Genomic DNA, 61,347 nt, shown 5'->3' with positions numbered 1-61,347 from the left:
TATGTGAGCATCCTGATTACCAGTGGTTTGAACTCTGCATCTGATAAGTTGGCTATCTCTTCATTGCTTTGTTGTGTTTTTCCTGGATCTTTGATTTGTTCTTTCATTGGACCATTTTTTTTTTTTTTTTTGTCTAGGCATACCTGTCATGTAGTAAGGGATGGAACCTTAGGTGTTCACCAGGATGGGGCAACCTAGGTCACTGTGTTGTGACACTGTATGTGGGGGAGGTTTTCAGGAGGAAACAATGCCACTTGCTCTGCTCTCTGCTGGTTTTTAGTCACTGTCCCCACTTCCCCCAAGCAAACTGGATCCTTTTTGTGCTAGGAGCCTGTGGGTCTCTCCAACGAACTCTCCTGTGAGGCTGAGAGTTTCTTTCACCACCTCACAGGTGTTTTCAGTCAGAGGCTTTGAAGCTTTATTACCCCACACTGGGACCCTGGGTTGTTCCTCTTCTCCACCAGCTGCCACCTTACCTGGCCTGGTCCACCAGCTGCTGCCTTGCTGTGAGTTCTCTCTGCCCGGCTACCTGACTCTACCCCTCCTACCAGTCTGGATGAATGTCTCTTCTTTAACTTTTTGGTTGTTGCACTTGCATACAGTTCGGTTTTCTTTCAGTTCAGGTTGTTTTTTGTTTTTAAATTTGTTGTTCACTTTCTTTTGGTTGTGCGAGGAGGCACAGTGTGTCTATCTATGCTTCTATCTTGGCTGCCCCCATCTATGTTTTTTAAACATCAACTTTCTTCTAATCTGTAGCTTTTCTCTTGCTAGTATCTTATTTTTATCTTTCCACTTCCTGCCAAATTTCTATATTTTAGTCTTTCTTTCATCCTCCCAACTGGTTCTTAATCTCTTTTTTTTTTCAGTAAACATCTTAAATTTATTATTCCTTTTGTTTAATGTTATGTATTATTTTAAAAAATCTTTTATTCTTTGGGGGGCTGGTGACCTTCTGCAGTAATGGATTAACTCCTTTTAAACTGTTAGCATGCTTCAAATGTGCAGTGGATGCCAGGCCTCTTCCCTGGGACAGAATCCTATGCTGTTTTCTTATCTGGAAAACTCTTTATCTATCCTCCTATTCTAAATAATAGCTTTGCTGAGTAGAGTATTCTTGATCATACGTCTTTGCTTTTCACTGCTTTGGATATTTCTTTCCAGTCCTTTATGGCCTGCAAAATTTCTGTTGAGAAATCAACTGACAGTCTTATGTGAACTCTTTTGTATGTAACTAACTGCTCTTCTCTTGATTCTTTTAATATTCTCTCTTTGCTCTAACCTTTGTATTTTCATTATGTTGTGTCTCAATGTGGGCCTCTGGGTTCATCTTGTTTGGGGCTTTCTATGCTTCCTAGACTTCTATGCCTATTTTCTTCACCAGGTTAAGGAAGTTTTCGATCATTGCATTTTCAAGCAGGTTTTCAATTCCTTGCTCTCTTTTCTTGGCATTGGTCCCTATGGTGCAAATGTTAATACATTTGACATTGTCACAGAGGCTCCATATACTATCCTCATTTTTGGATTCTTTTTCTTTTGCTGTTATGATTGGGTGTTTTATGTTTCCTTATATTCCAAAGTGTTGATTTGATTCTCTGCTTCACCTATTCTACTGTTTATTACTGATAATTTATTCTTCAGTTAGTGTATCCTTAATTTCTGGCTGCTTTTTTTATGGTTTCACGTCATTATGTTGTTGAAGTTCTCACTAAATTCCTTGAGTATCCTTATGACCATTGTTTTGAATTCTGTATCTGGTAGTTTGCTTGCCTCCATTTCATTTAGTTCTTTTTATGGAGACTTCTCATTTAGGGCCTGTTTCTTTGTGTCCTCATTTTGACTGCCGCCCTATACTTTTTCTATGTATTAGGGAGAGCTGCTACATCTCCTAGATATGGTAGAGTGGCCTTATGTAGTCTATGTTTTGTAGGGCACAGTCACTGGGTACTCTAAGTGCATCCCCCATCATGTGGCTGTGTACATTCTTTTCTTGTAGTTGAGCCTTGATTGTTCATGGGGGTAGGGGACTAAACCTAATGCTGATCAGTTGTGAGGACCAACTGCAACTACAGCAAAAGAGCTGCTGTGCAGGGGTCAACCCCATGGAATAGGACTTACTTCTGCAATACTTCAGTGCTCTCTGAAACTACCCCTTTTGTGTATCCTTTGTAGAGGTGGTTAAATTGTAATACTGTGTGGTCTGAAGCTGCCCACTGGGTTTCCTGGCTCTGGAGATGCAATATCAGGCGTGACTTGTGCCCTGCCCAGGGACATGAGGAATGAGCTAGAGAGAGATCTACAGATGACCACTACTTGTGTTGGGTTTGGAGGGACCCAGGAAAGGCCAAGCTGCCAACTAAGTGTGGCTGTTATTTGTGCCAGTCCTGGGACCACTTAGCAAGAGTAAAGGGTACACAGAGGCCAGATGCTGCTTGTTTGAGAGATTTTTAGGAAAGTCTGAAGCATGAGCTAATGGAGACACGTGGGTGGGCCAAAAGGTTGGGTGGGGTGGAGTTTACAGAATCACCAGGAAGGGGCAGACTATGGGGCAGGTTGATGGAGACTCAGATACGGCACCCACCTACCAGCTCTGTGTTGGGATGGTTCAGCAAAGGAATAATAAGCTCTTCCCACACTTCTGTCTTGGAGAAAGCTGCCCCTTCTGTTCTCACCCTGATGTCAAACAATACAGTTCTTCCCCATGTTGCTGGTCCTTTTCAAGCTTCTTCTTCTGTGCTGGAGCTCAGAGTGACTGAGTAGAGTAAGTTGGTGCTTGGGCCTGTTCAGAGGAATGCCTGGGTCCCTGAAAGACTTCATCTCATGGGCCACAATCTCTGCTGGTTTTTACAGCCATAACTCATGGGGAAGCCTCTACCCAGTACTGGAATGCTGGGCTGGGATGTCTGGTCTGGGACTTGGTCCCCTTATTCCTCGGCAGCTTTTATGTGCCACACATGGTTGTGAGACCAACCTGTTCTGCATCTCCAACCCTCCTACCAGTTTCCATGTAGTTTCCCTTTTATATTCTTAGTTATAGGACTTCTGTTTAGCTAGATTTTCTGAATGGTGTTTGTTCTATAATTTAGCTGTGATTGTGACTTCTTAAATACCCACTTAGTCACAATTTAAAAAAAATTAACATTAAAGTGTATAAAAATAGTTTTAAATTTGTAATTTGTAATACTCATAGTTGGTGTTCTCTATATGTACCCAAACAAAAGAAACCCATGAATATTTCTGACTTTAGTTCTTAGTAAATCAACATATTTCAAATTGGCCTGATTGAAATTTGGACCAAACACATTTCCCCACAGATCATGAGATATTTCTGTAACTTAATAGGAGAAGAAAGAAGATTGAGATTTAATAGAAACTCTGGCCTCCCTGAGATTGTTGGACACTTTTCCTGAGCTGGCCTTAAAGTGAGCATGGGCTGGAGACAATGAAGAACATGGAGAGTACCATGTGGTGAGGTCCACAGGGATAGTGACTATTCCATGCTCCCAAGAAAGCTAGAGATTTCTGGTTACCTAATATTGAAGGTTTTCTAATAATTAGATCTCCTGAATAATGCTTTCAGGCTAAGTGTTCGATACTTAGAAGCACTTAATAAATTTTTGTTGACTAACTGATTAATTGATACAAGGTTAGAACCAGGAAATGCTCACTAAGCATTTCTTTATGAGGGTTGTAATTACACATGATTTGAATCATGCAATAGAGTTCCTTTATATGAAGAAAATACCTGAGAATTCAAATTGGGCAACAAAATAAATAAAGTAGTACTGAATTATAACCCATAGTATAAAATTAATGCCCATATCCATGCTGTAAATAAATCATTAAATAAATAATTAAATTCAGGAGAATTAGATAAATATCTTATACAGAAAAATCCACCTAATTATGTGTAACTCCCATCCCATCCTTTCAATGTGGGATTCAGAGAGTGACTTTATTCTGAAGAGTGTGAAAGGATTTAGGGTAGGATGGGGAGGGAAGAGGAACTTTGCAGTAGAGTAACCTGGCAAACATTACTTTATCTAGTTAACATCATCAGTGTTATGACATGTTTATAGTACAGATAGTTGATATGTGATGAAAATGGCTTTTTACCTCTGTGGACTTTCTCCCAAAACCCTATAACCATTGTAAAACCATGGAGAAAACATCAGATAAACCAAAACTGAAGAAATAAATATGCAAAATATCTGTCCAGTATGCATGTTTTCTCAAGATCATTAAAAACAGGTTCCAAGATGACTGAAGAGTAGCTGGAAACTCTATTCACTTGCTTCCAGCCATGGGCCAGTCTTGCAGCTAAACAATAGATCAATCAGTTTGAAAAACTAGTTGAGCGTGCATGAGAGCATGTGTGAGTGAGTGTGTGCATGGGCAAGTGCACATGCATGTATGTGTATGTCAATCTCATGAGTGCTCAAGGGCAGGCAGTCTGGGTACTCCTGCAAGAGCCCACACAAAGGATATTTGTAGAGCAACCATATCAAGAGATCCAGGAGTCTGTACAACTGGATCACACAGGACTCTATACACATAAACCCATTCCACAAGACAGAGATCAAAGCAGACCAATCTAACACATACAAACAAATACAAAGAGACAACTAAAATGGAGAGACACAGAAACAAGTCCCAAATTAAAGAAAAGGAGGAATCTCTAGAAAAAGAGCTAAAGAAAATCAAGACATGCAGTTTATCAGATGTAGAGGTCAAAGTAATGGTTATAAGAATGCTCAAAAAACAGTGAGAACTACAAGAAACTTAGTGAGAACTATGTCAGCATGGAAAAGGACATATAGGACATGGAAAAGGGCTGGTGTAGCTCAGTGGATTGAGCACGGGCTGGGAACCAAAGTGTCCCAGGTTCGATTCCCAGCCAGGGTACATTCCTGGGTTGCAGGCCATAACCCCCAGCAACCCCACATTGATGTTTCTCTCCCTCTCTCTCTCTCTCTCTCTCTCTCTCTCTCTCCCTCCCTCCCTTCCCTCCCTCTCTAAAAATAAATAAATACAATCTTTTTTAAAAAAGGACATAGAAAACTTGAATAATAAACAGTTGAAAATGAAGGATTTAATATCAGAAATGAATACACTAGAAGGAAATAAAAGTAGGGTAGATGATACAGAGGATCAAATCAGTGAGTTGGAAGACAAGGTAGGAAACAAAACACCCAATCAAAGCAACAAAATGAAAAAGATTTTAAAAGAATGAGGGTGTTTAATAGAGTTTTAGGACAACATGAAATGTAACAATATCAGCACCATAGAGATACCAGAAAGAGAAGAAAGGGAGTAAGGGATAGAAAACCTATTTGAAGAAATAATGACATAAAACTTCCCTAATTTGGTTAGGGAGAGAGTCATTGCAAATTCAGGAAGCACAAAAAGTCCCAGTCAAGGTGAAACCAAAGAGATCCACAGCAGTATGCATCACAATTAAAGTGGCAAAGTTTAAAGACAAAGAGAGAATCTTAAAGTTAGCAAGAGAGAAACTTTTAATTTTTTACAAAAGAACTCTCATAAGACTATCAGCTGATTTCTGAACAGAAACATTACAGGACAGTAGAGATTGGCATGAAATATTCGAAGTAATGAAAAACAAAGACCTGAAACCAAGACTACTCTATCTGCAAGGTTCTGATTTAAAATGGAGGACAAAATGAAGAGTTTCTCAAATTAAAAAAAAAAAAGGTCTAATGGAGTACAGTTCCACAAACCCAGCATAGCGAGAGATGCTAAAGGGACTGAGTTAAGAAGAATAAGAAGTAACCCTGGCTGGTGTAGCTCAGTGGGTTGAGTATGGGCCTGTGAACCAAAGGGTCACTAGTTTGATTCTCAGTCTAGGGCATATGCCTGAGGTGCAGGCCAGGTCTCCACTAGGGGATCATGTGAGAGGCAACCACACATTGGTGTTTCTCTCACTCTCTCTCTCCTTCCCTTCCTCTGTCTATAAAAATAAATAAATAAATAAAATCTTTTAAAAAAAGGAGAAGTAGAAAGAAGAAGTATACAGTGAGGAACACACGTACAAAGGGGAAAAATGAAAATGAATAAATATCTATAAATAATAACCTTAAATATTAACAAATTAAGTGATCTAATCAGAGATATAGAGTGGCTGAATGGATAAAAAACACACCTGGTATATATGCTGTCTACAAGAGACCTACCTCAGAACAAAATGTTTACACAGGCCAAAAGTGAGAGGATGGATAAAAATTCCATCTCTTCATTTCCTGCAAATGGACATGAAAAAAATTGGGGTAGCAATACTTATATCAGACAAAATATATTTCAAAACAAGGTCCACAGCACAGATAAAGAAAACCACCACATAATACTTGAGGGAGTTGTCCAACAAAAGGATATAAGTTTTATGAACATATATGCACCTAATATAGGAGCACCTATATATGATTATATGAAGAAATTTTTGGAGGATGTAAGAAAGAGATCGGCAGCAATACAGTCATTGTAGGGAATTTTAACACCCACTGTCAACAATAGACAGATCTTCCAGACAAAAATTCAACAAGAATATAGCAGCATTAAATGACACACTAGATCAAATGGACTTAATTGATATTTCCAGAATATTTTATCCCAAAGAAGCAAAATATACATTCTTCTCAAATGCACATGGCTCCTGTTCAAAGATAGGCCACATGGTAGAAAACAAAATAAGCCTTAACAAATTCAAGAAAATTAAATTCATGTCAAGCATCTTTTGGGATTACAATGGCTTGAAATTAAACTCAACAATGAAAAAAAGCATTCAAATATGGAGGCTAAATAACATGTTATTAACTAATGAATGGGTTAACAATGAGAGCAAGGAAGAAATCAAAAAGTACCTGGAAGCAAATGAAAATGAACATACAACATCCCAAAACTATGGGACACGGCAAAAACAGTCCTGAGAAGAAAGTTCATTGCATAATAGGTCTACCTAAAGAAGGTAGAAGAATCTCCAATAAACAATCTCACAGTATACCTAAAAAACACTAGAAAAAAAACAACAAACAAAGCCCAGAGGGAATAGAAAGAAGGAAATAATCAAGATGATAGCAGAATTAAATGACCCAGAGACAGAAAAAAAAATTTGAAGGATCAATGAATCCAGGAGTTAATTCTTTGAAAAGATAAACAAAATTGACAAAACCTTAACCAGACCCATCAAAAAATAAAAATATAAGAGAGGGCCCAAATAAATAATACTAAAGATGAAAGAGGAGAAGTGATACAAGTGATAACAACAGAAACACAAAAGATTGTAAGAAATTACTATGAACAACTGTATGCCAAGAAATTGGAAAACCTAGGTGAAATGGATACATTTCTAGCAACATATGAGCTTTCAAAGATGAATAGAAGAAGCAGAAAATCTGAATAGACTGAATACAACTAGTGAAATTGAAGCAATAATCAAAAAACTCGTGGCACAAGAAAACCCTGGACCAAATGTCTTCACAAGCAAATGTTACCATCTGTTCAAAAAAGAACTAACACCTATCCCTCTCAAACCATTCCCAAAAATTCTAAGAAGAGGGAAGACTCTCAAACTCTTTTTAGGAGACCATTATTAACCTAATCCTAAAACCAGGCATACACAACAAAGAAAGAAAACTACAGGCCAATCTCTGATGAATATAGATGCTAAAATCCTCAACAAAATACCAGCAAACCAAATCCAGCAATACATTAAAAAGATCATACACCATGATCAAGTGAGATTTATTCCAGGGGTACAAGGATGGTACAATGTTCACAAATCAAGTATGACATACCACATAAACAAAATGAAGGACAAAAATCACATGATCATATCAATGGATGCAGAAAAAGCATTTGATAAGGTACATCATCCATTTATGATGAAATCACTCAGCAAACTGGGAAGACAGACAGCATACCTCAACATAATAAAGATATATAGAGAAAACCTAATGCCAACATCATACTCAAGCAAAAACTAAAAGCACATCCCTTAAGATCAAGAAATAGACACAGGTGTTTGCCTTTACTGCTCTTAATTTAGTATAGTTCTGGAATCCTTAACAATAGCAATTACACAAGAAGAAGAAATAAAAATCATCGAAATTGAAAAGGGGCAAGTAAAATATCATTATTTGCAGATGATATGATAATGTCCATAGAAAACCCTATACATTCTACCAAAAAGACTACTCAACCTAATAACTGAATTTGGCAGAGTAATGGGATACAAAGTCAATATTTGCAAATTGATGGCATCTTGTATACTGACAATGAACTACCAAAATGAGAAACTAAGAATAGAAACCTCATTTACTATAGTAACAACAACAACAAAATACCTAGGAATGAATTTAACCAAAGAAGTAAAAGACCTGTACTTGGAAAACTATATAGCACTAAGGAAAGAAATTAAGGAAGATAGAAATAAATGGAAGCACATATTGTATTCATAGATTGGAAGTATTAACAGCATTAAAATGTCCACATTACCTAAAGCAAGCTATAGATTTAATGCAATTCCTACTAAAATACCAATGGCATATTTCACAAATCTAGGACAAATATTCCAAAACTTCATGTTGAACCATAAATGACCCCGAATAGCTTCAACAATCTTGAGAAAGAACAACAAAGTTGGAGGGATCACAATACCTGGTATCCAAATATACTATAAGGCCACTGTGATCAGAACAGCCTGATACTGACATAAAAACAGAAACACAGATCAATGCAACAGAATAGACAACCCAGGAAGGAACCCTGGGTCTCTGTCCTCTACCATCCTGACCAGGGTGATTTAAGATATTTATTCTCTGGTCCAGGAGGAGAAGTATAAACCATTTATTCTCAACTGCCCTTTGTTAGGGAAGATAAGGCTTTTAGATTCACAAGCTGGCCATAAATTGTTCAAGTTGTTTGGCCTTGTCTAAGTATATTGTCTCTATTTCCCCATTTCACTTGCCCAGGAATTTTTCTAGCTTCTTATTATCCAACTCAGGGTGTGCTCCAACTTTCTGGCTGCATTTCTGTCCTTTGCTCCTATACAGGGTGCATACTCTTGCCTGTCTAAATTGCCTATAAAGTTTTGGAGATACAGAAAAGCCACCTTACGTGAGGATTTCTAATAAGATCACTAGGTGGAACTGGAGAGCATTATGCTAAGTGAAATAAGCCAGGTGGTAAGGGACAATTATCATATGATCTCACCTTTAACTGGAACATAATCAACAAAAGAAAAAAGCAAACAAAATATAACCAAAGATATTAAAATGAAGAACAATCTAACAACAGCCAAAGGGGAGTGGGGAGGGCACAGTAGGGGGAAGGATTTTCGGAAACTACTATAAAGGACACAGGGACAAAACCATGGGGGAGGGTGGAAGCAAGGGAAGGAGGTGGGATTGGCTGGGGTTGGTGGCGGGGAGTGGTGGGGGATAATGCACAGCTGTAAGTGAACAACAATAAAGTAATTTTGAAAAAGATCACTGGAATCAAGAAACGACCATCTGTGTTTTGCTTGGCTTTTATAATTGAAATCAGAAGCAAAAGGAAAAGTCAGTGTAAAAAGCCTTCATTTACTTTACATAATTACTTGCCGTTAGTTAATTCTAGCTGCTTTTCATGGACTTTTGTTTCATTCTATTTCCTCCCGTAAGCTACAGCAAAAAGCCTTTCCTTACACCTTTAGTGTTCAAAACAACAACAGACTTTGTACAGCTTAATCATTAATTTGATACTGCTGTGTGAACTTCACCTTTCATTTTCTTAATGCGTATAACCAGTTATCCTGGTTGACTGAAACAACATACAGGGTGAAACTTCCACTAACCAATTACTTAGAAACGAAATCTGGACCTCCAGCTCCTCAAGACAATTACCTAGTAAGTCATTTATCAGCTGTCTTTAAAGTGCTGACATTTTGTATAAAACTAAATTTAACAGTCAAAAATTAAAGAATGAGAGCTGGAAAATTCTACTATGGATATTTTGCCTTAAAAAGGGAATTATTTGGGTATTATTGGGTCTTGATTTCCTGTCATAAATGGACAGGATATATTTCATATGTAAAATTGTGCTGAGGTAGTCTGCTCTATTAATTCTAAGTTTATAAAACTAAATATACTTTTAAAAGTTTTTAGCCATTTATCTTCTCAGCATTTCTATTTAGTTTAAAAGAATATTCTTGTAAAAACCACTGCTAGAATGAGTTCTTAAAAATTCTACTTGTGGAAACATAAAAATCAGATCTTGCCCAAAATGATTTTCGCAAGCTTGCTTTTGAGTATGTCTCAAGAATGTCAAAAAAAAATGTATTGTACTGATGCTAGAAAATACATTCATTATTAATCAGTGCTTTATCTCCTATTTCAAAAATATTTTAACTGTATGGAATATTTTTCACTTCAATATGTATTCAATCTTTTTAATCATTAAATCAGAGAACCACTACAGTGATATATTCTTCAAATTTCTAAAAATTAATTACTGTCACAGGGTTCTAAAACAAGATTTGAGTTATTTTTTTATATGCATTCTCCTATTGTCACTTTAATGAATAACCATTTTTGTATGGGCTTGTTTATATCCCTTTATCTTCTCCCTTGGGTTCATTGTCAAAGCTATATTCTAAGAACAACAAATCAGTACAGAAAGTCCTGATAAATGAAGAATCATGTAATGTAATTAATTATGTTACTGTAGTATTGAAAACACTTAATATTTTAACAAATGAAAAAGACAATCTGTTTTAATTCAAATACTTATTTTCAAATGTATTTTATTGACTATGCTATTACAGTTGTCCTATTTATTTTCTCCCCTTTATCCTTCTCCACCCTTCTCCTCCTTCTCCACCAGCATTTCCCCCCTTAGTTCATGTCCATGGGTTGTACATGTCAATTCTTTCTTTCTCAATATATATTATTTTGTTTTATTTATCTTTTAATGATGCCACAATGTCACAGAAATGTTGTATTTAAGGGTTAGTCATATTGTATGAAATAACATTTTGGCATGTGAAATTGATATTAAATATTATCAATATAACACGTATACTTTGATCATTAACAGATAATAAATTTTGGAGAAAATGTCACATAGAAAAGTTGTGTGTGTGTGTATGTCCCATACCATGTATTTGTCTTTTTTTAATTATGTTAAGTATATTTTATTTCTATTACATGTTCTTCATGCTACTGCAGCTGTCCCATTCTTCTTTCTCCCTGTAATCCTCCTCTACCCAGTACCCCCATTTCCCTCTAACATTCCCCCACTTAGTTCATGTCCATAGGTTGTACATGTAAGTTCTTTGGCTTCTCCATTTTCTATACTGCTCTTAACCTCCCCCTGCCTATTTTGTAAATACCAATTATGCTTTTTATTTCCTGTACCATTCCCCCATTCTCTCCCTTCCCCATCCATGCTGAGGTCCCTCCATGTGATCTCCATTTCTATAATTCTGTTCCTGTTCTAGTGGTTTCCTCACTTTGTTTCTGGTTTTGATTTTTAGGTTCAGTCATTGAGTTGTGAGTTTGTTGTCATTTTACTGTTCATAGTTTTGATTATCTTCTTTTTCTTCAATAAATCCCTTCAACATTTCATATAATAAGGGCTTGGTGATGATGAACCCCTTTAACTTGACCTTATTTGGGAAGCATTTTATCTGTCCTCCCATTCTAAATGATAGCTTTGCTGGAGAGAGTAATCTTGGATGTAGGTCCTTGCCTTTCATGACTTTGAAAACTTCATTCCAACCCTTTCTTGCCTGCAAGGTTTCTTTTGAGAAATCAGCTGACTGTCTTCTGGGAACTCCTTTGTAGGTAACTGCCTCCTTATCTCTTGCTGCTTTTAAGATTTTCTCCTTATCTTTCATTTTGTGTAGTGGAATTATGATGTGTCTTGGTGTGTTCCTCCTTGGGTCCAACTTCTTTGAGACTCTTTGAGTGTCCTGGACTTGTATGTCTAGTTCCTTCACCAGATTGGGGAGGTTTTCCTTCATCAATTTTTCAAATAAGTTTTCAATTTCCTGGTCTTTGTCTTCTCCTTCTCGCAACCCTATAATTTGGATGTTAGAACATTTAAATTTGTCCCAGAGGTTCCTAAGCCTTCCCCCATCTTTTTGAATTCTTGTTTCTGCATACTGTTCTGGTCTAATGTTCATTTCTTCTTTTGTTCCAAATCATTGATTTGAGTCCTGGCTTCCTTCCCTTCACTGTTGGTTGCCTGCATATTTTTCTTTATTTCACTTTTCATAGCCTTCACTTATCCCTCCTATTTGTGACTATACTCAACCAAATCAGTGAGCATCCTGATTACAGTGTTTTGAACTCTGCATCTATTAAGTTGACTATATCACTATTGCTTAGTTCTTTTTATAGAGTTTCAATCTGTCCTTTCATTGGTCCATATTTTTTTTTATCTGAGTGTACCTGTTATGTTGTAACAGGCAAAGACTTAGGCATTTGTCAGGATTGTGCCACCCATTTTGCTGCATTGTGGCCCAGTCTGGATGAATTTTTCTTCTTTAACACCTTGGTTGCCAGACTTCCATGCAGTTTTATTTTCTGGTAGTTCTGATTGGTTTTTTTGTTTTAAAATTTGTCATTGTCCTTCTATTGGTTGTGTAAGGAAGCAAAGCATGTCAACCTATGCCTCCATCTTGGCCAGATGTCTTTAAATTCAAGTATTTTGTAAGTGAATATTCCCAATTAAGTGATTTGTTCATATCCGTGATTGCAGACATTTCTAAAACATAACATCTAAGTTTACCTTAAAAAGTAACATATAAAGCAGTGACATACACAGCACAAAATATTTGAAGGGGATGGTGGAAACTTTTAATAATTAAAATGTGCACATGAAAAAAAGGATGGAATAAAAGTCCTTACTTATTTCTACTTAAGATGTCATGTGATAATATTTTACAATGTCCTGTGGGTCAATGTATGCATGTTATATGTCCATATAACATACACATATACAATGCATGCTCTTTCCCACACATGTATATACACAGATGATATTTGCAATTCATTTTAGGATAATTCTAATATGCCACTCTATATGGTTTTTTCAATTGTGTTTGAATCTTCTTTCTTCACAAAATAAGACAGAATGAAACCTGTATTTTATAGGTAATAATAATAATATTAATAGTGGCTGCCCTTTACCAAATATACACTATGTTTTATCAATATACACATTATATTTATCATATTATTTCTCTACCACAATTGCTGCATAAAGTTAGTAAATCTTCACTTCCATTTTTAAGATTAGAAAATTGAATTCAGAATTTTGATTTGCCAGGAGTCACATTGGTGATGAGTAACAGATGTAGCATATCAGTTATAAATCTGGAAACCTTACAGTCTTAACTGCTAAGCTAGTTCATGAAAAGAAGCTGCTTTTCACAGGGATACGTGAAAGAAAAGAACAATCAGATTTGTGAGCCAATTGGATCTGGAAAAGTCAAGGGGAAGAAAGAATCTAAGATGACTTCCAGATTTCAGACTTGAGTGGTGAGGTGAATGTGGTATCACTAAGTTATAAGGTGCATAGTGACTCGAGGACAAGAACCGGTCACTGAAGAGCAAGGTTCATGAGTTAAATTTGTAATTATTAAATTTGAGATGTGTAAGGCACATCAGGGAAAAATGCACAACAGTATTTGAATATGTAGGTCCCAGAATAAACAAATGATAAATCTACCTTCTGGAGCATCAGCTCTCAGGTGGTGGTTAAAATCATGGAAATGTGTATACAATGAGAGAGCCAACTAGGAACTATGGGACTCCAAGGAAAACAACAATTCTATCCTAAATATTCCTTTGAAAAGTTGAGAATTAAAGAGATAAAAGACCAACCAGGATGTAGTAACATAAAAATCAAGAAAGTGTCAGAAACATATATGGTCAAAAACATCAGATACTATACTTAACTATAGTTGAAATCATGGAGCAACATGCCTGTCTGGCTTTGTTCTTCTTTCTTGAGACTGCTTTGGTTTACTTGGGTATTTTTTGTTTCCATAAAAAGTTTAGGATTGTTCTATTTCTGTAAAAGATGTAACTGGAATTTTGATAAGGACTGCATTGAATCTGTAGATTACCTTGGGTGGTACAGGCATTTTAACAGTGTTCATTCTTACAATCTATGAGCACAGAATATCTTTCCAGGTATTTGTGGGTTTTCTTTTTCAGTTTCTTTCCTCTAGTTTCTTATAGTTCTCACTATACAGGTCTTTTACTTGTATGATTAAATTTACTCCTAGGTATTTTATTTTTTGATGCAATTTCAGGTGGGGCTATTTTATTAATTTCCCTTTGTGATAGTTTTTTATTAGGATATAGATATAGAACAGATTTTTATGTAAAATTTTGTATCCTGCAGCTTCAAAACCTTTAAAATCAAAAGGGACTTGGATGAGGTAGAAAAACGGTGGAATATAAAGAAAGAAAAAAAGAAGATAAAATATTGGCACTTTGCAAAAAGGTGCAAGCTAAGTTATGTCCATTGACTTCAGACACTTCTGATTTTAATTACTGCAGAAAGATTCAGCAGCTGCTAAAGGGCCTCAGGAAGGCTTTTAAATCATTTTCCTAGAACTTTAGAGAAAGAAAAATAACCATTCAGCTCATGCTAAATTGGGAAACAACATGTTTTAGAGTAAGATTTAAGTTATATTTCAGTTTTTTCCACTTTTTTACACATGACATCAGAAAAATATAAAATGACATATGATATCACTAATGCTGTAAAGTTCATCACAGCAATGTACTTCCAGTGCTACACTTACCTCGGGTTCTTTTCTTCTTGACCCCCTTTTATTCTTATAGTCTCTTAGAGATAATTTAGATTAATTTGCTTTTACCAGCCTACGGAGTGACTTAAGAGAAAGAAGTACCAGGTTAGGCTACTGCTGGTTTTATAGTTAACAGTGCTCAATGCAATTAGGGGGCTATTTCAGATTCCCACTGCAATGAATTATAGCGTGGTGGTGAAGAAAGACACTTCAAGGTCCTATAACTTTAACACATGTACCAGAAATCTTTGCCTGAGGAAAAGCTGTACACAATTAAGTACACCTAAAAAGTACTGATGATATTACTATATAAGCAGTGCATATAAAATAAATGGCACAAGCCCTCACTGGTTTTTAAAAGACAATTTTTTCCTCCTGCTGATTCATAATTCGAAGTAGTACTGTGATCTGATGCTGCTGGATCTAGAGGAATGTAATATTATTTCATTGAATAAAACTCATTTTTTATTTGATCAATGCTATTAAAACAAAGACTTTTGAACTCGTGCCTTTTTATATAAAATCTAGTCTCAAAAATGGACAATAAGCCAAGTATCTACAGAAGGGAGTTAGTGGAAGTTCAGGGTGTCCCTCTCTTCTGGAGCATTGCTGAGGAGTGGTCCCAGGTGGAGTCATTTGAATCCCGACCAGATGACCTTTTGATCTCCACCTACCCCAAATCCGGTAAGAGCTTTTTTTATTTATTTGTATAGTTGACCTTTGAACAACATGGCTTTGCACTGCAAGGTCCACTTATATATAAATTTTCTTAAAAAAATATACAATTGGTCAGCCATAGCCTTGGGTTGTGCATCAGCTGATTCAACCAACCACAGGTGGAAACCCATATTTGTTATCCTCAGATGGGAATCCGTGGGTGTGGAGAGCTGACTGCATGCATTGTCCTACATCATTTTACATGAGAGACCTCGGCATCTGGGGATTTTGGTATCTGCAGCAGTCACGAAACAAACTTCCTGTGAATACTGGGGAGGGATGTCTGTAGTTAAGTTTTGGAGGAGTCCAAAGTTAGGATCGGCACCCCTAATCCCCTCACCATTCAAAGGTCGTCTGTACTTGTTGATCAGTTATTGATCCATATGTGTAAGCCCGCTGCTCTGCAGATTGCTTGTCAAGCAAACACTGTAGCTGTTGCTGGGATAATTTTGTCCCAAATTAGACAAACTCACTTCTTATTCTGAAAGGCCCACAATTTAACGCAGGCTCTATATGAAGGAAAATTAATGCTGTTGTTTTGTGTTCCTTCTCAAATTCAAATAAAAATTATTAAAATTGAATATAAAATGATAGTGGTATATTGGAATAGGAATATATGGATATGTATATACTCCTATACATTTTAATGTTTAAATACATTCATTGAAAAATATTTTATAAAATATTTAGAGTTTTTTCTATTTGTTTTTCAGGCACAACCTGGATCAGTGAAATACTGGATTTGATCTATAACAACGGGGATGCAGAGAAATGTAAACGGGGTGCAATATACAACTGAGTGACATTCATGGAACTTATAATACCTGGAGTAGAAAGTGGTATTTTCTCTTAATGTTCCTTTTCACCACAGAAGTAAATTCCCCTGTTGTTTTTGTTGTTGTTATTGTTGTTGTTGTTGGGTTATTTGGTGTCTAGGGGAGTACTGATAGAAAATAGTACAGACAGGGTTTGAACCATTGAATCATAAGTTTCTATAACAGAGGAATGAGAATTTGGTTATTCTAACAACCATACTCTACTCCTCTTTCACCCAAAGATAATATCTATATAAGAGATTTTGATGGGTATGTTTTTTTTTATTAACAGGTCAGGAGAAAATCTTTAACATTTGAATATTAGGTGATCATTATACAGTAAAAATTCTGTGTTCTATCTATCATATCTGCTGCTAGTTAGCTGATGTTCACAGACTCAAGAAAAAGAATTGTGTGCATATAAGGTCCTACATTATCAACAATTTTAAAATTAGCCATGAACCTCACAACTTTCAGAAATTTAATATAAGAAAGTTGGAAAGAGATTAAGAAGTACAAATTGCCAGTTATAAAAATAGTCATGGGGCTACAAATGGTACTAGATTTAAATTGGGGTGATTATTTCATAAGATATTATAATGTATAATCACCGTTATATACATGAAACTAATATATAACATTGCATGTCAACTGAAATTTTAAAAAGATATTTTAAAATTTCAAAAAAGAAAGCCAGAAAGGGATTTCCTGAAGTGTAAATGAGACAAAAAGGAAAATAAATGGAAGAAAATTTGGACGTTTTTATACTTGACCTACTGTTGTTTCTGCCCCATCAAGATATTTCTGGTGATTTTATAGACACTTATAAAGATAATAAACTCTGCTATTCACAGGCAATAAAACAGCCTAATTAACCAGGATCTATCATTAAAAAAATGTCATTGCGGATTTTAGAATTATATGTGGCCATTTAGCCATATAGCCATTTCAAGCCATGTAGTGGGGTTAAAGTTTACAAAGTATTACATTATATTGTAATTGATCTTTATGATTCCACATTTATAATGTAATTTAACTTTTATGCTTGTAGGCATCGAGTCTTTGAAAAACATGCAGTCTCCTCGATTAATGAAAACACACTTGCCTGCTCAACTTCTTCCTTCTTCATTTTGGAAGAATAACTGCAAGGTAGCATATTTTAAGAAAAAATCCTTACTTGTGTTTTAATTTCTTTTTACTAATTATGTAGACATTAAGATGGGGGATTTCAACCTCTGGGTAAATCATTGGAAACATAATAATGTGGTCCCTGTAGCTGAAAGATCAAAATACCAATGGATTTCAGTGCTGTTGGTAAGGGATTACTCAATGCTCAAGCTCTGAGGGTCTCTCAGGTTTTTAGTTCTCTAAAATGCCTGTCTTTCTTTCTAAATCTCTTCATCACTTATGAACAATAGATATTTAAATAACCCCAGACCTGCTTATTTATGAATTCAGTGTAGTAGCAATTTATAAATATATAATTATATGTCATATTTATAAAAATGTACATTTATATTTAATTATATATACAATATATGATATGTAATATAAATGATATGAATTATTTATGTTATATTTCTATTTATACATTTATTTATAGAAGTAAATATATATATGCGTATATATATTTTATATATAAAATATTTAATTTATGGGTCACATTTAGGCTTCTTTTTAAATAATCATCTTAATTCAAAAGTCATATTAGGGAGAAAGTTTATATCTTATCATCTATACTTTGATGAATTTTTACAAGGTGAGTATGCCCATGAAACCAGCACCCAGATCAAGGAACTGGGCACTACACCCTTGTGGTGTGGCTCAGTAGATTGAGCTCTGGCCTATGGACCTAAAAGTCTCCAGTTAGATTCTTGACTGGCAGGGCACATGCCTGTGTTATGGGCCAGGTTCTGGGTGGGGTGTATGCAAGAGATGACCAATCTATGTTTCTCACACACATCATTGTTTCTGTCTCTCACTTTCTTCCTCCTTTCTCCTCTCTCTAAAAAGAAATAAAATACTTAACAAAAAGAAACTGAACATTACCAACACCCTGAAAGCTCTATTCCAGTACATTTCTAGGTAAGAATCCCTGTCTCCAAAGATAATCCTATACAGAAGTTTTCACCATGAATTCATTTGCCTGTTTTGTTTGTAATCATCAAACATATAGGCTTGAATATTTAGCTAACTTCATTTAATATGTTTATAAGATCAATTCTTATCATTCTTGTTATTTTGTTTCTGTTTTGTTTAATGTAGCCTTCTAGATCAAAAGATATGGCACCCTGAGCAAAAATAGCTCATTAGAGGTACAAAGCCTCAGATCTACTGAATCAGAGATCTGATGAGCAAAAATAGCTCATTAGATGTACAAAGCCTTCAGATCTACTGAATCAGAAGCAGTGGGGGTGGGGCTCAGCCATCTGGGTTTTATTAAGACCTGGTGAATTTGATTCAGGCTAAAATTTGAGAACCACTGATGTAAGGCATGTCATTATGTGTATCTGACCATTTCATAGCTTACTTATCCATGGTATTATTGGTGGACAGTTGGGTTGTTGCTAGTTGTGAGAAATTAAAATAGTGCATCAATGCACATTGTTATATGAGACTTTCATTGCATATATATGTCCGCATTTTTCTTAGTTAGATATCTTGGGATGGAATTGCTGGGTCTTAAGGTATGCATTTGTCACCTTTAGTAGATATTTTCAAACATCTTTTCAAATAATTTACACCAATTTAACCTCTGAACAACATTGTGTAAAAGTTGGTTACTCTACATTCTCATCATCACAAGATATTGCTAAAAATATTTAACTTTAGCTATACTAGTAAATGTCAGGTGGCATCTCATTGTGATTTTACTTTGTATTTTTCTAATGACTAATTAGGTAAAGAACATTTACATTGCTTAGATATTTTTTTCTGAGGTATCTATTCAAATTTTTTGCCTTTTTTCCTATAGGAGCTCCTTTTATTTTGTTATTAAGGATCAATATTCTATATGCTTTGAATACAAGTCCTTTGATTAAATACATTTCTTATATTTTTTAAATACATTTCTTATATTTAAAAAATATTACTGCATTTATTGGAGTGACACTAGTTAATAAAATTATATAGGTTTCAAGTGTACAACTCTATAATACATCATCTGTGTATTTGTATTGTGTGTTCATCTAAAGCCAAGTCTCCTTCTGTCACCATTTCTCCTCCCTTAACCTTCTACCTCTCCCCAACCCTGTTTTCCTTGGTAATCACTATACTGTTGTCTGTGTCTATGAATTTTTTTCTTAATCTCTCCATCTTTTTCACCTAGCCATCCAACACCTTTCATTTCTGAAAGCTGTCAATCTATTCTCTGAATTGATAAGTCTGTTGTTATTTTGTTTATTTTGCTCATTAAGTTCTACATATAAGTGAAATCACATGGTATTTATCTTTCTCAAATTGGCTCATTTCACATACCATAAAGCTCTCCAGGTCATTTCATGCTGTTGAAAAGAGTAAGATTTCCTTTTTCACAGCCAAGTAGTATTCCATTGTGTAAATTTACTACAGCTTTTTTATTCACTCATCTACCGATGGACATTTGGGTGGCTTCCAAATCTTGGTTATTGTAAATAATGCTGCGGCAAACATAGAAATACACGTGTTCTTTCCATTTAGCTTTTCAGGTTTCTTTAAATATATTCTCAGAAGTGGAATCACTGGGCCTTGAGGCAATTCCATTTTTAATTTTTTTGAGGGAACGCCATATTATTTTTCAAAATGGCTGCACCAACCTACATTCTTGCCAAAAGTGAACGAGGTTTCCTTTCCCCACATCCTTACCAACACTTGTTTGTTGATTTATTAATGATAGCAACTCTGACAAGTGTGAGGTGATATCTCATTGTGGTTTTAGTTTACATTTCTGCTTAGTGATGTTGTGCATTTCTTTATATGTCTATTGGCCATCTGTATGCCTTATTGAGGAAATGGCTATTTAAATCTTTCATGTATTTTTTAACTGGATTGTTTGTATTTTCGATGTTGAGTTGCATAAATACTTCATAAACTTTGGATATTAACCCCTTATCAGATGTATAATTGACAAATATGTGTTCCCTTTCAGTGGGCAATCTTTTCATTTTGTTGATGGCTTCCTTTTCTGTGAAAAAAGCTTTTTTGTTTGATGTAATTCCATTCTATTTTTTCTTTTGTTTACCTTGCCTGAAGACGTATATAAGAAAAAAATACTGCTCCTAGCTGGCGTAGCTCAGTGGATTGAGCACGGGCTGGGAACCAAAGTGTCCCAGGTTCAATTCCCAGCCAGGGTACATTCTTGGGTTGCAGGCCATAACCCCCAGCAACTGCACATTGATGTTTCTCTCTCTCTCTCTCTATCTCTATCTCTCTCTCTATCTCTATCTCTCTCTCTATCTCTATCTCCCTCCCTTCCCTCCCTAAAAATAAATAAATAAAATCTTAAAAAAAAAAGAAAAAAGAAAAAATACTGCTATAAAATATTTGATATTTTACTTCCTATTTGTCTTTTAAGATTTGATGGTTTTGGGTCTTATATTAAAGTATTTATTTTGAGTTTACTTTTGTGTATGGTGTACAAAGGTGGTTTAGTTTCATTTTTTTGCATGTATCTAATTTTTCCAACTTTGTCTTTACCCCATTGTATGTTCTTGCCTTTTTTTGTCAAATATTAATTGGCCATAAAGCCATGGGTTTATTTCTGGGCTCTTTGTTCTTTTCCAATGATTTAAGTGTCTGCTTTTATGCCACACCATGCTTTTTGATAGCTATGGCCTTGTACAATAGTTTGATATCAGGTAGCGTGATTCCTCCATCTCAGTTCTTTCTCAAGGTTGCTTGGCTACTGGGGGTTTTTGTGGTTTTTTACAAATTCCTACAATATTTATTCTTATTCTGTAAAATACTAATACACCATTAGTGTCTTGATAGGGATTGCCTAGAATCTATAGATTGCTTTGGGCAGTCTGGACATTTTAATGATTTCAGTGTTTCCTATCCATGAACACAGTATATGTTTTCATTTATTTGTATCTTTTTCGATTCCTTTTTCTCCTTTGTTTCATAAATTACTTTATTATTGTTCAATTACATTTGTTTGCATTTCCTCCCCACCACTACCTCCTACCCCATCCAAACCTACCTTCCCTCCTTGCTTCTACCCTCCCCCTTGTCTGTGTGTCCTTTATAGTAGTTCCTGAAAACACTTCCCCCCACAGTTTCCTCCCCGCTCCCCTCTGGGTATTGTTAGATTGTTCTCAATTTCAATATCTCTGGTTATATTTTGTTTGATTTTTTCTTTTGTTGATTATATTTCAGTTAAAGGTGAGATCATATGATATTTGTCTCTCACCGCCTGGTTTATTTTGCTTAGCAAAATGCTCTCCAGTTTCATCCATGCTGTCACAAAGGGTATAAGCTCCTGCATAGAATTCCATTGTGTAAATGTACCATAGTTTCTTGATCCACTCATTTTCTGATGGGAACTGAGATTGCTTCCAGCACTTGGCTATTATAAATTGTGCTGCTATGAACATTGGGTGCATAGGTACTTTTGGATTGGTGTTTCAGAGCTCTTAGGGTATAATCCCAGCAGTGAAATTGCTGGGTCAAAAGGCAGTTTCATTTTTAGTTGTCTGAGGAAATTCCATACTGTTTTCCACAGTGGCTGAACTAGTCTGCATTCCTACCAACAGTACGCTAGGGTTCCCTTTTCTCTGCATCCTCTCCAACACTTGTTTGTTGATTTGTTTATGATGGCCATTCTGACTGGTGTGAGGTGGCACCTCATTGTGGTTTTAATTTGCATGACTCTGATGGCTAGTGATGTTAAGCATCTTGTCATATGTCTCTGGGTCCTCTGTATGTCCTTCTTGGAGAAGTGTCTGTTCATGTCCTTTGCCCATATTTTAATTGGGTTGCTTGTCTTTTTAGAGTGGAGTCATGTGAGTTCTTTATATATTTTAGAGATCAAACCCTTGTCCAAGGTATCACTAGAAAATATGTTTTCCCATATTGTTGGTTTTCTTTTCTTTTTAATGCTGTTTTCTTTAGCCATGCAGAAGCTTTTAATTTGATGAGGTCCCATTTGTTTATTCTTTCCTTTATGTCCCTTGCTCTAGGGGACATATCTGTGAAGATGTTGCTCTGTGGAATATCTGTGATTTTCCTACCAATGTTTTCCTCTCAGACTTTTATGGTGTCATGACTTATAGTTAAGTCTTTTATTCACCTTGAATTTATTTTTGTGTATGGTGTAAGCTGGTGATCAAGTTTCATTTTTTTTTTTTTTTTTTTTTGCATGTAGCGCTCTAGATCTCCAAATACCATTTGTTGAAGAGGCTATTTTTACTCCATTTTATGTTGCTGCCCCCTTTGTCAAATATCAATTGACCATAGAGATTTGGGTTTACTTCTGGGCTCTCTGTTCTGTTCCATTGGTCTATGTGCCTGTTTTTATGCCAGTACCAGGCTGTTTTGATTACAGTGGCCTTGTAACACAGTTTGATATCAGGTATTGTGATCCCTCCTACTTTGTTCTTCTTTCTCAAAATTTCTGCAGCTATTTGGGGTTATTTATGGTACCATATAAATTTCTGAAATGTTTGTTCTATATCTGTGAAATATGTCAGTGGTATTTTAATAGGGATTGTGTTGAATCTATAAATTGCTTTGGGTAGTATGGACATTTTGATGATGTTAATTCTTCTAATCCATGAGCATGGTACATGCTTCCATTTGTTTGTGTCTTCCTTAATTTCTTTCTTCAGTGTTATGTAGTTTTCTGCATACAGGTCTTTTACCTCCTTGGTTAGGTTATTCCTAGGTACTTTATTTTTCTTTTTGCTGTATCAAATGGGATTTTTTTCCTGATTTCTATTTCTGATGTTTTGTTGTTGATGTAATAAAATGCTTTTGATTTCTAGGTATTGACTTTGTATCTGGCTATTTTGCCAAATCGTTTATTAGGTCAAGTAGTGTTTTGGTGGAGCCTATAAAATTTTCTGTGTGCATTATCATGTCATCTGCAAACAATGACAGTTTTGCTTCCTCCTTTCCAATTTGGATGCCTTTTATTTATTTTTCTTGTCTGATTGCTATGGCTAGGACTTCTAGGATTATGTTGAATAAGAGTGGTGAAATCAGGCATCCTTGTCTTGTTCCCAATCTTAATGAGAAAGAAACTTTAAGTTTTTGTCCATTGAGTATGATGTTGGCTGTAGGTCTCTCATATATAGCCTTTATTATGTTGAGGAATGCTCCCTCTATTCCCACTTTGCTAAGAATTTTTAACATAAATGGGTGCTGCACCTTATCGAATGCTTTTGCTACATCTATTGATATGATCACGTGATTTTTGTCATTTGTCTTGTTTAGGTGGTGTATTATGTTCATTGATTTGTTAATATTGTACCATCCTTGCATCCCTGGGATGAATCCCACTTGATCATCGTGTATGATCTTTTTAACATATTGCTGGATGCAGTTTGCCAATATTTTGTTGAGGATTTTAGCATCTATGTTTATAAGCAATATTGACCTGAAGTTTTCTTTCTTCATTATGTCTTTATTTGGTTTGGGGATTAGATTGATGCTCGCTACATAAAAAGAGTTTGGGAGTCTTCCATCTTCTCGAATTTTTTGAAATAATCTGTGGAGGATGGGGGTTAGCTCTCCCTTAAATATTTTGTAAAATTCTCCTGTGAAACTATCTGGTTCAGGGCTTTTGTGTGTTGGAAGCTTTTTGATTACTTTTTCAATTTCATCAGCTGTTATTAGTCTGTTCAGGCTTTCTGATTCTTCTTTACTGAGTTTTGGAAGATTATATTTTTCTAAAAATTTGTCCATCTCACCTAGGTTTTCAAATTTCTTAGCATATAGTTCTTTGTAGTAATTTCTTACAATCCTTTTTATTTCTGTGGTATTAGTTGTAATCTCTCCTCTTTCATTTCTGATTGTGTTTATTTGTGCCCTCTCTCTTTTTTTCTTGATAAGCCTGCTTAAAGGTTTGTCAATTTTGTTTATCTTTTCAAAGAACCAGCTCCTGGATTCATTAATCCTTAGAATTGTGCTTTTAGTCTCTATGTCATTTAATTCTGCTCTGATCTTGGTTATTTCCTTCCTTCCACTTGCTCTGGGTTGTCTTTGTTGCTGTTCCTCCAGTTCTTGTAGGGTTGGGTTGTTTATTAGAAATGTTTCTATCTTTTCTAGGCAAGCCTATATTGTTATGAACTTCCCTCTCAAGACTGACAGACTTTGCTGTGTCCCATCAGTTTTGGATTGTTGTGAGTTCATTTTCATCTGTTTTCAGGAACTTTTTGGTTTCTTCTCTAATCTGATTCTTGACCCATTCATTCTTTAATAGCATGCTATTCAATCCCCATGATTTTGAATGTTTTAGGTTTTTTTCCTTGGGGTTGGTTTCTAGTTTCAGTCCCTAGTGGTCAGAGAATATGCTTGATATGATTTCAATTTTCTTGAATTTGTTGAGGCTTTTTCTCTGTCCTATCATGTGGTCTATCTTTGAAAATGTTCCATGTACATTTGAAAAGAATGTGTATTTAGCTTCTTTGGGATGAAGGGCTTTCTATATATCAGTTAAGTCCATTTCATCTAGGGTATTGTTCAATGTAACAATATCTTTGTTGATATTTTGTTTGGAAGATCTGTCAATTTTTGACAGTGGGGTGTTAAAATCTCCTAGTATGATTGTGTTGCTATTAATATCTTTTTGAAGTCTTGCAAGATTTTCTTTATGTATTTGGGTGCTCCTATGTTGGGTGCCTTTATATTTACAATGTTTATGTCTTCTTGGTGGATTCTTCTTTTGATTATTATGAAGTGACCTTCTGGGTCTCTTTTTGTGGCTCTTCTCTTGAAGTCTATTTTATCCAATATGAATACTGCTACCATGGCTTTTTGTTCCTGTCTATTTGCATGAAATATTTGTTTCCAGCCCTTCATTTTCAGTCTGTGCAGGTCTTTTGTTCTGAAGTGTGTCTCCTGTAGGCAGCATATGTGTGGGTCATGTTTCCTTATCCATTCCGCTATTCTGTGTCTTTTGATTGGGGCATTTAATCCATTTATGTTAAAGGTTATTATTGATAGGTACTTATTCATTGCCATTCCATTTTTTCATACCAGTGTTCCTCTCTCTTTCACTGTTTTTCTTCTTGTTCTTAAAGCAAACCCTTTAGCATCTTTAGAGCTGGTTTGGAGGAGGTATATTCTCTGAGGTTTCTTTTGTCCACAAAGCTCCTTATTTGGCCTTCTATTTTAACTAATAGCCTTGCTGGATAAACTAGTCTTGGTTGCAGGCCTCTGATTTTCATTATTTGAATATTTCTTGCCATTCCCTTCTGGTTTGGAGCATTTCCATTGAAAAGCCAGCTGCTAGTCTTATCGGGGCTCTCTTGTATGTTATTTTCTGTTTCTCCCTTGCTGCCTTTAAGATTCTCTCTTTGTCTTGGAATTTTGTCATTTTAATTATGATGTATCTTGCAGTGGGCCTGTTTGTATTCCTCGTGATTGGGACTCTGTGTTTCTTGGATTTGTGTGAGTTTTTCTCTCATCAAATTAGGGAAGTTTTACATCATTACTTTTTCAACAGATTTTCTATACCTTGCTCTTCTTCCCTTTCTGGTATTCCTATTATACAGGTATTATTACATTTCATGTGGTCCTTTATTTCCCTTAACTTCTCTTCATTCTTTCTGAGCATCTTTTCCTTGTCTTACTCATTTTGGGTGTTTTTTTTTTTCTACTTTGTCATCCAGCTTGCTGATCCGATTCTCTGATTCATCAATCCTGCCTTTGATTCCTTGTACTGTGTTCTTCAGTTCAGAAATTGTATTCTTCATTTTCTCTTGTTGGCCCTTGTTGATAGTTTCTATTTCCTTTTTCACTTTGATATAGTTTGCAATTAGTTCATTGTAGTTTCCCTTTACTTTTTGGTAATTCTCTGTGAGCTCATTGAGCTTCCTTATAACCATTTCTTGAACTCAGTATCTGATAGTTGAGTTGCCTCTATTTCATTTAGCATTCTTTCTGAGGCTTCCTCCTTTTCTTTCATTTGGGGATTGTTTATTTGTCTTCCCATATTTTGTGAGACTCTTCTTGTTAACCTCTACTTCTTAAATTGATCTGTTCTGTCTCCCTGGGTTTATGGTATGAACTTATATGGTAGAATACCTGTGAGATTCAGTGATGCAGTCTCCTTGATCTCCTGAGCTAGCTGGTCTTGGGCTGTCATTTATGTTGGCTCTCTGTATGTCTTTAGGTTTTGATTGTCATTGGGTCTTTCTTTGGTGGGTCCTTCTCTCTAGCTGATTAACTAAGTAAGGGTCACTACATCCATCACATCTTGTATTATATTGTGCAGGTGGGGGCAGGTTGTGTTGAAGCTGGTTCTTCCATGTGTACAAGGTTTTGAGGATTCTCTCTTGCTCTTGTTCACTTGTTTGTTCTGAGTAATTTCTTCACTATTCAGTTGTATTTCCAGATAAGTCCTGTATTGAGTTAGTGTGGCTTCCACTCCCTCTTTCACCTTCCTTTGTTATTATCTCTTGGTGGTTCCTTTGTTGGTGGGTTTCTTCATCCAGGAGGTATACTGGTGTTCACAGCTCCCACCTACTCTTTTCTGTAATCACTTTGAGGGAGGAAGCAAAATGGTTTAAGACAGCAGGAGTGTATTTTATGATAGTTAAAGTACCAGCTTGTAGAGAAGAGATAGGAGATTTTTTGGATATGTAGAGTGTTAACTGAGATATTTCACCCAACTAGCCACTTTTAAGAAAGTGTGGAAAGTAGATAAGACTCTTGTTGGAGGCTGATTGTGAGTTGGATCTAGAAATCAGTGAGGTTGTGGGAGGTCAGATTATGAGGTAAAGTGAGAGTAAAGGACAGAAAATAGGTTGTAATGTGTGGGAGAATAGAGTTAACCACAACAGTAATAAAGTTCAGGAAACAGTGAATGGGCTAAGACCTGGGAGGGGTGCTGTGTAGCATTTACAATTGCATGGAACAGCAATTATTTATAATAATACTGTAGCACCAATCATATGACACATGCTATGTGATCTGGATAACCAGAATAGGATGCATAGGGCCTAGAGTATTGTGCTAATGGAACACAAGTGAAAGGCAGTAAATTAAAAATACACTATGAAAGAGAGAACAAGAGAAACCAGTCAAACAATGTTATTTAACCAACCAAGCAAAGAAGATTAAACAGAAAGAAGAGAAATACAAAAATACTAGTAAAATGAAAGATGTAAGAATAATAAAAAAATAATGCAAATATACAATAACTTGCAAGTTCTCTGAAGTAGCAAAGTGAAATTTGTCTCACTGTCTCAGCTGTTGGGGTGACCCCTCTTCAAGTACAACTCTGGTCTTTTCACAGTTCCAGGTTTTATTGTCTCTCTTGTGGTAATTTAAAAAAAAAGTAGGGAGAAAAAGAGATAAAATAGGGGACAAGGAAAGAAGGAGTTAAAAAAAAAAAAAAAACAAGAAGGAAAGAGAAGGAAGAAGAAATTAAAGAAAAAAATACTTAAAAAAAAAAAGCCTCCTCCTGGCTTCATACTGGCCAAGTCAGTTCTGCTGGTCTTCATGGCTGCAGCAGGCTGAGAGGGAATTGGTTTCGCTTTTCTCCCTTCCTGAGTGGCACTCGACCAGCCTCTGGCCCAGTTCCTCATTTTGCTGCCCTTCTGTGCCCAATGTAGGCCTTCAGCCCATTGGTTCTGCTGTCTTTGAGGTGCACCAATTAGGGGCAATTCACACACCCCCTTCTCCCTCTTTGCTGTCCTAGATGCTAGGGACTCTCAGTGCCCCTTCATGCTAGTTCAGCCACCCACCCCCCACAGACTGTGTTAAACCTTTCTGGGGATTGCTGACTCCCTGAGCCCTGCAGCATGTCTCTGCCTTCCTGGCCCTGCAAGGCAGGGCTTCCACCGTGGCTGCCTCTGTAAATGCTGGTGCACACCTCCTCTGCTGTTTCCCTGGAAGTGCAGTAGTCAGGCACACTCCATCCTGGGCCTATGGGTGTGGTGGGATGATCAGCTGCTGGTCCCACCAACCTCAGGACTGCAGGCATGCACACAGGGCTTTCTGCAGTGTGCCCTCTCCCCAGAACTATGAGTGTGAGCTCAGGGCCTTCCATGCCACCAGGGAGTGCTGCATGGCTGGGTGGTGAGAAGGCCTGGTTGGCAGCTGCAGGAGAATTCCCCAAACAGCTGTCAAGTGTTTCTTTTTTCACTTTTTCTTTTTGAGAAGTTCCTCCTGCTGAAGCCTGCCACTCCTTACAAGGGCCTGGCCTCTCACTCAGCCCAGTTCTCCAACCAGACCAGGGACTATCCATATCAGGGCCCATCACTGCCCAACTCTCAACTGTCCCCAGCACACAGTATCCATGGGTGCTCACAGCCCCGGTGTGTTTGTCACTTTGTCCTTATTCCCCTCCCTGCCACTTCAAACAACCAGGTCTCTCCTGGTGCTGCTCCAACCTTGTTTGGCAGGGGAGGGAGCCATTGACCCAGCTCTCTTCCAAGAACCCTATGGCAGACCCAGTGGGTGCTGGGCCTGGGGCTGCTGCTGTCCTGGTCCCCCACTGGATCCAAGGACCTTATTGTCTTGAAGCACTCTCCTTACCATCTGATTTTTCTATATCCTCTACAATTTTTGGTCTACAATCTTCATATGTGCTGGGACAGTATTGGCAGTTCACTCTGGGATGAGGACCCCAGCTCATGGGGTCTGCATCATTATGGATGAAAGTGAGACATTCACATGGATTACTAAATCTGGTGAAGGAAAAGGGACAGCATGGCTTTTCTCTCAAGGGGAGCAAAAGCCTTGGCCTCCCCCATGAAAAGCCTTTATTGGGTTACTCTGCCCATTATAAGATGGTCCTCATTTACTATGCACAGATTTGCTTTAGGTGGTTACTTTTTACAGAAAACAAAGGAGCTAATGCTGCTAATCACATCACAGAAGAGGGATATTTGCAAATGAAAAGGCAAAAGTAGTTGGACGGTTACACTCATCCTTGGAAGGCTTAGCATGGCTTTTAGGAAGATGCTTTGCAGTAAATGTCCTCAATTCAGGGTGAAGGAGTTTTAGTAAAAAACAAGACTCATAGCGGCCTAGGTACCTTGCAGGCCTGATTCCCTATGGGAGAACCTCTCTGTGGGCGTGGGTCCTGTGCATGCATCTCTGAGTGGGAGCTGGGCCCACACCACACAGAGTGGCCTCCCACAGCTCTGTTCCTTAGAAGATCAGCTAGGTGCTTCACCCATGTGCAGAGGGAAGTGGACTCCACTCCCACCTATCTCACCACCATCTTCTCCCCTCAATTTCTTTTTTCATTGTCTTATAATTTTCCAAGCATTAGTCTTTTACATTTTTGGTTAAATTTTTTCCAAAGTATTTTATTTATTTTATTTTGTTTTATTTTAGTGCAATTGTTTCTGGAACTATTTTCTTAATTTTGCTTTCTGATAGTTTTCTATTGGTGTATAAAATGCCACTAATTTCTGGATCTTTATTTTGTATCTGACACTTTATTTAATTAATCAGTTTCAGTAGTTCTTTGGTGGAAACTTTAGGGTTCTCTGTATTCATTATCATGTCATCTGCAAATAGTGACAATTTTACTTCTTTCTTTCCAATTTGAATGCATTTCACTTTTTCTTCTTGTCTGATTGCTGTGGCTAGCATTTCCAGTATCATGTTGAATAAAACTTCTGAAAGCAGATATCCCTGTATTTTTCATGACCTGATGGGAAGCAGTTTTAGTTTTTACCCATTGAATAGGATGTTGGCTGTGGGTTTGTCATATACAGGGTTCATTATGTTGAGGGTCATTCCTGCTATCCCACCTTGCTGAGAGTTTTTATCACAAATGCGTGTTGGGTTTTATCAAATGCTTTTTCTACATCTATTGATATGATCATGAAGTTTTTATCTTTTATTTTGTAAATATTTGTATCACCTTAATGAATTTGCAGATATTATACCAACCTTGTATACCCTTGATCCTTTAAATCCAAACAAACCCTCCCTGATCATGATGTATGATCCTTTATATGTTGCTCGACCTGGCTTACTAATATCTTGTTGAGGGTTTCAGCATCTATTTTCATCAAGGTTATTATCCTATAATTTTTTGTAGTGTCTTTGTCTGGTTTTGGAATTAGGATAATGCTGGTCTCAAAAGAAAAGCTTGGAAGTCTTCCCTCCTCATGGACTTTTTAACAGTTTGAGAAGAATAGGTGTTAGTTCTTTGAATGTTGGGTAAAATTCAACTTTGAAACCATTGGGTCCAGAACACTTGTTTATTGGGAGTTGATTACTGCTTCAATTTCATTGTCATCAATCTATTCATATTCTCTGATTCTTCCTGATTCAGATTCAGAACATTGTATATTTCTAGGAATTTATCCTTTTCATTCAGATTACCTACTTTGTTGTCTTATTGTTGTTCATAATATTTTTGTACAACAGTTTGTATTTTTTTTTTGGTGTCAGTTGTTACTTCTTCCCTTAGTGATTTTATTTATTTGGGTCTTTTCTCTTTTTTTTTTCTTGAGTTTAGTCAAAGGTTTGTCCATCTAGTTATTTTTTCAAAAATCCAGTTTTTGGTTTCATTGATCCTTTGTATTGTTTTTTAGACTCCATTTTACTTATTTCTGCTTTGGTATTTACTATTTCCTTTCTTCTACTCACTTTGGTCTTTGCTTGTTGTTTGTTTAATTATTTGAGATTTTTCTTGTTTCTAAGATATGCCTGTAATGATTTGAATTTCCCTCTTAGGACTGCTTTTGCTGTGTCCCATAGGTTTTGGTTTGTTTTGTTCTCACTTTTAATTGTTTCAAGGTATGTTCTGACTTTTTTTCTTGACTTCACTGTTAACCCATCCATTGTTTAGTAACCAGTTATTTAGCCTCTTTGTCTTTGTGTGTTTTCAGTTTTTTTTCTTGTTATTGGTTCCTAGTTTCATACCATTATGGTCAGAGAAACATTTGATATGATTTGAATCTTCTTAAATTTATTGAGACTTGTCTTGTGTCCCAATATTTGGTCTAGCCTAGAAAAATCCCATGTGCACTTAAAAATATTGTATGTTTTACTGATTTGTGGTGAAATACTTTGCAGATACCAATTAAATTATTCTGATAGTGTGTCACTTAAGGCTGCTGTTGCATTTTTTATTTTATGCCTGGAAGATTTATCCATTGATGTCAATAGGATGTTAAACTCCCTTACTATTACTGTATTACTGTTGGTCTCTCTCTTTACGTTCATCAAGATATGCTTCATATATTTAGTTGAATCTATGTTGGGTGCATAAATGTGTACAAAGGTTAGATGCTTTTGTTGTCTTGATCCATTTATCATTATATAGCATTCTTTGTTTCTTTAAAGTCTTTGTTTTAAAGTTTATTTTGTCGGATATAATTATTATTTTTGCATGAAATCTCTATTTCCATCCTTTTACTTTTAGGCTGTATGTTTTTTCACTCTGAAATGTGTCTCTTATAGATTATATATATCTTATTTTCTTACCCATTCAGATACCCTATGTCTTTTGATTGGAGTTTTTAAGCTATTTGTATTTGAAGTGATTATTGATAGGCCATCTTATCCTTCACAACTATCTCCTCCCTTCTTCTTTCGCTTCTTCTTGTCCTTCTTCCTATCCTACCTCCCTCTCCTCCTCTTCTCTCTCCTCCTCCTCTTTTTTCTTCCTCCTCAAGAAGACCCCTTAACATGTCTCAAGTATTGGTTTGGTAGTAATGAACTCCTTTAGCTTTTTTGTTTGTTTGTTTATGAAGCTCTTTATTTCTCTTTCAGTTTTAAATGATAGGCTTGCTGGTCAAAGTAGTCTTGGTATTAGGCCAGCCTTTTCTCCATATCCACCCTTCCTACCAGTCTCAATATGACTTCTTCTGTAAATCCTTTGTTATAAGACTTCATTTTAGTTGGTCTTCAGCTGCATATTCAGCTTAATTTTTCTATATTTTAGTTGCATTTTCAGTTTGCTCCTGGGAGGAGGTGAATGTAGGTTCCACCTAATTCACCATCATCTTGGATCTATTAAATTTCATTATATCATAATCTACTTTGTGTTTCCTTTTTCAATTTTACAATAATATCTTAATTTTGAGATTAGTCAGTATGTCACTATATCATTTTTTTCTTCTATGTTAGAGCATTCTGTATTTGTTTTTAACAATGCCATCCCCCAGATCATGATGATATTCTCTCTTCTGTTTACTTCTATAAGCTTTGTTGTTTCAATGATCACATTTAAATCTATGTATATTCATATCTATAACATAATTATTCCTTAAATATTTTGATATATTAATATTCTTTTATTTTTTCTTATACACATGCCACAAACACACCCTTACATTACTTTCTAAATACTTGTTGCTAGTATACACACATAAATCTTTTATCCTAACACCTTGATCATATTATAAATGCAAACATGAATAAGATATTCTCTGTTATCTAAGAGTATATTATCTTATTTAATTTCTACACATACTATTGAGCTTTATCTGCTTGCAAGTCACTTTTCTATGCTACACTATTCAATGATTTAAATAGCATATGGTCTTGCAGAGTACTTCAAATCATGGAGGAAATACATATGTATAAAAAATAATTACATATTACTAACATAAGTGCTACCATGGGACAACAGCATCTTATAAATAAAGAAAAATATAATCAACATGCCAAAAAAAGAGTAGGAGCTTTTTTTAGGTGTATGAGGTCATTTTAAAGAGAGAAAATTCTGTGTACATAGGCTAGCAGATGTGAAACAGCAAGATGTGTATCAGATTTTACAAGAGGTTCAGTGTGGTTAAAAAAATGAATATGAGAAGGTAGGTAGTCATTAATCCTAGATCTGGGAAAGATGTTTAGAGTACGCTTTACTGGGGTATCTTTAATGGAATTACCAAAACATCTGTTGTTTTTCTTTTGAAAAATTGATTATAATTTCAGCTTTGTCATGCAAATTGTTTTTGTGCGTGTGTTTATGTATTACTTCTTTGTTCACTTAAAGTCAAATAAAAACAATAGTGATAAGAGAGTAGAAATATAGTTTATCATTTTATTCCAGAAATAAAAACCCACAGAAGCTCCCAGAATCTATGGCCTTGCTCTTGAGAGAACTTGGGATATCTTCTAGACAGCCTTCTGCCCACACTGAGGCAAGTGGAAAGAGACCTTACTAAGGATTTTAAAGTGATGATGATAGGAAAAGAAAATAATTCATTCATTATCATTTAGTATTGAAATAGGAAGGAATTGGTAATGTTTATAAGGTGTAGCATTTTCTCAAGAAATTACATCAGCAGCAGAGTTTCAACTGTTAGAACTCCATAATCAATCTTTTGAAAATCCCTTTCCAGACATTTCCTTCCTTCTCTCATTCTTGTCCCAGAATATGAGAAGTACTACCAGGGACTTGGGGATATAAAAATTCTCACTTCCTTTTTCTCTCAGTTGAAAAAGAAGAAGAAAATCTGAATTTGCTAAAGATAAATGGAGATTTCTTCCTGAATGCATTTTCTCTTAGAAATATTTTTACTGCATATATGGCTGGAAACTCAGTATTATTAGGTATGTTTCAGGAGAGAATTAGACTTAATGGAAGTCAGCAGACTTGATGGAAAACTTAATTATCAATGAGGCATAATGATGTCATTTCTACTGGGAAATATATTTAAAATTTCTGCCTATAAAAACACGGGAGGCCTTCAACATAAAATAAATTTTAATCTCACACTAATCATTATAAACATGGGGAGAATGAAGAATGTTTAATGTTTATTGATGAAATTTACCCAAATAATAATTTATTTTAATAAAACATAAGGTATTTTCAACTTTAAAAATTGTTTTTTAGCTTTGATAAGTGATGATACACAAAAATATTTTGAATTTTAGAAAAATATTACATTTTGTTAATTTAATATTTACTGCTATTGTTACTATACTTGACTTTCCAGGTTTCAAGAGATTTTCCTTTCAAAGGAAAGAGAACATGAGTGTGTAAGAGTTGAGAAGTTTTTGTGTTAAGAGAATTAAGTAGTTGTGAATATCCTTTATCAGGACATAGATATACACACCCACATCAGAAAAAAAAAAGAAAGAGAAAATAGGCATTCTGTCAAGGTAAGCAAGTATTTACAAACTACAAAGGATAGAAAGAAAATTATGATTTCTCATATTCCCCGCAGATGGTCTACGTGGCACGCAATGCTAAAGACGTGGCTGTGTCTTACTATTATTTCTATCAAATGGCAAAATTAAACCCAGAACCTGGTACCTGGGAGGAGTTTCTGCATAAATTCATGACTGGGAAGGGTGAGTCCAACTTTTATTTTAATCAGTCATGGAGTTCCATAATAAAAAAGGTGGGTTTTTTGTGTGTGTGCATTATTGTTGTTTTGTGAGGAGATATAAAATTCAGATACAATTTTGTATTTATTATACACCTAATATGTGCCCAGCACTGCACTAATGTATTAGGAGACAATAAAAGAAAAATACATAGTCATCTTTTCCCTTTAAGGATTTTTGATGAATATGTGACACACAGATTTTTCAGCCCTTTGTCTTATTGTTTCATTAGTACTTGGTGACTACTCCTAGGTACTTTCTTCTTTTGCTGTTTGCATCATTTTATTGTTTTGATTTTATAAATATTTCTTTGACTCTCTTTTCTTTACCATTCCTTCAGTTTTGTTTTATAAACTGAGAATTCTTGAAAATTTTATCTTCAAAGTTTTCTTTTTCTATCTGTGTATCCTCTATTTCAGGAAAACATATTCACACCCATGCTAGTAACTCTACCTTTAATTCTCCTATAAACATTTTCTAATAAAAATGTTTATTTGCCTCTTTTCAAGGCAAATGCACCCCAACGATACCTTGCAAATTTTTACTCCTGCTATTGTTTAGACTATTTCCTACCCATAGAATATCTACTCATTCTTTTTTTCCTAAATATTTTCAAGTGTATTTCCTAAGTACAAGGATATGCTCTTACATAAATACAGTACTATGATAAAACCCAGGTATTTATATGGATGCAATACTATAATCTATAGACCTTACTCTTACTTTGTCAATTGTCCCAATAATGTTTCTTTATAGCAATTTCTAGTCCATGATCCAATTTACAATCACACATCACACATTGCATTTAGTTGTCATGTTTCTTTAGTCTGTGGTCTATCTTTGTCTTTTATGACTTTTACAATTGTAAAGGTCACAAAATAGGACACACCAGGTGTTTTACAGAGTGCCCCTCAATGGAGGTTTGTCTGGTTTTTCCTCATGATTATATTGAAGTTATGAATTTTTGGTGGGACACTATAGAGGTAATGTGGAATTCTTATGGCATCATATCAAGAAATGCATGGTGCCAGTTTATCATTTTCTGATAACATTAACTTTGATCACCTAGCCTGCCAGGTATGTCCACTGTGAAGTTGCTATTCTTCTTAGTACCAGATATACTTTGCCTATTCCAGAGCCCTTTCTTCAGCTCTCCATCCCAATGCTTTTCTCTCCTTGTTTTCCTCTGCTATGAACATCTATACAACTTATTGTCTGAATTACTCTCTGCCATTTTGCTCTTCTAGTTTTATTTGTCAAAAGTTGTATGCATTCACAAAGGCTGTCACAACAAAGTACTACATACTGAATTGTGGAAACAACAAAAATTTATTTTCTCACAGTTTTGGAGCTCAAGTCCAACATCAAGGTGTCCTCATGACTAATTTCTTCTGAGGCCCTTTTCTTTGACATGTAGATGGATGTCTTCTCTCCGTGTCTTTACATGTTCTTCTGTCTATGTCTGTGTTATAATTACCTCTTATTATAAGGAGACCAGTCCTATGGGATTAGGATTTTTGGGGGACATGGAAACTTACCCCTTTCCCTCTTAGTTCTTCTGGATGGTAGAATGATTATAATGACCTAAGGCAGTTTAACAAAAAAGAAACCAATTTTAATACATGCACATGGACAATTCACATAAAAATGGACAATTCAAAGACAGGAAGGCAAAATTATATAAAATTTTACAAAAATGAGATCACATACAATGAGATCACATACAAATGAGATCACACACATATATATATCATTGTGAAAAAAAGAAGAAAGAACCAGGGAAGGGGAAGTAAGGCAAATATACAAGAGGTATTTAATAAACACATGTTTATGGCTATATTAAAACAACGGGACACATGAAGAGCTTTGATCAAATGGGCTTTGCTAGGTTCCTTTCTGTCTACCATTCCTAGTTCATATTAAACTGGAATTATCCATGATGATATCTCCCTTTCTGGAACTTGTCCACTATTTTAAATACCTTTAGTTAGTAAAAGGCAAGGCTAGAGTTTCTTCCTGAGCCTCTGAGCCTTGATTGTTTTTAATTTAAAATAATCTGCATACCAGAATGACATACCTTGAGGAGACTCATTCTGAACCTCCACAGACCTGCCTTAATAACCTAATTTTAATTTACCTCTTTAAAGATACTATCTTCAAATATAGACATATTCTGAGGTGCAGGACTTAGGACTTCAACATGCAAATTTTGGGGTATACACAATTCAGCCATACTACTCTGCCTTCCAGTCCCCCAAAATTTGTGTCCTCACATGCAAAATGCATTCATTCCATCTCCAAAAGTCTCAAACTATTCCTGCATCAACTCTGAATCTAAAATCTCATCTAAGTATCATGCAAATCAGGTTAGGTCAGAGTTATGGTATGATTCATTTTGAGACCAAATTCCTTTTTAGTTGTAAAATTGTGAAAACAGATAATCTTAGAAAATACAGTGGCAGGACAGACATAAATAATCATTTCATAAGAAACAAAAGAAGGAGAAATCAGAAAGAAAAAAAAAACTTGAAACCTAGCAAGGCAAATTCCTTTAGATTTTAAGGTTTGAGAATAGTCCTCTGGATTAGGACCTACCCTAATGACCTCATTTTAACCTAATTACCTCCTTACATGTGCCATGCCTAAACTCAGTCATATTGTAAAGTACTGATTGGATTTCAGGGAACACAACTCATCTCATAACAGAAGTACTTCATCCTTTTTTTAGACTGTAAATTCAGTGAGGGTAGGGATGATTTGATATATTTCCATTATACTATTGTCACTTTTTCTTGAAAAAATAAGTAAACAGTATGTATGTATTAATAAAGATAACTTGGAATAACATTTAACAATTGTTTATGTAATTAGTTTTAATTTTGCAAGTATTTTATTTTTTAATGTAGTGGCTTTTGGTTCTTGGTATGACCATGTGAAGGGCTGGTGGGAGAAAAGGAAAGATTATCGTATCCTCTACCTATTCTATGAAGACATGAAAGAGGTAAGAGACAACCACAATTTCTTTATTTTTTAGGGAAACCTCAGCTTCATCTTCTTTGTACCACACTTTCCTTTCTTCTTGATCTATAAATATGACTAATCTACTATCCTACTAACTCTGCCTTGAAAATTCATCTTTCACTCAATCCACTTCTTCCTACCACTACCGCTTCCTACTCTAGTTCAGGCAACTCTCTAGATTTGTTCAGACTGTCTCATTTTGTGTCTATTTTCCCATCAAAGAGAATTATCTTGAAATCCAAATCAAAATACTGCCAAATTCCTTTTACAAATCTCTCCATGGCTTCTATCTCCTTGTGAAATATAAAATCATTAAGATAATATATAAAGTTAAACATTATTTAGTTCCTGCCAATCTCTCCAACTTCTACAGGTGCCACCAATTCTTTTCTCTGTAAGGAAATGTCTTCACTTAAATGTTACTTCTTCACAAAGTTCCTTTACTGCCAAAATGTCAAATAACCTACCTTATTACTATCTATTAGAGTTTGTCTTGCTGCTATTGTTCTCTTCATAGTACCTACTGCCATTTTTAATTATTTTATGAATTTGTTTCTTTACTTACATTTTCTTGTCTCCTCTACTGTAATGTAAGCTCCATGAATGCAGATACTCAAATTATCTTGTCCATAATTGTTTCCCCTAGTGGCATGCACAGTGGAGAAACAATGTAATTTCCTTATTTATTCTAGTCTTTATTTTCTCATCTTTCACTTGATTATTAGAATGGAAAATAACTTACTTCCTAATATGATCTAAAACTTATTCTGATCTATTTAAATGAGCCATTTAAAAAACATTGTTCCACATCTCTTCATATATAGAGAGTAGGCTGACAGCTGTTGGGGGTGTGTTGCTAGGTGGGGAAGGTGGGAATTGAGAAAAAAAGGAGAAAGAACTCATGGACGTGGACAATAATGTGGTGATTGCTAAGTTGAGGGTGGTGTGGGGAGATGGTGGAGGGTATAAGGGGAATAAATGGTGATGGATGGAGGCTTGACTTGGACTGGTAACACAATACAGTGTAGAGATGATGCATTGTAAAATTGTGTACTTGAAACCTGTATAATTTTGTTAATCAGTGCCACCAGAATAAATTCAATAAAATAATATTTCACTTTTCTTAAACTGAATTTTTCTCACCTAACTTGTCTGCACCTCTCTTTTCTCTTTATCATGATGTCTATGTATGTGGGGCAAAGGATAAATTATATAAGACATAATAAGAATGAGGATAGCTGGGATCCCTGGAAACAATGTCCATTGGCCTCCACCCCACCTGCCCCCACAGGGTATCTGGTTTATCTGCCTCAATTGCTCAGATTCTAGAACCTTGACTCAGCTTCATTTTGATCCCTTAGATTTCTCTGAATTCCTATAGATGGCTATGACTACTATTCATCTTTTATTTGGAAAATCAAATATATAGTCTCTTGAGAAACCACCTTACTCAGCTAAGGTAGCTCTTCCTCTGGTAGATTCCTTAATCAAATTCTCAGTCTCTTCTGCATCCTATTTAAGTTACTTTGTACCTGTGGCTTTGTATTGCCCCACTTGTGAGTCCAAAGCAGCAAGTAGTGGTTGGAGTGGGTCCTGAAGAGGATAGGCGTTATCTTGGAAGGAAAATTGCCAAATGAGGTCATAATAAGCTTTCAGAAAAAGAAGTTTAGTTTCTTCAAATATGGGATGAAAAATTATATCTGCTGCCAGAAAGGCTCACAATAACTCAACAGTCTCAGAGTCTTTGTATCATCAGATCCACCCTAAATTCTCACTACAGGCTTGAGCAGTCTACCTTTTCTTTATCATTGTTGCACTTAATTTTCACATGATAGTCTTGGCACAACTAGAAATTCAACTTTCTCAGTAATTCTTCCATTAGAATAATTAAGGTTTTTGTCTAGTTTTCAGCAAATTTGGTTCTGGAGCTAGAAGAAATAGATGATTTTAGAGCCACTACAGAAACTCTCTGGTTCTGTTTCAGCGAACTGAGATGGGTAGCTCAGGAAAGCTAAAACTCAGATTGCCCTTCTTCCTGATATCACCAGGTCACTAAGATTATGGCTCTATTTCTCAGTTTGGTTTGTACCACCAAGAATACCTTCCAGTGGGCAACAGGGTATAAACTCTGGCCTAAGCACCATTCTTTCATTTTATCTAACATGCTGTTCTATGTATAATCCAAAGTACAGGAAGAGGAAAGTGAGACCTTCCCAAAATGTTCCAAAAAAATACACAACTGCTGAGCTCAGCCCCTGTATCTGTATCTGACTGTCCCAAGGCCTGGCACTAGCAGTAGCCATCTCCAGATTGCTTTATAGCTTATGCCAAGGAGCCCAAGAGAGAACACAGTTGGAGGTTGACCTAGACCGGCACCACTAGGGAGCCCTGAGAGCCTGTGCACCCAGTGGACAGTTACAGAACACCTCAGAGTGCCACTCAACCACCTCCACAAGCCACTGAGGAAGATGTTTGTTGGCCAGGAGTCATAGGCAATCCTACCAGCTGTCTGAACTGGATAAATCCTGTCCATTGGCCGACTCACAACAATCAAGACTCATCTACAAGAGGAGAGAGTACTCAACCCACATAGAGGGTGCACCTTGAGTACACAGCTTGGGAGATAGGAGAGGCTATGCCAATGGACCCTATGGGACACCTACTACATTAGGCAGTGCTACCAAGACATGGAGTCAAAGCAGCTGTACCTAATATATAGAAAAAAAATACTGCCAAAATGGGGATACAAAGAAATATTGCCTAAATGAAAGAACAGAACTCCAGAAAAAGAACTGACCAAAATGGTGATAAGTAATCCATCAGATACAGAACTTAAAGCACTGGTTATAAGGCTGGTCAAGGAATTCAACTGTATTTCAACAGCATGAAAAGAATGTAGGCAGCAATGAAAAAAAATACTAATTGAAATAAAGAACATTTTGCAGGGACATCCAGCCAATGGCCCATGAGCCATTGTGGTCCAGATGTCTATGAATGGGGTTAATACAAAATCATAAATTTACTTAAAACATTATGAGATTTTTTTTGTTATTATGTGTCACAATATATTTAATGTGTGGCCCAAGGTAACTCCTCTTCCAGTGTGGCCCAGAGACACCAAAAGTTTGGACACCCCTGCTTACAGAGAATTAACAGCAAAGTGGATGAAACCAAGAAGCAAATGAAAGATTTGGAGCACAAGGAAGGAAAAAAAATCTAATCAGTACAAAAAGTAGAAAAAGAATACAAATAATCACTGATAGTGTAAGGAGCCTCAGGGACAACTTCAAACATTCCAACATTCACATCACAGGAATGCCAGAAGGAGAAGAGAAAAAGTAAGAAATTTAAAACTTATTTCAAAAAATAATAAAAGAAAACTTCCCTAACTTGGTGAAGAAAATAGATAAAGAAGTCCAGAAGCACAGCCAGTCCCAAAGAAGATGGACACAAAGAGGGCCATACCAAGGCACATAATAATTAAAATGCCCAAGGTTAAAAATAAAGAGAGAATCTTAAAGGTCGAAAGAGAAGCTGATAATTACCTGCAATGGAGTCCTGACAAGGCTGTCAGCTGATTTGTCAAAAGAAACTTTGCAGGCTACAAGAAATTCACAAGAAGTGTGCACAGTGATGAAGAGCAAGGACCTACAACATAGATTACTCTATTCAACAAAGCTATCATTTAGAATTGAAGGGCAGATAAAGTGCTTCCCATCCCAGACATGGGAAGGCTAAAAGAGTTAATTTTTACCAAGCTATTATATGGAATGTTAAAAGGACTTAAGAAAAAAGACAATAAAAACTATGAACATTAAAATGGCAATAATAATATAACTATCAACAATTGAATATAAAAAACAAACTGAGCAAACAAGCAGAACAGAAACATAATCAAATATGGAGAACATTGAGATGCTGGCCTGTGAGGAGGGAATTCTGGCATAATGTGGGGAAAGGTGCAGTGTTTAAGAAGTACTAAGTGGTAGTTACAGAATAGGCAGGGGGATGTTAAGAATAAGTATAGGAAATGGAGTTGCCAAAGAACTTATATGTATGAACCAAAGAGGGAGGATTGCCAGAGGGAGTGGGGGTTGTTTGGTGGAGGAGGGTAAAAGCGGAAAATTAGGACAGCTGTAACAGCATAATCAATAAAAATAATTTTTTAAAAGATTTTATTTATTTATTTTCAGAGAGGGAAAGGAGGGACATAGAGAGAGAGAGAGAAACATCAATGTGTGGTTGCTGGGGGCCGTGGCCTGCAACCCAGGCATGTACCCTAACTGGGAATCGAACCTGTGACACTTTGGTTCGCAGCCCACACTCAATCCACTGAGCTATGCCAGCCAGGGCTAATAAAAATAAATTTAAAAAATAGAATAAATAAATAGAAAATGGGGACAACCGTAATAGCACAATCAACATAAATAAGTAAATTAATTAATTAATAGAAAAAACATAATAAATATATCAACTAGTCTCTTTTATTCATTGTTGCCTCATTTTCCTACTTATCATTTTTGAGGCTGAAAAGTAGACAGGACTTTATTTTACTTTCTCCTAAGTATTCATACTATCTAAAAAATATCTATATGAGTGTGACAGGTATAAAGAGTATATTTTTCCACTGTAAGAGAACTCTCTGAGACAAGTAATCTATTCTTTTATTGAGATTTAATTGACATAACATTAGTTGCAGGTGTATAACATAATGATTATATATATATATATATATATATATATATATATACATATATATATTGAAATGATCGCCACAGAAAGTTACACATAATTGCCACATATAATTACAATTTTTTCTATGTGATGAGAACTTTTAAGATCTACTCTCTTAATAACTTTCAAGTATATGGTACAATATTATTAACTATAGTTAAAAATCATTCCTGGTCTTAGAATAATTATTTTCAGCTTTTTACCCCTGATTATGTTAGTAATGGACCTATCACATATGGTCTTTATTGTGTTGAGATATGTCCACTCTATCCATTGTATTGAGGGGTTTTATATAAAGGAACGTTGAATTTCATCACATGCTTTTTCTGCATCTGTTGAGATAACATAATTTTTAACCGCCATTTTGTTAATGTCGTGTATCACTTTGATTGATTTACAGTTTATGAACTACCCTTTCACTCCTGGAAAAAAGTCTCACCTGATCATGGTTGTACGTTCCTTTAAAAGTGCTGTTAAATTTTGTTTGTTAGTATTTTGCATCTATGTTTATCAGGGATATTAGCCTACAGTATTCTTTTCTATACACTCCTTTTGTCTGGCTTTGTATCAGGGTAATGTTAGTCTTACAAAATGAGATTAGAATTCTTCCTTCCTCATTTATTTTTTTGAAGAGTTTGATAAAGATTTGTATTAATTCTTTCTAAATTTTTAGTAGGAATCTGTTCTTGATGTTAGCTATAAAAAAAAAACAAATTGAGGGATTTTATAAATTATACCTTATGATAATAGTAACTTCCTTTGAAACCATCTGTTACCCTATAGGTTAATTCTATTTTTGAATGTGAAAGGTTGAATATTAATTCAATATTTTAATTTATTTTTTTATTTTGAAACATATTTCTTATAGCAGATGATTGTCTATTACAATCAGGAGTAGAATATGTACCTGAAAAAGCAAGTTGAAAGTGTGGATAAAATATAAAATAATTCCCTCCACTGTACTGACATATATACAACCTAACAATATATTTGCCTACTTCATGATGAGATCTACCTGAAATATTGCCTTGTTTTTATATTCTTTTAGGATCTAAAGCGTGAAATTCAGAAGTTGTTAAAGTTTTTAGAGAAAGACCTGCCAGAAGAAACTGTGAATAAAATCCTCTATCATAGTTCCTTTGATGTGATGAAGCAGAATCCTTGTGCAAATTATACCACTGTAAAAACAGTTAGAATGGATCATACTGTGTCTCCCTTCATGAGAAAGGGTGAGAACCTCATATCTTAGCTCCTATAGATCCTGCTAGTCACATGAAAGGGAGAATAGGTGGATTAATAGGAGCATCATTATAAGAAATGGAAAGAGATTGAGGAAAAAATAGGAAAACCAAACACTTAAGAGAAAATAATTTATGGTGAAGAAACTCTATCGTTGCTGCCTCTATATCAAGAAGCATGAGTCTCGACACAAATTTCTATATCAGAAGAATGTCCTTCACTGGTCTGAATTATCCAGATATCTATTCTTTATTCTGTAGAAATTTTGTGGTGGCATTTAGCAAGTTTACATGATGTTAGACATTTTAAATTAATGAGGGAAGCATCAACTCCTTGAGATTGTTGCTATGATTATGGTAAATCACTACATGCTTGGCTTTGAACTCAATGTATAGCTATCTCTTGCACAAAATAGTACTATAATAATAAATATGAGTTGTATTGAATTGTGTGCTGTGTGAAAGAGAGAGGGAGAGAGAGGAAAATAGATTCTGTTAGTTGTCTATGTATTAGTTGGCGTTATTATAAAACCAACTCCAATAATCTCAGTGATTTCAAACCACAAGATTAATTTTCATTTAATATTAGTGGCTGTTAGTCACCTCTGGCTGTTGCAATTGTGCTCAGCTTTTTTCAAGTCTGATCAGTGTTCATTGGCTCTTATGGGCTTAACCTCTTGTGCCTTCTCTTTCTTAAACCGAGGCTGAAAGAGCTGCCTCTATGGTATAGAGGTAGTAGAAACTTGTAATGCTTTTTAAAAGTTTCTGTTCAGATGTGGTATATATTGTACCTATTCAAGGTCCATTGGCCAAAGCATGTCAAAAATGCAAGCCCACAATTAGAGAGGCAAGGAAGAATCACACAACATATGACAATTGTCAGAGATGTAAAATCTTACATGAAAGAGAGAATGAATCATCCAAACTGAGACAGTTTTGGAGAAACAGGTGTTTTGGTGAGAGCCTACAAAGAGAACTATTAAGGGTAAATTTAATTACAATGTGTCATCATGCATTCTAGAGATTTTTCTTTGAAAAAGTAAGTATGCCATAGATAAGCATTGCTGGGGATATCTGGATCCCAAGCACATAAGATTTTGCCTCCTAGGAGACATTTGGCAATATCTGGAGGTATTTTTGATGATCATGATAGGGATAAGTAACTGACATCTAATATGTAGAAACAAAGGATGCTGATAAACACCCCATGATACAGAGGGAAATCCCACATCCTCCTCAAAAAGAATGGTCTGATTTCAACTACCAAGAGTGCAAGTGCAAATAAAATGCAAAGTTGAGAAATCCTCAGCTTTCAGATATATCTTCTGAGTTACTTGGACATATTCTATGAAAATGGCATTGTTTTATCACATATTTATTGCAAATTCTGTGTCCTGTATATGGTTAATATTTTGAAGATTGAACAATCCTATAATAAAGATATGCTCAATTACATTTAACTCAGTAATTTTCCAAACTTACTTGATCATAGAACTTTTTAAAATAAATATCGTTTGACATTGAAAAATAAGGTTTGAAAGGACTGAAAAATTCTCTATATCCTATGTGAATAAATCACAAAGCCAAAGAGTAAAGATTTGATATATTGGGTATTCTCCCAGTGACATTTCTTAGAGCTTCTTAAAACATTTTCTTCTTTATATGAGATCCAAGAAAAATTCATAGGAATTTTTGGAAAACTAAGAAGGTCTAGGAGTCTGAGAGTGGGAGTAGGAGTTAAGGGGTAGAGTTGTGGAGTAAATATATTCTAAAGTTAAAAGCTTAAAAATGTAAGAGTGATCATTCAAATTAAAACTTATCTTAGAAAGAACTTTGAAAGTAATCTCAAATTTACCCCTTATCTTTCTTTTCAGGTATTACGGGAGACTGGAAAAACAAGTTTACTGTAGCCCAAAATGAGAAGTTTGAAGAAGATTATGAAAAGAAAATGAGAGAGTCTACACTGAAGTTTCGATCAGAGATCTAAGAAATAAGTGGTCTTTGTCCAACACCTTTGATGGCATTTAAATTAGAAAAATATCTCTTTAAACATTTGGTGAAAGAAAACTCCATATGTGACATTTCCATATTTAATAATGTTAGTGATTTTCAATAGAATATTCAAAGAATTTCAAAGTCTACATATGAAAAATCAGTACTGTCTCTATGATTGTAACTACCTTCCACAAAGTTTTTACTATTATTAAAGGCTAAATGAAATAAAGTTTAAAATTCTAAATTTACATGCTCTATTTTTTTTTAATTCAAGCTCTGGGTCTTCGAACTTGCAAAGAAGATATTTGAGTCTTCATGATAGATTGAATGGAACCAAATATTCCCCAAAAGACTTTAATTTCCCTTTGTTATAACTTAGAATGACAACTATGTGTGGCAATGGATGATAACTACACTTGTTGTGGTGATCATTACACAATATATACACCATTAAATCATTTGTTGTACACCTGAAACTAATATGTTATACATCAATTACATCTCAATTAAAACAACAATTGAGAGTGCCACTGTCAACTCCTTTGTCTTCCTAGAAATTCTCTATTTCCTCAGAATATTTGTACTGCCATCGTACATGACTCGTGATCATCTGACATGAGTGAAACCAGAAAAATCAACATTTGTGCTGTCTTTCACTACCAGAGCCACTAAGTAGAGACAAGGATTGATTCTCTATGGGGGGGGGCGGTTATTCAGATGCCACTGATCTGATAAAAACAGTGGGTTATGTACTCTCAAAAACATCTTAACAGCTCATTTCAAGCCAATCTTTTTATAAGGAGAAGAAATTGTGAATAAGGGGTTTGGTAAAAAGGCTAATTGGATAAGAGTTGCACTCTGGGGATGATTTTCCTAGTATTTCTTTATTTGCTGATCAACAATTCCTTCTTTCCCCATGTATTTTTTTGTTTTACGTATACTTTATTGATTAAACTATTACAGTTCCATTTTTTCCCCTTTATCCCCCTCCACCCTGTACCTCCCCACCACCAGCTTTCCTCCCCTTAGTTCACACCCATGGGTCGTACATGTAAGTTCTTTGGCTTCTCCATTTCCTATACTATTCTAAACTGCCTCTTGTCTATTTCATAACTATCAATTATGGTTATTATTCCCTGTATCTTTTCCATCACTCTCCCCTACTTTCCCTCCTAGCGGATAACCCTCCATGTGATCTCCATATCTGTGATTTTGTTCCTGTTCCAGTTGTTTCCTTACTTTGTTTCTGTTTTTGGTTTTTAGGTTCAGTTGTTGATTGTTGTGTTTGTTGTCATTACACTGTTCATAGTTTTGATCTTCTCCTTTCTCTTCAGTAAGTCCCTTTAACATTTCATATAATAAGGGCTAAGTGATGATGAACTCCTTTAGCTTTACCTTGTCTGAAAAGCACTTGATCTGTCCTTCCATTCTAAATGATAGCTTTGCTAGATAGAAAAATTTTAGATGTAGGTCCTTGCTGTTCATGACTTCAAATACTCCTTTTCAGCTCCTTCTTGCCTGAAAGGTTTCTTTTGAGAAATCAGCTGATAGTCTTATGGGAACGTTTTTGCAGGTAACTCTCTACTTTCCTCTTGCTGCTCTTAAAATTCCTTATCTTTAATCTTGGGTAATGTAATTATGATGTGTCTTGGTGTGTTTCTCCTTGGGTCCAATTTCTTTGGGACTCTCTGAGCTTCCTGGACTTCCTTAACATCTATATTCTTCTCCAGACTGGGGAAATTTTCCTTCATTATTTTTTCAGATAAGTTATCCATTTCTTGGTCTTCCTCTTCTTATTTTGGCATTCCTATGATTTGGATGTTGGAATGTTTAAATTTGTTCCAGAGGTTCCTAAGCCTCTTCTCATTTTTTTGAATTCTTGTTTCTTCATTCTGTCCCAGCTGAATGTTTTTTCTCCCCTCTGTTCCAAATTGTTGATTTGAGTCCTAGTTTTCTTCCCTTCTCTGTTGGTTCCCTATATATTTTTCTTTATCTCACTTTGTATAACCTTCACTTTTTCCTCAAATTTTGCAACCATACGCAATCATTTCTGTGAGCATCCTAATCACAATTGTTTTGAACTTTGCATTAGGTCGGTCAGCTGTCTCTTTGTAGCTTAGTTCTTTTTCTGAAGTTTTGATCTTTTTTTTTTCCATTTGGGCCATATCACTTTGTCTGGACATCCCTGTTACATTGTAAGGGGCAAAGCCTTAGGTATTTGCAGAATGAGGCAACCCACGTTTCTGCATTGTTGAGCTGTCTGTGGGGGAGGGGTCAGAGGAAGCAATGCTGCTTACTCAGCTCTTATCCCACATTCAGTCTCTTCCCCTGCTACCTACAAGCACATTGGGTCATTCTGCTGCTGATTCCAGAGGTGTGTGGGTTTATGTACATTCTAGGGCTCTGTGGGTCTCTCTAGTGAACTCTCCTGTGAGGCTGGGAGTTTCTCCTGCCACTGCAGCCCCCTAGGATTTTATAGCCAGAGGTTTTGAGGTTTTAGTTTCCTGCACTGAATCCCTGAGTTGTGCAGTTGTATTGCCCTCCAATTGTTCCTCTTGGTTTATCTGCATATGAATGTAAGACCATTTGGTACACCAGCCACTGCCTTGCATGCCTCTTCTGTCACCTTGCTGAGTGTCCTCACCATCATGGCTGCACTCCTCCACCCCTCCTTTGAGTTTGGGTGAATGTTTCTTCTTTAACTCTTTAGTTGTCAAACTTCTCTACTGTTTGATTTTCTAACTGTTCTGGTTGTTTTTGTTTTTAAATTTTTTGTCTTCCTTCTTTTGGTTGTGGGAGGAAGCAAAGTGTACCTACCTACACCTCCATCATGGCAAGAAGTTCTGATCACCAATTCTTAACCTGTGTCACAGATATTCTCTCCCTGGAAGACAACGGTTCAGATACCATCTCCATTCAACAAAGGCTGAATTGCTTGTCAACCTCCTGACGTTACTTAGGTCACATATTGTAGTTCCTGAAATAACAACTTTCCATATGCATTAATAACTTAAGCTTCTCAACTAAATGTAAAATCTTTAGCTTCTTCTGAGTTCCTCTATTATAAGGACGAATTAAGGATGCCAGTGTGAGTCTATAAATTGTATTGGAGGAAAGTGCAATCTCTTTATATTTGTTATTATATATAACTATACATAATTGCTATATATATAAATAGAGAGAAACAGTGAAATAGAGAAGTATGAATAATATAAATGTCCATATGTAATTGAATAATAATTACATATATAAGTAGATCACATTTTATTGATTATGGTGCTCTGTAAAATGCATGCATGCTACTGGAGAACAACCTTATATATCACAGATAATTCTTAGGTCATAATGTCAGAATACCTCATTTTAGATGTACTAAATTTCAAAAGAATGGGTCAACACTACTAATTCTGAATCATTTAAAGCAAGGAAGATTAGAACGATCCAATTCCTTTTTTTTTTATGTCACATGTTGAATCTACCTTAAAATTCTGTTGCTGTAACTGGTGGTATTTTCTCAACATATTGCCAGCAATGACCAACCTTTTGTTACAATATTATCTAGATTTAGATGACTTCTGTAAGAATTTCCATGTATAATGATCCACCCTTTAGTTAGACCTATTCTCTTTACCTGGCTTCTGGCCTATATCAGGGTACTTGCTAAATAGCCCTTTCCCCTCTGGCATTCACCATTCTTAACTGTGGAACAAATGCTTTTATCCAAGATCCACTGCTGAGCAACAGAAAGAAACATCAAACAATTTGGAAAAAACTCCAGGGATTTATGTGGAGAAAAACATCTAATCCCCATACATCAAAGACTATATCTTTTCATTTATATTGTAAAAAGTGAAATAAATAGAGCCATTCTAAAATGGAATTGGAGGCACCATTCCAGAGGAAATGCTTTGCACGTCTTAGTCCTTGAAGCATTTTGAATATTTGGGGGAAAATAATCTTTGGGCTGGTCTAAATCAGCATTATCTTATAAACAACTGTGAAGCTAACAGGAAAAAGTAGACATCCTGACCACAAGGACTAATGATTATGAACATTCTTTAGAATCAGTAAACAACCATGTATAGCTCAGGAGAAATATAGCTTGTTAAGATCAATAGAAATTCCTTTCTCTATTCATGCAATTGTTTCTTTTTCCCTTTCTTGTAAAACTCCTTGACTTCACCTTGCAAGTGGAACACTATTTGGGTTTCTGCCTGAATCGGTGCTTACAAGACTGCAATCCTTTGATTTCAAGTTAATGTGTATTTCTCCTCACTTTGACTTTTTACTTTTAAGGTTAATGATACAAAATTCTCAAATGTCAAAATTTATGAAACAAAGAACTGAGTAGTGGTTGATAGAATTTAAAGAAGGGACTGCAGTGAAGTAGGTGAAGCTATAAAAGGATAACTTGTGGTGATAGAAATATTCTGTATCCTAACTATTAATATCCTGGTGTTGATATTATACTACAGCTTTGCAAGATGTTATTACCATTGGGAAAAACTCGGTAACAAGGCACATAGGATCTTTGTATTATTTCTTGTAACCTCATGTGAATCTATAAGTATCCTCAAATTTAAATATAATAATTAAGAAAAGAACAGTTTTGAGAAAGCCATGTAACTACAGTCTGAGATAGTTTAGTTAAAGCAAACCAATTATGATCAATTATGGTGCAGTTTAAGAGGGTTCTAAGGCTCGATTATGGGGTGTGACAAAGGGAGTCTCCAAAGAGGAAGGGGTCTTTTGTCACTGGGCACTTGGCTGCCTGTTCATAGGGCTCACTCAGCTCTGAGCCTTGAAAGAAGAATATGTCCTCATCTTAAAAGATTAATAGTCTTGTGATATTAACAGGCAAATATTAAAATATAAACATATAAATTTGTTCAAATTTCTATGATGAGCTTGACTAAAGTAAGATTGGATCAAATATTTTTCTCAATAGTTTGTAGAATAGCAAATAAAGAAAATAATATCCATGAGCATCCTGGTGGTCTTTTAATAAAGGCCTCCCATTATTCAATTATGTAAAGTAGTAATTAAATGATTTATCTGTTAATCTCTTAACACAAAAGCAGTGTAATACATGCTGATTAAAGAGATTGAGTTCCCAGGAGTAAAATACAAATTTATGCTCAGACTGTTCCAAAAGGAAAAGAAATATATCCACGCTGTAGAATTGAGACTGAGTCTCCAAAGCCAGAAGCAGTAAATCAGTTCCTTTTTTTCTAAGACAAAGCCCATTGTTTATTTGTTCATCTCAGTTACATGCACCTTTACCATACATTAGAGAACTACTTCTCAGGTTGTCAAGGCATTCTCCAAAGTGAAATAAAATATTCTACATATTTCAAAAGTGCTGTTTTTGCATCAAGTTTCAAAATTTTAGATCACCATCTTTTAAGTATAGAAGGTCAAAAATCATTTCAACAAATTCTCTACCTTAGTAAAATTACTTCAATTGTGTATTTTCATTGTCTTTGATTTGTTAAATTGTGTATATCTACTCAAATGAAGTATGAAAATAGGAAATTTATTCTTCCAAAATAGAAATAAACAAACTATTTTGAAATGAGAAAGAATCTTGTGTTTTTTGGCAATAAGGAAATTTCGCAACCAAATAATAAGTGAGTTAATATGTTTTATTCTTTTTCTAATATATATTTGCAGCTAGTTCTTAGATAATATCACCAGTGTTTTCATTCAGAAAACATTAGCACTGCATTTGTAATATTTGACTTAATCAGTATAAAAATTACACTTTGGGCTTTAAAATATTGAATATTGCCCATATATGCACTTAGTTGATATGGAAGAGTTCAAATGGACTTATCTGAAATGTACATTTGATGTAACATATTTGATGTACAAATTATGTGAAAAATATTCATAAATATTGAAAACTCATGTCATTTTGACAAGCAGGTCCTGTTCTGCTCCCAGTGAATTGTGCTCTTATGGTAACCTCAAAAGCTCTAATTTGACACTAGAAAATTTCAATTTATTGAAATTTGTAGTTGAAAAAGTGAGTTTGGCATTTTCTCAATCTTTATTAGAGAATGTATAGTTTTGTTACCAAAACAAAGTGAGATTTAGCTGCCCACCACCATCAAATGGCAAATTCTAGAGGCAAAGGCTCATTCTAAATATAGTCCCATGACTCTTTTAAAACCAAATGGAGATAGATATAAGGAATTTAGTCAAGATTAAGACTATAGGTGGTTGCTCTAAGCAATAGTCTTATGTTACAGTGAATAATGTGTAGACATTTTCTTATTAGCAAACCAATAACCTACTAAAACATCATTTTAAATGACCTATTTCTAGATGATTACACAATCATTACATCTAGATCATTACATCTAAAGTGTAAAAAATATTTTATAAATTCTTTAACAATATGGTCTGTCCAGGAAAAGTCCAGCCATTGTTAATATAACAAGAATGGTTTGCATGGCATCGATGTCACCTGGAAGCCAAGGACCGTGGACTGGAATGCACATGTGTGATCACTGTACTAGTCAGTGGGAGTGATAAATGTGGTTGAGTGAGCATGTGTACTGTGTGGCTGTGTCATTCAAAATAACTGAGCAATAGAGCAATGAATCTGCATCAAATTTGGCATTAAGCTTAAACACTATTCCATGGATGATTCAGAAGGGTATAGCTAAGGGTAACTGGTGATTGGCAGCTTTATCACAACAATGCACCTGCTCATGCATCCAGTCTCTCATGCAGTTTTTTTGTGAAACATCAAATCACCCAGGTGACTCAGCACACCTACAACCCAGATTTGGTGCCCTGCAACTTCTGGCTTTTCTGAAAACTAAAATCACTTCCAAAGGAAGAAGATATCAGATTGTTAATGACGTTCAGGAAAATATGATGGAGCAGCTGATGGTGACTAGGAGAACTGTGTGAGGTCCCAAGTGCCTACTTTGAAGGGGTCTGAGGTGTCATTTTCCTATATACAATGTGTTCTCTATCTTGTGTCTTCTTCAATAAATGTCTCTGTTTTTCATAGTACAATGATGTCATGCAAACCATTCTCATTATTTCAACAATGGTTGGAATTTTGCAGACAGAACATGTATGAATGTAATGTATATGTATTACTATACATATATTTGTATTTCATATATTTTAATGTATATAGATTTATACATTTATACTTATGTATAATGAATCCAACTTTATAGTATTATACAGAGTGGTTTCAGTGTCCTAACAATTCTGTGTTTTGCCTGTTCACCCTTTTTTCCCCTAACTTCCAGCAACCACTGATCCTTTTAATTTCTCCACAGTTTTGCCTTTTTCAGAACATCACATACAGGGTCTGGCAGAAGTAATGCCTGATTGTGTGTAGTCAGTAGGGGTACTTAAATGTCTCGCACAAGATGAACAGCAATTTGAACATTTCACCTAAAATGTCAAATGGTGTGCTTGAGTGTGATATTGTTAGGTTACAGAACTACATGCTTATGATTTTGTAATAAAAGATTTTGTAATTAAAAAAAGGTGTTATTTGTGCCAGACCCAGTAGTTGGTATTGTATAGTATATAACCTCCCCGGATTTTCTTATCTCTTAGTAAAAAAGAATTTGTGTTTCCTTCCTGCTGCAACATTTTGCATTCCCATCAGCAATGAATGAGAATTCCTGTTCCTCTACACCATGCAATCACTTAATGTCAGTGTTTCTGATTCTGGTGATTCAATGGGTATATAGTGCTATCTCATTGATGTTTTGATATGCATTTCCTTGAAACAGGGAACATCTTTTCCTACATCTTCTTTGGTGAGGTTTCTGTTAAGGTTTTGGCCTAATTTTGAATTGGGATGTTTGCTTTTTGTTTAGTGTTTAAAATTCTTTGTATATTTTGGAGAATAGTCCTATGCTGTTTTCCAAATATTTTCTCACCGTCTGTGGCTTGTCTTTTCATTCTCTAGACAGTATGTTTCAGAGATCAAAGGCCATACAATAACATACAAAAGTGCTGTGAGAAAAATCTGTAAAATTTAAATGTTGTGACTTTCACTATTGCTTGTGAAATCTATTGATACCCCAATTATTTCTTTACATGTTTTCTCTTTCTTACTTTTAAAATATTTGTCTTTGTTTCTGTTGTTTGCAGCTTCACTGTACTGTGACTACATGTGGGATTTGTTCTCAAACTACATTTTCCATTTGCAATATCCTGTATATTATGAGCCTGGAAAGTCACATCATTTTGTCATTTCTGGGTAATGCTCATATATAGTTTTTAAACTATTTTTTTCTGTTTTATTAGAATTTCTCATTCTATCTGATATTCTATATCTCTTACTCTTTCATATTTTTTCTTGCTATTGTCCTTTTTCAGAACTGTTCAGTTTTTTAGTACTTTCAGTTTTACTATTTTGCTGCTTGCCTATTTATTGGACATTTTATTTCAACAATTTTATTTTTAAAATTTTGTTTTAGTCCTTTCTTATAGCTGCATAAGTTGTCAGTTTGATAGTTTAAATTTTAATATTATATTTCTTAAAATACTTTATACATAATTAATGTAAGTGTGCTGATATATCCAGCACCTGACATATTGGAACATTTATATCCAGTTACTTTGTTTCTATGATCTCTGTTTTATAGTGGACTTTTTCTTTGTGTATCATGTCATTTCTTTGTGAGGCAATAATTGTAGGAAGCATACATGTTTGAATTTTTAAAGACTCACATTTAAAATATTTTCTGTTTAGAAAATATTTGTATCTCTATCTCTCAGATATCAGTGCCCATGTCAACCTGGAATAATTTCATTGCAGCTTTTATATCTGGGTTCCAGTCTTCAAACCTATGTAGAGAATACACATTTAATCACAGACCCACATGACAGCAGGTTTATGGTTGCACATTCAAATGCAATTTTATTAATATTATTAATTCAGAGTCTTATCAAGGAGAAGCACCTTTCACTCTAGGGTTCCCTTGATGTCATTAGCTGTGCAATATGTGTTGTAATAAATTCTATTTTATTATGGAAATGTTTTTTAATATTTTGTTGTCACATTTAAAATTCTTGTTTTGTGTTTTCACTTTTTCTTTCTAATTTCTAGGGACTTCTTTCAAATTTACTACATAATGGCATAAACTAAAAGATTTCATGCATATTTTGCCAAAAACTGAATAGCAGGGACCACACAAAAGTTGAGAAATGAAATATGAAATGGCACTGGCTTCAACATTGTGGAGCTTTCTGATGAGTTGTGGTGGTTTTTATTGGAAGTAACACTCCCCAAAATGTGCTCATGAAACCAAACTCTATTAACATTCAGCTGGAGCAAAACAGGGTAAAGGAAAAAGAAACAGTTTTACATTAGGCAAGCTCTAATAAAATAATTATGAAGCCATATGTTCTGCTTCACTCTCAGACCACCAACACTCCTCAGTTAAGACAGTTTCAGAAAAAAATAACATCTGTGCCTATATGGTTCTGACAGTCAAGCAATTTTCCACAATGTGGGTGTCCTACTTACATCCTTATAATATGAGGCCTTTTACATCAAAACCATTGTTTAACTCAGTGATCCATGGTATACTTATCTTTGGAAAGTAAATAAATTCTGAATTAAACAGAAGTTAACATTTCTTCATCTGTGTCTATAATAAGAGCTTCTATGTCCAAGGCACTATAAATGGCTTCAAAATTCCTGAGAGCAAATTTGACAAAAGCAATATATACAGTGTAGTGAGTAGTGGAAACTGTGGATGTTTATGGTGTGTGAATTCTGGAGGTTGGGGAGTTACAAGGACAGAAAATAAAAAAGGGAATTGGAGGAGGGGAGGAATGTAGACGTGCATTCAAGTTTTACATGCACCTATGAGTAGGTGTATAGTGGCACCGGTGGCCATTCTGAGGGAGGTTTCTGAGACATGGAAAACTTAAATATAATCTCTAGGGCTTCCCTCTAAAGAAATGCAGAGATAGCATAGTTGAGAAGGAAGCCAGCTGTTAACGACTATTCCTGGGGACTAAGTTCAGACTGCTGTGCTTACAATACTCTTTGTAAGCATAACTGCCTCTGGCTCCTTAAGAATTCAACTAAACAGCACATTTGAGCCTAGTCACTGCTCATTGTTCTAGCCTTTTCTGCTACTGAATTACAAAGTGAATACAGAAATAATACTTATAAAAGTTCCCACTTGTATAGTGCTGGCTACCAGTGGACAATTGCATTGAGTGCTTTACAAACTTTTTAAAAAAAATGTGTGCACTGTTTTTATGAATTTGATACAGTATTATCCCCATTCTTCAAGTATAAAAGGGAAGTACAGAAGTGGTCTGTAAGTTCCCCAATGTCCAGCAGAGCTGGGATTTGAATCTAGGCAATTCTGCTTTACTATAAAATCCTATCTCACCCTCACCAAAGTCAGTGCTCTGTAAATTAGAAAACTGACATTGAAGAATTGAAAGGATATTGCCCAGGTTATTACTGATAGTAAAGTGACAGCCTCCAGATTAGAAAAGACCCTCATTTCTAAATCTGCAATCATAAATTTCTAACATAATTGGCTGGAAATGGTGTAGGCTAGAAAATGAAGGGGATTTAAAAGTGAAGTAATAACAAAATAAAACAGTTAACTACATACTGAGCAAAAGACACCCAACATTGACATGGAGTAAGGATGTGTTGTAATATATCATTCTGTTCTTCCTATAGATTTACCCCTTATGGGGGAATAAGCCTGTCTCAGAAAGTTACAGTTCTTTGGGAAAAGTTAAAAATGATACTCAGATAGCAAATGTGTGAGTCACCTATATTTATAGAAGTCTGAATCACCATTCTACATTTATTTCCTGGTTAATGTTCTTTATTATTTTTGAGTGCACTGAGATCTTTAGAGGGTGAATACTTCACCAACCATGTCAAGTAAAACACTGTGTAGCCAGGTGACACCAAATTAAACTCAGCTCATTATTTCTTTAAAAACAGATAAAACCTTAAAGAGTCTCACAGTTCTCAAGTTAACATAAAATCTGGAAAGTTTAACAGCTGTAATATATTATATCACCTTAATTTTACTAAGGCCAAAATAAAAATATTATCATTCCCTTTAAAAGAGAAAAGATAGATTTTATTTCTTGCAAGTAAAATCAAAACAATCATCTGTATTACACTGTCATAAAGCGACCATTTAGACTAGTTACTCTTTGACACTTGCTCACCTCATCCAGCTCTGAGAGTCACAATTCTCAGAAGCATTAAAAAGAGTACTTCTTCTAAAGCATTTAATGTAAAAATTATCTAAAGAAAGTAATTTGCATAAAAATTTAGAAGGTACATATTTAAAAGACAGCAAAACATTCTTCTAAAGACTAATTCAGCTATGAAATCACAATTTGTAAAGATTTATATTTTAAAATTGTCTAAAAAGTATTTTGTCTCAGTTCTTTATAGATTCACAAAGAGATACTACTAAATCTAAAATACTATTAAATGTTCTATTTGAAAAACTTACACCAAGCAATACGTTCAGCAGGGACTCTTGCCCAACTATACACTTCATCAGGCTGAGAGTGGATGAAGTTCAGATATAGGGATGGATTATCTTCAAAGCTTCAGAAGTCAGGGGGGAGAAATGATGAGGTAAAATTTGGGTTTTTAAAGTGCAAATTACATGTTAATAGAATATGTCACCATTATGTTTTCCTGAGGTAGTTTTTTTTCCCCTGGAAATAGAAACCTATGGCAGAAGCATGAGGCAGTAATGCAGCTGCTCACTTTTCCCTTGCTACTAAAGGAAGAATCACCTTGCATTTCTAACTGCTTTTCCCGTCACCTTAGAAAAGAGAAGGAAAGGTCTTCAAGTCAAGCCCTTCAGCTCTATGGTAATCAAGAGTGGGGATACCTGTCCTATATTTTTATGAGTCAGAGTGAGTGTGTTTTCTTGCCCCAGGAAATAAACTCTTGTCTTCTATTTCTTCCTAAAAAGGGTAGTGTGGGTGCACATGTGTATGTTGAGGTTATATGGAGAGTATATAAATGGAGTCTGGACATCAGGTTGCAGACTTTGCTATTTTCTTCTCCAGGGGCAAGATAAGGTCAAGAGTAGAGATTTCCCTTATTATCCAAATGCAGAGTCTTCTAGGAAAACTTGTAAGCTGAAATGGTGTAAAACAAAGAAGCAATTTGCCAACAAGTGCACAGAATAAATGGACATAAAGCACATGTGCTCACAGACACAATTCAAAGGTCTGATGGCTTGATGCTAAGTGTAGTTCACAGGGAAGGACCTTGCAGGGTCACTCTTGCTGCTCAGGAGCTCGCTGCCTGTCTAAAGGCTGAAAAGAATGCTTAACACCATTTTTGATTTTCACCTTCTTTCACAAAGCAAAAATCCTCTTCAGATATCTTTCAGTTACTGAGAACAGGTACTAATGCAGGCCTTTTCTAAAAGACAAATAGCCTAAAGTGAACTTTGAAAACACAAGAGAGAGCTGTGGATACAAAACCCACAGCTGTCAAATAGGGCTTTTCTCTTTGAGAGCAAAGAAAATAAACACTCCCGTAGCACCCAAGATTACAATTTTGGTGCTGAGACACTCACTCTATTGTTATGTAAATTCACTTTTATTACTGAGAAAGAAAAGAAAAAAGGATATGTACCCATACCCATAGCTGGGAGAACCCTATATTGCCTAATGAAACAAATCCCCCTTGCCCAAGGAAGAAGACTAGGTTTGGTTGCTGGCAGCTGTATATGAGAACTTCCTTTTGTGGTCAATTTGGCTTTAATAGTGTTTACTCAAAAAGGAACAAGGGAAAGAATCTGGCTTTATTTATTTTTTTTAAGATTTTTATTTATTTATTTTTAGAGAGAAAAGGGAACAGAGGGAGAGAGAGAGAGGCATCAATGTGCGGTTGCTGGGGGCCGTGGCCTGCAACCCAGGCATGTGCCCTGGCTGGGAATCGAACCTGCGATACTTTGGTTCGCAGCTGACACTCAATCCATTGAACTACGCCAGCCAGGGCTAGAATCTGGCTTTAAACTCAAGGTTATCATCTAGATACTGAAACTCAAGATCTATCATTGCACTATGTTCTCACTGAAGGCTAATTACTTGGACTTTGGGTCAAATTAATAAATAGAGATAAAACAATATGAGATTAATTGCATTCTAATATTATCACCAAGCACAATCAACTAAGATTTGTCTTTTTCTTTACATCTAGGACTAAAGCTTTCATTAATATGTTATAAAACTGTATAATTATTAACATAAATCTAAAGCTTATCATTCATCAAAATATTTACCAAATGCATTCTAAAGTCAGGATAACTGTTAATGTATAGCACCAGCAAATACAGTTGTACATGTTGTACTCACTATAATTCCAGCAGGTACAATTCATATTGCACCACACAACCCAGTGGCACTGCTTGGATCTTAAAAGGCATCCACTTCATAATTAGGAATAAGCCTCAAGTTTTGGCAATAAGGGATTTTGAACTAGTATAGAAAAATGGATTCCTTTGTTTATGATGACATTAAAAGAAAGAATATCCAGATTCTTTCAGGCTATTTTTAATATTTTCATTTATTTCCCAGTCAACAATTTGTACTTCTTGTGGATATTTCTTTAGCCAACAATGGTCCTTCAATGTTACCATCCTTATTCCTCATTAAAGATGAATGATATATATAGGAGTAACTGACCAGCCAGGGGCTCATCCACATGGCACCGTGGTGAATGACCTAGTGATCACTATTGGAAGGAACGGGTTTTTATTTACAATATTCCAATCTTGTGGAGCTCAGAGCACTTATGCTCAAAGCCCTTCTTTCCTACAAGACCCAGCTCTTCCTTTGTTCCCCAAAAGGCTATTAGCCAAAAGCAAATGCAGTAGTTCCCCATTTTTTATCTTAAGCCAGCTGCACAAACAGTTCTGCAAAGTCACCACGCTCTTGCAGCAGCTTTCTTCTTCAGTGTTTGGGGTACCTTGTAATCCAGGAAAGTATGTGTTATTTTACACTAGATCATGGTGAAGTCCAGGAAAGGCCTAAGTCCCAAGAGTCAGATAAAGTCCAGGTCTGCAGAGCAGCAGGTCAATGTCTTGCAAGGCAGAACCCTTGATGACTTCTAAGTCAACTAAAGAAGGCACGAGCAGAGCAGCAACACGCCATTGTTTCCCTTACTACATAAGACCACATGACCAAACAGTCCCTACAAACTGCATAGCTACTCCTTACAACCAGCAGCATGGCTCCTCTACAAGCTACACCATGCCTCTTCCTCCTCACTCCTCCTCACATGGCTGTTCTGTCTCACTACTGGCAGCCTGGCTCTTCCCCTCACCCTCAAGGGTGCCTGTGCTTAGTTTTAGATCCTGACCTGGAGCTTCTACCATAATGTCATCTCCAAGTTTTCCCACAATGAATTACATTTTCCAGTTTTCTGTATAGTTACCTTTCTTTAGGTGCCATCCCCAGTCAGGACAAGAGTGACTGAATAACTCAGGAAGACCATGTCTCTGGCTACATCACAAGTCAGGATATATCCTGAAAGCCACACCCACCTTGCCCCAAGGAGGTAGTAATACAGCTATTATCTTGCCTTTGTTATGAAAAGTTTCTTAAGCCATAAAGTCTGCTATCTCCATCACCCAACAAAGGGCAATGGGGGCTTTGGAGATCCCTCAGTCTAAACCCTGTCTTACAGGGATGTCAATGTTCAGATGAGGGAATTCTTCAATTCTGAGGAGGAAAGTGAGGAAAAAGCTGTTTGGTCACTGATGTGTCAATGTAAGAACCATTGACACCTGTAGAGAATTTTTGTGAGTTTATTTGAGCCAAACTGATGACAGTTGCCAGGAAGCAAAGATTGAGATATGCTCTGGAGAATGGTAGCTTCTCACTTTATTTTATACATTATAGTTAAAGGAGGAGACATAATGGGGTCAAATGAAATTCATTGGTGATAGATTAGGGAGGTGGGAGAAAATAAAGTGGGAAAATCTCTGGGAAAGGATAGAAACTAAAATGGATAGACATTGGTGAGTACACCACACCTAACAGTGAATGTTTACAGCACATGGAGGTGGTATGAGGGAGAACAAGATACCAATGAAGGGCTCCTGTGGTCTCTGCTCTGGTGTGAGATTGTGCTCTGGGTGTCAGAAAAAGGAAGTTATCTTGACACTCCAGAGGTATGTTTTAGTTGTAAAAACACAACAGACAGACTTAGTTAAGGATAAAGATTAACCTTTGTTAGGAGAAGACACCAGTCTAGGACATGACTACCCATCACTAACTGCTTTTAGTTAATAAGTTTTAATTTCAGGTCATCCTTTGTGGTTACTTTGGGTCTGTGAGTTTGCAAGGTCACCAAGCAGGCCTCCCTTGGGCTTGTCATGTTAATATTTGGTCCCTTTTCTTCCACAGTTGTCAACATAACTCTCCTTCAGAGAAAAACGTAGACTCATCTCCATTCTAATCTCAGTTTGCTCAGGTCAGTGAAGTATGATTACATAAAAACATCAAAGAGATGACTCTTACCATTATTTCT

The 61,347-nt window shown here is 35.6% G+C and overlaps 1 protein-coding gene across 1 annotated transcript; it reads left to right on the top strand.

Annotated features, from left to right (window-relative positions):
- Positions 1-9,541: 9,541 nt before the first annotated feature.
- LOC114492778 (sulfotransferase 1 family member D1-like) lies at positions 9,542-46,058 on the top strand. The gene is given in 8 exon segments (XM_028507311.2): positions 9,542-9,896; positions 15,347-15,502; positions 16,249-16,374; positions 17,402-17,499; positions 34,647-34,773; positions 37,716-37,810; positions 43,613-43,793; positions 45,677-46,058. Coding segments are annotated over 7 exon segments (888 nt in total). The 5' UTR covers positions 9,542-9,896; positions 15,347-15,354; the 3' UTR covers positions 45,790-46,058.
- The last annotated feature ends 15,289 nt before the right edge of the window (positions 46,059-61,347 follow it).

This window comes from Phyllostomus discolor, chromosome 1 (genome assembly GCF_004126475.2).
Source record: "Phyllostomus discolor isolate MPI-MPIP mPhyDis1 chromosome 1, mPhyDis1.pri.v3, whole genome shotgun sequence".
Classification (NCBI taxonomy): domain Eukaryota; kingdom Metazoa; phylum Chordata; class Mammalia; order Chiroptera; family Phyllostomidae; genus Phyllostomus; species Phyllostomus discolor.
This window is presented reverse-complemented; position numbering and strand designations above follow the sequence as displayed.